The sequence below is a fragment of the Lottia gigantea genome (assembly GCF_000327385.1).
Source record: "Lottia gigantea unplaced genomic scaffold LOTGIsca_3, whole genome shotgun sequence".
Taxonomy (NCBI): Eukaryota; Metazoa; Mollusca; class Gastropoda; family Lottiidae; genus Lottia; species Lottia gigantea.
In genome coordinates this window covers 4,630,371-4,702,459 of record NW_008708986.1, presented here as the reverse complement: position 1 = coordinate 4,702,459, position 72,089 = coordinate 4,630,371, and the positions used below count along the sequence as shown (strand labels likewise).

General features: G+C 33.4%; 7 protein-coding genes across 7 annotated transcripts; 4 read left to right on the top strand and 3 right to left on the bottom strand.

Annotated features, from left to right (window-relative positions):
• Positions 1-27,202: 27,202 nt before the first annotated feature.
• LOTGIDRAFT_78446 (hypothetical protein) lies at positions 27,203-28,177 on the bottom strand (the record flags this gene model as incomplete). Its single annotated transcript, XM_009057028.1, has 2 exons — positions 27,203-27,369; positions 28,060-28,177. Coding segments are annotated over 2 exons (285 nt in total), but the record flags the coding sequence as incomplete, so codon positions are not given.
• Positions 28,178-32,553: 4,376 nt separating this feature from the next.
• On the top strand, positions 32,554-33,462 carry LOTGIDRAFT_153440 (hypothetical protein; the record flags this gene model as incomplete). Its single annotated transcript, XM_009057328.1, has 1 exon — positions 32,554-33,462. The coding sequence occupies one exon, from the start codon at positions 32,554-32,556 to the stop codon at positions 33,460-33,462; it is 909 nt and encodes a 302-aa protein (XP_009055576.1).
• A 4,077-nt stretch (positions 33,463-37,539) lies between these two features.
• LOTGIDRAFT_153439 (hypothetical protein) lies at positions 37,540-41,869 on the top strand (the record flags this gene model as incomplete). The annotated part of the gene is made up of 2 exons (XM_009057327.1): positions 37,540-37,593; positions 40,304-41,869. 2 exons carry the CDS (start codon positions 37,540-37,542, stop codon positions 41,867-41,869), a joined length of 1,620 nt encoding a protein of 539 aa, XP_009055575.1.
• A 1,785-nt stretch (positions 41,870-43,654) lies between these two features.
• Positions 43,655-45,233, top strand: LOTGIDRAFT_153438 (hypothetical protein; the record flags this gene model as incomplete). The annotated part of the gene is made up of 3 exons (XM_009057326.1): positions 43,655-43,709; positions 44,555-44,703; positions 45,030-45,233. 3 exons carry the CDS (start codon positions 43,655-43,657, stop codon positions 45,231-45,233), a joined length of 408 nt encoding a protein of 135 aa, XP_009055574.1.
• A 123-nt stretch (positions 45,234-45,356) lies between these two features.
• Positions 45,357-46,646, bottom strand: LOTGIDRAFT_153437 (hypothetical protein; the record flags this gene model as incomplete). Its single annotated transcript, XM_009057325.1, has 1 exon — positions 45,357-46,646. One exon carries the CDS (start codon positions 46,644-46,646, stop codon positions 45,357-45,359), a length of 1,290 nt encoding a protein of 429 aa, XP_009055573.1.
• Positions 46,647-48,989: 2,343 nt separating this feature from the next.
• LOTGIDRAFT_177302 (hypothetical protein) lies at positions 48,990-57,560 on the top strand (the record flags this gene model as incomplete). The annotated part of the gene is made up of 3 exons (XM_009057324.1): positions 48,990-49,019; positions 55,761-56,807; positions 56,862-57,560. 3 exons carry the CDS (start codon positions 48,990-48,992, stop codon positions 57,558-57,560), a joined length of 1,776 nt encoding a protein of 591 aa, XP_009055572.1.
• Positions 57,561-63,887: 6,327 nt separating this feature from the next.
• LOTGIDRAFT_228656 (hypothetical protein) lies at positions 63,888-71,197 on the bottom strand (the record flags this gene model as incomplete). Its single annotated transcript, XM_009057323.1, has 9 exons — positions 71,058-71,197; positions 69,029-69,418; positions 68,382-68,720; positions 67,870-68,145; positions 66,383-66,472; positions 65,777-65,905; positions 65,582-65,603; positions 64,553-64,700; positions 63,888-64,016 (listed from the first exon to the last, which is right to left on the bottom strand). The coding sequence occupies exons 1-9, from the start codon at positions 71,113-71,115 to the stop codon at positions 63,888-63,890; spliced, it is 1,581 nt and encodes a 526-aa protein (XP_009055571.1). The 5' UTR covers positions 71,116-71,197.
• Between the last annotated feature and the right edge of the window lie 892 nt (positions 71,198-72,089).

The following is a 72,089-nucleotide window of genomic DNA, read 5'->3' as shown; positions in this document are numbered from 1 at the left end:
CTTTTTTTTTTTTTTTTTTTGCTTAAATCCGTACAGCACAGTAACACATACGAGAAAGCATAACGAACTTAAAAAGTCACGTTAACCTTTTAAATAGTTTTGGTATTAAAAAAGTAACGTCTGATTTATTTTAGTTAAACTTTCGGATAAGTTAAGGGACACATTCTTCTCGATTTTAGTGTATAGTTTCCATAAGTTTCAGCAAAAAAATGTAAATATTTCGACTTACGAAAAAAGAATTATGCCCCTTTTAGAAGACTAAATACTGCATTGCCTACTATACTCCTAAATACTGCATTGCCTACTATACTCCTAAATACTGCATTGCCTACTATACTCCTAAATACTGCATTGCCTACTATACTCCTGTGCATGAAAGATGCTTCAATGACCAGGCCCTGTGATCTTTCTGCCTCAGTAGTGCGAAACGTTGAATCTAATCGTGTCAGAATATTAGACTATTGTTATTGAAGAACCTGTAATCAATTATTAATCATCTTACTGATCGACTGGGTGATTAAGGTAAATAATATAGCAATTTTCAAGAAGTGTTGAAGATGGTGTCAAGTCTTAATCTACGTCTGTGTCGTGGGTCAACCATGCTTCCAACTTTACAGAAATAAACGTAAGGCTACTTGTCTATTGTAGCTGATAATTTCTGCTTGAAATTGCAGTATATGTTACTTCATACTTTAAATGCTAGTGCCGTTTTCTGCTCTTCTTACAGTTGTTGTTGTTTTAAGTGGGGATTTGAGACCATTCCAACGATACCTATCCATGTTGGGGCCCGTCTTTACTGAAATTCGCTAGGGTGTGTTTGAAAGCCAGACAGTACTTAACAATATCGTTCTTTATAATCTTATTAAGCCTTCGTCTCGAGACATAAACCGAAATCGTATATCAAAGCAAATTTCATATAATCGCTATTAAATTATATAGTATTAATATTGAATCCATTCTTCATTTATTACAAAATACACAGATGTTTAAGTTAAAATAAATTACCATGTTAAGTGTTATAGGACTAAGTGTTTGTTTTATCTGTGTCCATCCAATTTTCTATACCTAAATCTTATTTCACGATGCAAATGTCCGCGTTATATCATATATATGGCTTCGCGACTTCCCAAATACATGACAATATTGTCACGAAAGATTATGCAGCGTTTTGTACATGACAAATAAAGCTATTGATCCAATCTTATTGATATTTTACCCTATTTCGTACAAATTTCCAATAAAAAAAAAATTTTAACTGAAAGATCTCAACTATACGAAAAGTTAACCTCAAGCTTATCTATTGGTCATCATCTAACGTTTCGGCAGAAGTACAGCAGTACAACGAATCAGTAAACGACACTCATAGATAAGGGAAGTTAAACATAATTCTACATGAACAAACTACATAGTGGGTGTCTGATAAGAACCTGTTGTCTTCAATCAATGAATGATTTTTTATTTTAAAGAAAGTGTCATGACGTAACTGTTCAGAATTGATTTCTAAATGTAATTATTGGACTTGATTTAAAGGTGGTGAACATGATTTTTATTGTCAGTGACCTTGATATGAATGAAGAACGAATCCTTCATGATCATGGTTAGTTTCCGGGGTTGAAACGCTTCTTGGATACATGTAAACAGTCTTCAGAAAAAAAAAGAACTGTACGAAAATCGCATAATCTCTTCAAATATATCTCTGATTTGAAATTTTACCTTACATTTCTATAAATGTTTTTTCCATATATGACGAAGTCTCAAGAAAAGATGAGTCGTCATTTAACTTTCAAATGCGGATAATTCTGGATGCACATTGATTTGATGGCTCAAACTTCCACGGTGAGCTGTGATCACTATTACTAATGATCTCAGCTGAAAAAAATCCCGTTTCTTTGACTGTGATAAAGTCAATCTTAAAGGCGAATCTACCCCTTTAAAGAATCGAATGTAATTTTTGGAAGGAACACACTATATGTTTTACAACTGATAAGAACTTCTAGAGTAAAAACATCATAGAATCAATGATTGATATTTTGGTTTTTTTTTTCAAGTCGTATTAACTCTTATTGTCAGAGAACCATGCTGTTTAAAGGAGAGGATGGGAAATAAACGGATTCTCTTCTGTTGGAATTGTGGTAATCCTCTCTAAGTTGTCGGTATCACAAACCGATCCGTTAACATTGATTTCAATGTGTTTTATATTCCATTTGACAAATCTTATCAATTCTCTAACTACATGTTTTATGCTATAGAATATACTGTTGATATAGGTGCAAAGACAACGTTCCGAGCCTTATGCGACACAACGTAACATTTAGATCCGCGTTTGAAACTTTTTGGTTGTTTTTTTAAGAGATCGGATAAATCTCCCAAAATTTTTTCAGATGAGCGAATCTATTAGTCGTTCTGCCGAATAAGAACCCTCAAACAGACAAACAATCATGCTTCAGGAAAACCTTTCAAAAGTTCATTTCTCCTTGTGGAAACACATAATCCATTGTGTTCCATTACAAATCTACTTTAGAAAGCAGTAATATTACAAACACAGTCATACTTATGATTCAAACCAACCTACTGTGACAATACTAGTCTCTGATATTCAAATTTGCCACGGATTTTATCCTTGATAAAAGCATGGTAACTATTGACATCTATCAAGGCCAGCAAATATTAACAGATATAGACTAATATATAGACTCATGACAAACTCATGTGCACATATTTCTCGGTTAAGGCATTGATATATTTGCATTTCAGTAGCGTCATCGCAAAGAATATAGGCATCTATTTTTGTGAGACAGTCATATCCATATGTCAAAATTCAATCGACCATATTATAAGATCACGGTATAGGTCGAGACCCGCAGCAAAGATAGTTGACGGTTAAACCATTCCTTCCAATTAAAGTGATAACATTTTATTCAAATCATCTGAATAGCTAAGTTTCCAATTTCAAATCAATGATACTTTAGATCTAATGGTATATAACAGTGTGTGATAGAAATTAGTTTCTTTTTAACATTGTTTTTCAATCGTCTGCTTCAATTTCAGGCCGCTGTGAACAAAGTCGGTTCAAGTCGTTTCTGTCATTGTAAAATATAGACTTCAGTTTCATTCATTGCTGGCATTATAAATGATTCGGATAGTTATCAAGTGTGGCAAAGATCTGTGTCGATCACGTATCGACTCGAGAAAGGAAAACAGGTTTCAATGTCAGCCGCCATAGAATTAGTATCTTTATCATTAGTACTATGGTTCGTGGGTTCGATTTTTTTTCAAATACTTTCAATAATCTCATTCCGCACCAAACATATCCATTTAAAAAGAACCCTGAGTGTATGTTATGGTTGGTTGTACATGATAGGCTAAATGGTAAGCCTATGGAAGAAAAACTCGACGATTGTCAAATTCCGTGATACGGCAATCTGAAACGAACGTTAATAGATTATTCAGTTAATGATGTTCTTGCTTCTTACAAGCTTTATAGATCTACCACTTTCTCTGTACTTAATGCTAAGAAAATCGAAAGGTATTTTGTCAAACATGCCAGTTAATTCTTGACACGTTTTGACGTTACAGCTTTTAACAACATTTATCTGCACATCTCGAAAGCACACCGGTAAATGGGATGAGTTCGTTTCAATCAATTTACCCAGTACAACTAGTGTCATTAAGAGATTAGTAGGCCATATGTTCTTTAACACCTTGCTATTGATTCGCGTTATTAAACAGACTTTTGTTTCCCCTTCCGTTAGTCGAAATAAATCTATATGTACCCAAAACAGTACTAAGTGGATGGTTTTAAAAAATGCTAAATGGAGTAGAAAGAAATTGCCACTGTCTGGTATCCATTGTAATCATAGTTATTGAAGGTATATTTACCTACGCACAAATCCTCAGACTATAGAAACAAGATTAGCCTAGTCTTTATTTGTGAATTCATTCTTACTGTAATAGTCGATTTGAATATACTACTTATATACCGGTTCGACTCGATGGGATAGACATTGTACATAGTAACCAAATGTTCGTAGTATGATTCCAGCATTGGCCGAAATAAGAACTTTCTACTAGGGTTGGGACAAAAATGTGGTTTTTTTTAAAGAAATTTTTCTTTTTCTGTATTTTCTTAGGCCAAAAGTTTTGCTGCAATACATTTTGAAGAAATTTTTGGTTTACGACCATTTTTTCGTATGGGGCCTGTCCGTTTTTCAAAATGGCTACCAAAATATAGAAACTGATTTTTATATCTCAAAATATCCACGTAGAAAGCTTATAATATGACCTACATGGGGTTTTTGGGGTTGCAGAATTCATTTTTCTCATAAAAATTAACATTCGAGATTTCAAGATGGCGGAAATCCAAGATGGCGGCCAAAATATGAAATTTATCTTAGTATTTCGATATTTTTGTCAGATATTATCTTTTGATATCTTTTAAAGTGTTTGCAGGGTCAATGACTTCATTTTTGCCCATTTAATTCAACAACCTTGAATCCAATATGACGGAAATCCAATATAGCGGCCGAAATATGATAAAACTTTGAAATAATTATGGGGTATGGCTTATAATATATCATTTTATAGGTTTTCGGGGTCGCCGAGTTCATTTTCTTTGTTTATTTTTAAGAAATCCGTGCATAGTAGAGATTTACAAAAAAATATATCTGTAACCTGAATGATGTCATTATGATGGTATAAGGTCACTACAAATGACTTGATTGGAATCGTTGTTCAGCTTGCAAATACAGAATTGGTCAGAACACTCCCCCGGGTTCAATAGTAACAGTGACGACCCATCCAGTGATGAAGAGAAAGATGATTGTGATTCAAATTCTTAACGAAAACTTTCTTATAAAGATAAGTCTTTTGTTATGCCAAGCCGGCATTGCATCATGAATTATCTTGAAGATATTCATGAATCTCGAAATGGTTGCTCAATATATACTGAACAAAGACGAATCTGAATCTGTTGCAACTGTAAGGCTTGATGACAACAAAGGCTGCAGGTCATAAGTTATTTGACATTAAAACTGATCATTTAAAAATAGCTGGGCCGAATCACGACAGAAAGTCATTTACAACAGGCTATATTGAATATGTATCCCACTCTGGAAAGGACGGTGCACGGGCATATGGTATGAAACTACAATGCCTAGCCACACTCTCAAACAGTACAGTTGATGAATTTAGAAGTTATATAGACTTGGATCTGTGATCATGCATCTGATCAGCTTTTGGAGAACTTGGATATTGCTTTAGAAAAGACTTTCAAATGTACTGCCCGTGCCCATGTTGTTCAAAACTGAAAACGCTATGTGAAAATTTTAGTAAAACTTAAACTGGTAAAGGAAAACTGATAGGTACGGTTTTATGTGAAGTTGTAGAACCTGTCAATTGTCAATTAGCAGAAATGGACTATTTCGATTCAGAAACCGACATTGGTGAAACATGCCGACAAAACTTGAAATTTGCACCTTTGACAAACCTTGGCTGCGAATCAGAGTTTGGTAAACTTGATAATCGTCGTCGTGTAGCTGGTTGTATGACAAGTATTAACACACATTCAAATAAAAACATTGTGCCACTAATTCTGTAGACTTTGTAAATAGCTCTGAAAAAGATCGCCGTGATTGAGAAAAGCTATCTGTGTCTATGATCCAGCAGTTTCAACACATGCATGAATATTGATTGATACGCGCTATGATCCAGATATTGTATATTAAAGTTACTTAAGACATATTATGACATTGTTATTAAAGACAAAATATACTTTGAATGTAAAATGGGATGAGCAAAATGAACTTAGCTTCCCAATATTTAACTATTTTTCTAATTTCGGTCAAATTTTGGGATTTTCGTCAGCATGAATTCTTGACTGTTGAATTTGAGGAGACATCAAAGATAATAACAAGCCGTACACGACTAATATTCCGAGATGATATGTCATTTTGTTTATTTCCCGGCAGCCATTTTATCCACCATCTTGGATTTCCACCATCTTCGATTCTTGAATGTTTAATTTAACCAGAAAAATGAACTCAGAGACCCCAAAAACCCTACAAAGGTCATATTACAAGTCATATCCGACAAATATTTTGAAAAGTTAAAAAAAATTCCTAATTTGGACGCCATTTTGTCCGCCATATTGGATTTTCGCCATTTTAAATTCTTGTATTATGAATATGAGTAGAAAAGTGAACAGAGCTAACCCAAAAACCCTAAAGCAGATAATTACAAGCCATATACGACAAATATTCTGTGATTATATGCCATTTTGCCAATTTCTGCCGCCATTTTGTCCGCCATCTTGGATTCCTGAATGATAAATTAAACAAAATAAATGAACTCTGCGACCCCAAAAAACCAAGAAAGGTCATATTACAAGCTATATCTGACGAATATTTTAAGAAGTAATAGGATTTTTTACATTTTGGTCGTTATTTTGGCGGCCATTTTGAAAAAGGGTCAGGCCCCATACTAAATACTCTTTCACTGGGTCATTTGGCCTAGGAAAACACTGGAACTATTTTGCATGTGTCGATTGTCCGACCCCTATTTCTACGTTCAACATGGATTCATCATGCTCCACAGATCGGTGGGGCTGACATGGAAAAGGTCGTTTGGAAAGTGAAATATACGGAATTCGTAGACAATTTGAGATATAAAAAAAGTAAGAAAGTCTACTGTACTGGTAAGACAAACCACAGGACACCCACCAAAGGATCAGAAAGTTAGATTCCTTCAATTCCTTTCATTTAAAAATACTAGACTCTATCTAACACATGTACTATACAATCATCATTTTATGGAACTAACTTCCAATCGATATCAATTATCAACGTGAAACATGTTAATTGGCTTTTAGCCTTTTATTTAGTTTGATTGCATGCTTGTATGTCTATATATATACTGTCTGACAGGAAACAAGTTTAGCGACTGAGCTGGTCACCATATACAAATGACCATTAAAACTTCCTTGTTTATTCCGGAGCATTACTTGTTGATCAAAATCTGTTGTGCAGTAAATTGATACCGCCGTCTGTTGCTGTTGGCCTAACTGCATCCCACATCAACCGTCAACATCTTTCACCAAATTTCAACAATTGTCAAAAGTAAGTTGGTGCTTGCAAATTCGGAAATCATCGGTTTCCATGGATATTACTATTTACATACTATAAATTTATCCAGACACGAAACAAAAGGGTTTCGTTTAGGCCACTCGAACATATCTGACCATTAAAATTTCCTTGTGTATTCCAGAGCGCAACTTGCCGATCAAAATCCGGAATCCGACAACATCCTTAAACAAAACGTGAAAGGATTTAACTGACTGATTATACTGTTGGAATTACTGCATCCAATATTTAATCGTCAACAGTTTTGCGCTTTCAGTAATTGTCAAAAATAAGTACGATAATCGCACATTTGGGAGATTATGGAACACTTCAATTTCCAATTGGATTCAGTATTCACAACATACAAGTCTATCCAGACAGGAAGGAGACACAGTCTAAGGTCAAATCGTTTCAATATGACCCGAACAGACTCTGGTAGGTCTGGTTTGTAACTCCCACAGCATGCCAGTACAACTGGTGAAAGATAAGCCAAGTTCATTAGCAAAATGATTTCATTGACTGAGTGTATTGATTAGACGTTATTCCCATCACATTTCATACTATAGATATCATCAACTTAGATCATCTATTCCTCTATATAAACCAATTAAACTTATGTCAGATCGGAATCTTCATCTGATTTGTTTGAAAGAGCACCAAATTATTTTTGGTTCATATTTGGATGTTACCATCTCTAGTTTTCATTAAGTTTGAACATTTGCATTTATCTGCTCAAACGTTGGTAGATCTGTTTTCTTGAAGTTAATGAATACTCTACTCTCAAATAAAGTTAATCATTTAAACGAAGCATGTGATTGGTTGTGTATATGTTTTACATAGAACATGAAATGTATTAAGATTTCATCAGATCATGGATGGAACGTGGAGTAACCTACAGGAAAAAAAACAGGAATGGAATCATCTGGAAGTAATATTATATCGGGTACGTATAACGTCAGAAACCCCTCTGGTAATCATATTTCTTCGACCTTTTCCCTTTTGAAAAGTTGTTATAAAATATGATATTGCCAACTGAATGATACTAACAAAAAATAATACATTTTTTCTAACTAACTAGCTTAAGTTTAACCTTTACTTCTTAATGACAATTGAATTCATCATCCATACAACATTCTAAAGATTTTACGTTGAGAAATGTAGACCTTAATCGCAATCTGTTGCCATAAAAAAATGGCTGTCCTTTGTGCCAAGAAAAAGGTAAGAACTATTACAACTAAACACATTTATCATGACTGATATACAATTAAAGCTGATCGAATCTTACACCTGATAATGAATAATCCGACACTTCATTTTTACTTCTTAAAGATAAAACAATGTTCGTGTATATTAAAAAAAGAAACATAATGAATTGGCTTTATGTCGGACCATACTCCAGTCGATTGAGATTTTATCATTTCTCGCTCTATAATAACTAAATCGCATGTTCTAACTAATAAATCAATTTTAATAGAGAAACCTCTATGATAATTGCTATTTCTAAGCTTCTTTCCGACCAAACAACGTCTTTGTCTTAATGTGCAAACAAATGCATATGTCAGTAGATTTAATTTCCTTGGCTTGTCTTCTTCAAATTGATTATCGACAAGGGAAAAGGAGGAAAGTCCGATACCATGAAGGAGTAATCCTTACGGCCGGGATCGTCTTCATTGCGCTTATCATGGCGTAACCTGTTTCTTTCTACCTCACTAAACTTTTGAACTCAACCATCTTAATATGAAACCTTACTCTGTCTACGAAAGATGATCCATTTTTTTCGCTGCTCAAGGAATATTTTTGAGATTAACACAACCCATTCCTAAATGGAAAATTGATTAATTTGCATACAAGTATTGGTTAAACATTTGAGAATGGTTAAAGAAATTTATTCCGATAATTTTAAGGATTTTAATATTAGCCCATCTGCGCCAGGTCACGTGCTGTGAAATAAGGTCTTTATAATTAGAATTGGACACAAGAAAATAATATAGTCCAGTAATGCGGATGTATAATTACTATTGAATAGAATGGTCTTTAATGTAGTAATCTGCATACTAATCACTATAATGAATTCTAAATCTCGAGGGAATGGTGGCCGAAAAAACATGAAAAAACTTCTGTTTCTTTGTAGTTTGATCATTAATCTATCTTATTAATTAAAGAGGGGTGACATTGCGGTCAATGCTTGACCATGAAATTCTGAAAATTCTAAAGTGCGTGTCAAATATCGTGAAGGTTCTAAGGCTTTTTACTTGGACAACATTATACAGCTTCTTTCAATTTGTCAGAAAGTAATTAAACTGGTTCCATCCAAACGTTGCAGCTTTGCAGTGACCGCGCTTGGGGTTTTACAGGTTACCCTTTAGAAACTGGTTTGTACCACCAATATGATTTTCATACGTTTTATAATATAAAAAATATGTGTCAGAATGCACCAAATAAATTCTAATTTTACAAATATTTCTATACTGATGAGAAGGGTTGCACCAATGGCGCTTCCACAGATCTACCGAATTTTGAATCTCAACCTCGATAGTAAAGCCAGTCTATCCCGTATTTTCACCCCGTCTCGGGAGACTAGCACCGCCAAGTGCTGAAGCTTTGTTTGTTAGTGCATAGTAATAAGTAAGGAAAACTATCTGCGGCAGACATAATTATGCCATATTGACATAGATCTAATGCATGCATAGCCTACATTGCCCGATAGCTACAGACATTCTATTTTGGATTAGACCATATTACAAGCTAACCTTTCAGTGCTCTGGGATTGGTAATCAGAAACCGTTTTGTAAGATTTCGCTTAAAATATTGTTCTCGATGCATAGATACAAATATAAGGCTGATGCTTTAGTGAAGGGAAACGGGCATCAATTCCAAAGCTTTAACTTTTCTTATGGACTTTTGATTCAAAATGTCACGAAACTATTGTAACCAAAATGATATGATTTCTTTTTAGACGAGGGCATTAACATGAAGTGTCAGGAAAACAAAACCATGACAGACTTAAAATAGGATACCGACATACTTCTATGATACGAAATTATCTATTGATGTACATTAAGTTTGAGCAAAGCTATTATTGCACAATATACATGTAGACGGGTCTTATTACGAATCTGGAAATTAACCCAAGTGAGCCAAACTTTAAAATGGTGTTTCATGATGCTTCATTACCAAAGGATAATGGTATATAACGGGGTTAACTAAAGCTAGTGCGATATATTTTTTGAATTGTTTTTAATTTTGCTTCATAATAATCTTGCTCGGAATTGCTATCGCAACAGACAGTATTAAAAAATCCAATTCGTTACTTCACGACTAATTCCAAAGAAAAGTGGGCTATCAGGGATTGAAAAAAAGCCACTTAGATATAACATTACTAATTTAACAGATGATATTTTAGTGAGTCTAGCTTGAAAATAGGCTAGTTAATATAAGTACAGAAAAGTATATGTCGGACATCAAATAATCCATTCCGAGAAAATCATTACTCTCTCGTAATTTGCGAGTCAGACAAGAAAATAATCGAAAATAGTTTCTATCGAAGGCATTTGTAAATGCCAACATGGCAACTGTAATGGGACCGAAATGTTCGTTAAAGCCCTCAATATTCCAGCCGATCTAGACGTCAATAGGACATGCGACTCCCTTGGTATTTGGCGGATCACAATGTACAGATATAGAACAAAGCTGCATATCCTGCAAAGAATTTTTTAAAAATGTCATCTTGTCCCATTGGATATTATTAACGAATTCATATCAGTTCGTAATGATTCAGTTCCAAATTAAGTGTGATAATAGTATGGAAATATGATCTTTGCTATCCTCTGTCAACTACATACATACAAACATTACAGAACAAACAAAGAAATAATTGTATATCATAATACCAGACAACTTCATATTGATTTTGACAAAATTTTAATTTCAAGATATGCAAGATTCTTATTTACTCTATAAACATCGACACAACTGCATTGTTTTATCAACATGTTCAAAATAAGTCAATTCAATTTCTTGACATTATAAGATATTTTGTCTAGATTTCATAAGAATATTGAAAAAAATCCCCAGTGAAAGGTCGTTTCTATGGTAAACAATACGAATCGTAGACATTAGCTGGTTTATGTTTAATATATATCAAGTAATAAAAGAAAATTGAAGAAACGGAGATACTATCGCAATGCTGAATGCGTCGTGATCTGAAATCAAAATTTCTTATCTTTCATATTGGACAAAAAAAAAACGAAATCATTCTCTTGCGATTAAAACAAATAATTTGGTGAAAAATATCTGAATAACGAAAGACGAAATTTCAATTTTGCAAGAAATATTTTTCTTTTATATCGGACGGTTGACGTGTGCATGGACAGTTAGAAATTGAAGAGAAGCGGCGAATTGGCACCAATGACACTCTTATTTTTATGGTTAAAGAGACTCTTGTTTCTTCTGATAAGTCAAAAAACCAATTGTGGAAGTTTCACAAAGGGAAGTCATGTTATAAGAGCATGCAAGAACAAAAATTTGAGAGGAAATTTACGAATTCAGTAAATCTATCTAAGTAGACAGGAATCAAAAAGTCTACCCGTAGCTTCATCTTTTCATTGAACGTCTACGGCTATTCCACAGCCATGTATACTTCCATGCTTCTGCATTCGAAAATTATGATGACAAGCAATGAAGCGTTGGGACATAGCAATACAACAGTGACATAAAATCGGGCAGAAAATACAAATGCAAGAAAAAATCCAATTTACACATGAATACACTAGATAGTACAGTACACTACCAATATGTATATTATGGTCTATTAAATCCAATTTGAAACAGCTGTTCATTACCTTCACCGTGTATGACTAGAGTGTAGTAATAATATACGTAAATTACCATCCAATTGTAGAATTCAGATACGAAAATAATACGCGACTGAGAGTATTTCACATGCAAATTTATTCTGGTCCATTTTAGCAGGGTTGCATGTCATTACACTTTTCAAGTTTTATTCTATGAACAGAATCCGACTAGAATAAACATACATAATTATAGTCCCGGTGGTGAAAATCAGAAAAGATGGTCCGAACCGCGTATATCAAATTAGGTTAAGGACTACACAGAATATACGAGGAACGTTTTTATCCGTGTACATTCTATCTTAAGGTGTGTAAAGTAACAACAGAAATGATCTTGGAGCTAAAAGAAACATATTAATTGAGACTTGAAATAAACGAAAGTTGGTAAAACAGTACAGAGATGGTTGCTGTTGTTTATTATTTAATGTATAATGAAAGTGCATCTGACACCACAAACCATTTGATTGACATTACAAAATCAATTGAGGTGATAGCAATATAGACAAAATTATCTTAAGAATCGATAACCCCATTCCGCTCATCTTTTATCGATAACAGTCGGAATGGCACATTTTGACCATAATTATATTGATATTAAAACATACTCGTGCACACGCAGTAGCTCAGTCGGAAATAAATTGTATCCTCGTCTGTTAGGAGATTAAGTGTCAAGGGTTCGAGTCCTATTATGGAGGCAAGAACTATTCCTTATGCCGATGGATGTTCTTTGATATACTTCCTCATGTGAAAAGTTCATTAGCTGCTATTAATGTTATGCCAATATGTTGTTGGATTTCGGGTTTTGTTTAGCGGTTCAGATCGTTAGTACTTCGTTTATTAATTTTATGCAAATAGAACCTTTTGACCATTATGAAATGGATATTAAAACATACTCGAGCACACGCAGTAGCTCAGTCGGAAACAAATTTTATCATCGTCTGTTAGGCGATTAAGTGTCAAGGGTTCGATCTTTATGGAAGCCATAACTATTCCTTATGCCGATGGATGTTCTTTTATGCAAATGGCACATTTTGACCATAATTATATTGATATTAAAACATACTCTTGCACAAGCAGTAGCTCAGTCAAAAACAAATTGTATCCTCGTCTGTTAGGCGTTTAAGTGCCAAGGGTTCGATCCTTCATCGAGGCAAGAACTATTCCTTCAAGTCCTTTCTAGGAAAGTTCTGTCAACCAATATCACCAACAGAAGTAAAATAATAAACTGGTTTAGGTTGAATAGTTCCATGGGTTTAATGATACCATCACATTTTTATACTTAAGGTTTTAGCTAATGAGTGTCACTACTTTGCAAAGCTTCATGTCATTAAGTAAATATATATACTTATATATACCTTACCTAAACGCAATTAATACGTGTATTCGAATTAATCTTCCATCTCACATTGGAAAAAAAATCATGTACCTTTACATTGCCAATTATTGTCTTTAAAGCGCACTTTTCAACATTTGGCAGCTGACAAGTACTACCCAAGATTTACGCATTGTTCAAACAAGTAGTGGTAAAAAAGCATGGCCAATTTTTTTTTGTTTATATATATTCTTTTATAAAAATTCTAGTTGATGGAAGTATTATCTTCTCAGAGATCACAGATATTAAACGATATTAGACTTAAAGTGTAAAAGGCTTTCATTTAAAACTGAATGAAACGCCGTGAAGACAGTAAAAAGTTATAACTGTGATATTTTAAGAAAAACGTATAACTTAGCGTAGCATGTCAAATCAGTGACAACTAATTATCAATTCTGTTAAAAAGCCATATCAAAAAAAAGTTACAAAAGTTTTTGTAACATCGTGACAAATGACATAACGAAATCGATGTTGAAAATTATCTTACCTGCCAAACACCAAGTTTCATTAAAGAAGAAAAATCACACGTAAAACACAATGACTAATGACAGATATCGTCGTAAATTTATCCTTTTTGAATTGCCGTCATTATTAGCTATCAATTATTTTTATCTAGTAAACGCAGTTTCCGATACACGTCCTGAAACAACTGTCTACAACATAGGGACTGGGAGAAAAGGCACATCTCACAGTTAGATCGATCGCATGAAACAGGCGGTAATTCAGTGATAGCAGACGATAGCTAGTGACAGTCAACCAGCCAATAGAAACTCACTATGAGCGTTGGTACTGGCTAGCTTAAAGGTGACAAAGCTTTGATTCCCTAGGGTAGGACACTGGCTCGATTATCCATCTGTTTCGTGTCGGACTCGCCGTAGTAGATTGAATTGCAGTAACAGTTAGCGTGTTGTGAATGAAGAAATTATGAAGTCTGTTTCGTGCCTCGTGTCACTCTTACAGAATATTAAACGAACTTGATTTCGGTAAATAAGTTGCAAGTGTTAAAAGATTTTTTTTATCCTGAGGAATATAAAATGTAAATCACAAGTTTAGTTTTATTTATGAGGCTTGGCGTCACGAGAGTTAGTTTGATGATAAATGAAAGCATGTAAAAAGGAATAACCAAATACACACATATGATTGTGGAATCCCGACAGGAAAAATTGATACCCACACCTACAAAGCCAAAGTATTATTCATTCATGACCGAGATTTAACAGCAATATTTTGCAAATGTCACACGAAATAGTCTAGTTACATGCGGATGAAGACCAATTTTTTTAATTTCATCGATCGCGCAATATTATATTGTAATCAATAATGGATCATAAGACACCGAGATCACAGTGCAATCGCAAATTTGTTAACATTTGAAAAGGGCATGCATAGTTTGGTCTTAATAGTAGACTGTGATCTGTTAGGTTATTTTACAGGGAGGGGATACAAGATAAAATTACATCTTTAACTAATAAACTCAAAATAACACAAAATGATGTGATAATGTACTCTCGAAGAAAGTCAATCTTTTATTCTAATATTAGAAAAAAAACAAATATCTCAGACAATTGTGAAAAATATCTAAGCTAAGTGGCATGAAGTAGCGGTTTATGTCTCTTTTTATCGTTATGATAGAGATATAGCTACTTTCCACGTATTTAAACAGAGTGGACCATTTATTTTTCTATTATAGCATTCACTTTCCTATTATTCCTTACCTTAAGATTGGGTGGTATTTGCCCGAAGCCAAATGGATTCAGCTCTAACTCGGTAACAGTTAAAAGCCGTTGCATCCTCTTTTCGGCTGATCTTGATCAACAAATATTACGCGAATCATGATGGAAAGCATTTTCTTCAAAGATACATCTTGAAGAAACGCTCTTGAGGCTAAGGGGTCCAAAGATACATGTGGTACGAAATACTTCTATAACCCGGCAATTCACTGAACAAATAAAGTTTTTAAAAATTGGTTTGGTGTTACTGTCCTGGCAAAGTAATCTTTATAACTTGTCTTTCTCCATTAGTCGAGTTAGTTGCGCAAGGACATACCCAAGCTATTTAATTTCCATTAACGTGTTTTTTCTTTAACAATATTATGTCTGTGTGAAATGTACTCTAGTTAACACTATAGAAGTAAAACACTCGTATAATGCATTCTTTCTCTCAATGACATCATATACACTCGAATATCACAGAATGATGATAATAATGACATCTTCAAGTCACACGGTGTCTGTCTACTTATATCAGGTTTCCTTTGTCACCAGTTCCATTGTAATGGGGCAAACTGAAATGGAACATTTTTACTTTGGATCGTGGAAAGGCTTGTTATTGAGTAAATGACGGGTGACATTGTACAGGACGATGAACTAGAATGTAGGCTATAGGTTTTTGGTTTTTTAGTGCCATTATTTTGGATTATACGTGTGCGAAGACGACATCAAAAGCGGGTTTAGAATATTGCTTCTTCAATAGACCTAAACATAAACTAACTAATGAAATGAAAATCAGAAAATATTCGTAATGACGTAGTGTGTCAGTAATGATACTATTTGAGCGAGTAAAATGTAGGAATCCTTCAATCCTTATAGATTATATTATGAGCTCAAAAGTTTCAAATATTCAATATCCAGAAATTGGAAATAAAGAAGAGACAAATCTGAACATGTTCTGTTAGTTATCAAACTGAGTAAATTAATAGAAGTAGGTTTCCTGGAGCGACTGACACAGTCTTGTTACTGATACACATGAATGAAACGTCTGGTGGGGTTTAAAATAGCCTCGGTTCAATAGTTAACAATAGAAGGGGGATAACTTATGTTTGACCATGGTTATTGATGCACTTTAATGACTGATCAACAATTGTGCACCGTATCGTTTTATGAATAATAAAATTTTACTTATTTCCAACTTGCATGAACGTGAATTATGAAAATATTAAACCACACAGTTATAACGCAAATGTTTTAATACTTGACCTGATGGATTTTATCACCATGCAAAATGGCTTGTTAAGTTAATAAGGGTTCAATATACATATATCGAAATGGCCTCATAACTTTAGTGCAAGGGTGTTTATACTATAAACGTCTCCTTCGTAGTTTGATATCATTGTTTCAGGTCGGTTATTTCCTGATGTAAAATATGCACTCCCCGTTCAATTGAGTGCATATTCTCTCCTTGTATGGTCTTACCTTGCATTTTAAGGGCTCCTTGTGGGTCTTTCTAAGAAAATACCTTATAGCAATATATGGAAGTATATTTTGTTAATCCATATGTTATTGAAAAAGGACACAAATACAGATGCTCGCTACCACATTCTTATAAATTGATAGAATATGTTTCTATATAAATATAATATTAAGGAGTTGAAGGAATAATGAACTTAGCGGAACGTATAGTTTCATTTCCACGTTGATCTACTTTGAAAAGAGTATAAGAAATTAAATCGATAGATATTAGGATATGTAAATGTATCTTTGTCCGACCTTAGTGCCAAATAATAATTATATAATATTTAGAATAAGGATAGGATCGACTGCAAAATGTTATGCGAGGCAGGGTAATGCGGAACATTACGTCACTGTAGATGTGCCAACTCGACATCCTTTTCGGAGGCCACATAGCTAGTGCATGTATGCTCTAAGTAACAACATGACGATTTGGAACTGGTATATTTCTATGCTATTGTTATAGCATGTGACGCTCATGTCGACTAAACCTGGAGCGAATACATGTCTTTTCATTAGACATACGTTAACTTACCGTTGTCGTTTTCTAAGATTTTGGCCTGTGTATTGGTTTGTAAACATCCATACCGATGGTCGTGGTTATCATCTCCACACTTCGATCTATCTGTTTTAGATAGTTCAAGTTTAAATAAATATTGAACCAGGTTACTATTTCCAGTAATGCATCAGAGTAGGCTAGTTTTGTGGAAAACTAACATTATAGTGTAATATGTGTTTACTGAACATGATTCCCAAGCGAACTCCTACAAAGATTTCAAATAAGCGAACAATCGAAGCGATCATTATGAAATTCCGGTTTCCGCCTCTATAATGGAATTACAGGAACGTGATATTGTGCCAATACACTGCTTCTCTTATTGAGTTGTATCCGAAACAGAAGAATAAAAAATCAAATGAATAGAAATTGTACACAAATTGTGTATTTGTAATATATTTAACCGAATTGTTATGGTAACTGATAGCATACAACCTACGTAGGTGTTGTGAGAAGAATTTTTATTTCTACTTTCACTTTTTAAAAAATGTCGGGATGAGTTGAAAGGCCATGGTTCGCCATTTTCGGGGATTGGTTTGGGTCATGAATAGATGTAAATAGTTATCAGAAGTGTTATAACTACAATCGTATTATCCTTTCAAACTCAAACTAGAAATTTCACTTTCTATTTTTATTTAAGCTAATTATGTATTTTCTATATATGGCGTAGTCTAAAAAAAACCCACTTTCATATTAACTTTCAAACACTGATAATTCTGCACTCACATGGATTTAAAAGTCGGTGAGCTGTGAACACTATTACTAAGTAGCTTTGCTTAAATAAAGATCAAGTTTCTTAGAATAAAGTATGCTTGAAGTCATCTTTCCTCATACGTCTAGTCTAGTCGAACCAGCTGTATTTGTGTACAGATAATCTGGAAAAGATCAATGCCTTATGAATTGACACTTTTTTTTTGGTTTCTTATATGATGGAAATACAATCTATTTAGTCTATATATCATTGCTTTCCCATAATGTTCATATTGCCAGTATAAAATCTCATCACTGTCTATTAGTTCTGGTACTCCTCATAGTTCATGATAATTCTCAGTGTTCTAAAAGGATCTGTAATCAAATTTTATACGTGCTTAATAAGAACACTAGCACACATAAACGGTGTTAAAGGCTTCTTATTTCTATGTTACATTGAAATCTATCTAAAGACTTCTTCCATCAATACTAACAGTTCTATATAGTTACATATAGTCTTCGCGTTACTATCTTTCTTGAATAACTACAAGTTTTTCACTTAGAATATGCCTTAATATCTTTGTGGCCACAAACTTGAACATATCCACATTCTCTATCTAGACCTATACTCTTTCGTATTCGGAATATTCTGCCACACTACATCATTATCAATTAATACGTATTTTGATTTTATCGAAAGAAGTCAATTTTTCAAATCTTCCGTACATAAGTGTTGATTTCATCAGTATTGAGTTGTAATTTCCCTTACATATGTGGTTGGATTTTATGTATATATTTTTTTTCAATTTATTCATGTAATTTGATTTTTTAGTCGATCGGACAATTAGGTACTCAAATGTGTGTTCCGAAATCCCTTAATTCTTAATTCAATGTTACAATCATAATGCAAACCAATGGTATAACGTGTTAAGAAGACACGAGGATTCGTTCCATTACTGAAGAAGATTCAGCTTTACGGAAACTGCCGTTTGGACTGCCTTACCAGTCCAAGAAATCTTGGAAGCTTATTGACGCAGAGAAATCGGATGAAGAAACCCAGCATGATTTACTATTGTTTACTATTACTATACGTTTGAAAGAAGAACATTATATTCCGATTATTTTCATTCAATTTTAGCGGTTTTGAATGATCAGAAACAATGAATGGAAGAGTGATATACTTTTTGTAATTATTTTAATGGAGAAATCTTTTTTTGTTCTGGACCCAGCATGGTGTAGATATTGATATAATGTCATTTTATAGTTTGTTTAATATTTAATAGAATTCTATCTCGTAAACAGAAAAAAACCGTGGTGGCTCATTGAGTTAAATGCTTCCATTCTTAGCGGGGGCCAATGTATTTCTCTTTTGCAACTGTGTAAGCAATTCAGGTAAAACCCACAATTGGGGCTTCTGTCACACCTTGTGCAATGTGAGGCATTGCAGTAAAAAAAGCGCATCGATGTCCATTGATTAATATATTCCGATGCATACTTCATGAATGCGAAAATGTGCAGAGCAGTAAGACGTAAAACTAAAATTTCCTTCATTTTCATGGAGCAGATATTTGTTGTTGATATTAAAAGCAAACGTAAATGTCATACACATTCTACTTTGAACAGCAGAGGTTCTCAATTAGAAACCAACGCATGAGATAACATGTTCAACTGCAAGTCGAAGTGTAGTACCATAAACAATCATAAGACATTATTTTGTAGTTCGTAAGTTGAGTTGACAAACACAGTAGCATTAGGCTTGCCAAAGGTGTGAGCAGATCGTGCCTCGGATACGCTTTCCACCGCAGCTATTGAGTCCAAAACAACTCCACAATAGCTTCTGCTTTAAAGGCATCCTGTCCTTAAACTTGGTTTTCGATTGTTGATTCTATTGGCTTGCAGCCTTTACACTAAGATTAGAACGTAGCTATAAATCTCCATTATAATAACATAGTGGTTTTAATTTAATTTCTCTATCCACTCTCCTATTAACGTTTAGAATCTTAAAGAGAAGAGCTTATTAAATGTAGTTCTTCTTTATAACAGTTGAATTTAAAGGGTCTCATTTAAAGAGCTTGATAAGAGTCATCAAAATGAGATGTTTTTCTTTCACTAGGGCGTTGGGATATTGGAATGGTTGAAAACTGTAAAAAATAATTGTTTGCGATACCAATTGTCCCATGTAGGTAAATCGAATTTTGTCAATTCACTGTAAGTTCATCTTCAATACTGGTAATCTTAAGATGACTATGCGTCAACAAAAGTATAAATTTTAATCAGTTAACATTGAACAGAAACACACCTTCCTTCGATGTCTCAAAATTTCCCTTGGCAATAACAATTAACTATTTTTACCAGCGCAAAGTAACAAATTAAAAGCTGATATTGGCGCAGTCTTATTAAAATTCGACCTTACTTTTGTTCCGTTTTTTTCTTATTAGCTTTTAATATTGCAACTTCAGTTAGAGGTAAAACGACAGCTCTCTTGAACGTTCATCAAATTAACTTTTGACCTAACTCGATGACGTTTGTTTCATCAAACGAATTTCTACCCTGTCTGGCACTGGCATTTTGTGACGCGGAGTTTATCGGCTCAAAAGGTTATTGTGACGACTTTTCAAGAGGGCTGCCGTTAGACCCTACCTGAAGTAGCTATATTAAAAATAAAACCTAATATAAAAACGGAGCCAAACTGGTTATATTGGTTATCACAAAGCGTTCGTTAACGCGCTTTAATCTTTAGATTTAAACAATATTCGTTCAGTACGGCTCAGCAATGCTGCTTCAAATTACTCTACAATGTGAAATGTGTCTTTAAACCAATAAACTTAGCGTGCATAATAAATAAGCCAATAAACCAGCTTTTAAAAACTAGGGATTTACATTGTTTTGCAATACACTGCACAGATATGGCCAAAAAACTGTATCGAAATTCCTTGAGGACACATTTCATAAATACGCTAAATAACATTTCATGGATAAACTGCAATTAAAATTTCTCTTTGAGATGACGTAATTCGGAATATTTAAGAGAACAGATTGACCCGAGTTTCATCCATCATTCCAGAAGACATTTTTCAGAATTTCAAACCTCAAGGGTAACGAAAAGGTTTATTTAGTCTTATTGTTATCCCTCTTTTTAAACCGTTCCGTTTCATACAAATGAGGTGAAATGTGTTTATGTCAAATGTAGGCTACAATATTGCAATGGGGATAGTTCACCTGAGTTATCTCCCCATGAGGCGCCACTGTTCTATCCGTAGTAAAAAAAATGGCGTGATTTTCTGTTAACCCTGTGCAATTCTTATTGAGCCCGGTTGACCTGGAGACTGATCTAATCTGAGGCCAACTGGTAGTATCTAGGGACATGTGAATATTTGCTGAATCCAGTTGATCACAATTGCCAGTAATTATCTAATTTCTTCTTCAGTTAAGATGCATTAAATCGCCAGTCGACCAAAGTGTACCTTCAGCATCTTAAATTAGGAAACAACACACGACAACGGTCATCAAAGAGTAACGTCTACTTTGGACCATGTGCTCATTGTACGATTGAAATTAAAACTCTTCAAATCATCATTGTGAAAATTAATCTTATTTTTAGTGTGGCAGATTGGCTCAAGTCCATATCAATATTAAGATTGTTTAGCCTATTAATGTTTATATTTATTTCAAGTGGTTCTCGAAGCCTCGCGGCCATGTTGTATCGGAACAATTAGTAGCTTTGTTTTCCTTAATAACTGGTGTATTGTTTCTGAAGAAGAAATTCGCTCGCTAGCAGTTGTCACGTGACAGACGCCTTGCTGTGATAGAAAGGAAAGTCGTTATAATTCAACGATTCAAAACAAACATTTTCAATGCCTTGCCGATTTCTTATTTATTTAGGGGACGGGCAGATCGACCGGCTGCTCTATTGAAATACCTTGCCTCAGGGATATAAAAAGAAACGTTTTTTATTGTCTCCTTATTGATGATTGTCTGTGTACAGTCGATAACTAATGATGAAAAGTAAACGATTATTACCATACGTGTATTTGCCTACACTGGTATTATGATGTAAATGATTCTTCCAGAACCAGAAAACCTTGTGTCAAGCATTTAGCTTACTGTTATAAGCACGACTGATACTTTCTTGTATAGCCATGCTTTCTCAGCCCAAAATGTAACGTGCAGTAACGTCTTTATTTTATTTCGGGGATGTGGATTCCGACACAGACTCACGCCTCGGATCTTGTTTGAACATCTTCAACCTCGTCTTTTGTGGACTTAAATCTAATTCCTATTTACCACTCAAATATTTTTCATTATTACAACATATACAGTAAATATATTATTTTGGTGTCAATTGTAGAATTTTTCTATTTGTAAATTATATGTTTATGGGTTGGCGATAAAACAAATCATTATTTCAATGGCTCTTTGGGCCAATATTTGGCAACTTGAGTCCGATTACCGGAAAGCTTTTGAATTGATGGAACTGGGTTTCGGTTCGGCACTAAAATTCAAACTAGTATACCTAGTCTAAAGAATGAGCTATTAACGCTCCAGTATCACTGATTGCCTTTTATCAATGACATCTTTCTGTTATCCATCAACTGTTTTTAAAACTCTTGGGAAATTTGTTTGCATGCTACTGGCACGATTGAGTCCAAAACGTCAATATTTATCAGGAATGACCCACTAACATTCAGAAGAAAAAACTCAATTTCGTGGAATTAAAAATTTCATTTAATTAGTTCCAGCTTTTTTCTCTTATATTTTACGCCACTTCGGATTAAATCTCGATCTTAATTCACATTTACACATAGCCAAAGTTGAAGATTAATATATTCTGTTTCTATTTGAGAATTGAATTAGAATACCAATATGCCATTTACCACATTGGTACTCATTGGTTCCCTGTATTTGTCATCTTTTCCAAAACTTTTCCCTGAGGTGAGGTAATTCGAAAAAAGGAAGGCATTCATCCACCCATTTAAGGTTTTTTTTATGATTCCTTGATGCATGGAAATTGAAGAGCGTTATATGGCTGCGACATTTATGGAAATGATTCACTTCGTTTACAAGTTAGTTCGATAAGTTGCGGAACAAGGGACCGAATATAAACCTAACCTGTCTCGGTTATAGGTTGCCGATAGAATCATGATTTCAGAGGTCATCTGTTTGCCTAAAATTGTAAACAACTACCAGATCATTTAAAAAAAACCTGGGCAAATATTCTCTCTAGCCCAACGCAGACGAGGAACATTTTAAGCGAACAATCGTAAAAATTTTGTTTCGATCATTTTTTTCACCGTCTGCGGATTACAGAAACACGAACAAAAATGTTCGAGAGAATTGTTCGTGAAATCAAACATGTTTGATGTTTTAAAATTCTTTGTTCGCCGTCTGCGTTAACGACGAACATTAGCGCCAAACATTCATCGACGAAAGACCAATCAACGATCGAAGCCAGACCACATGACTCTCAAAATGGCGACGTCCAATGAATCCACCAACACAAAATTTTGGACTGTGGAAAAGGAGCAGATTTCAGAAGATATGTGGTCGCAATCTGCCTGTTTGTTTATGATTTCTTCGCCCGACTATTCAGATATGAACAAGAAGCACGAGCTTTGGAAACAACCGGTAAATTTACAAGGTTGCCGAACACACCCTGCTCTTTACGACGTTGAATCCAGGTACGGACCCTAACGCAATTTTACATTTTCTTCTGGACGTCGCCATTTTGAGGTCATGTGATTTTCCGTGGCACTGGCTTATTGTTCGAGCTAAATGTTCGTCGTCTGCGGAATTATGTTTGTCGTTTGCGGATAACGGAAAACAAATATATTTGTTCGATGTTTTTGTTCGTCGACAGAAATGTTCCTCGTCTGCGCTGGGCTTAAAAAAAACAAATTTGACAAATGTTGCTGAAACATTGGACAAGGTTCTTTTTAAGATTCGATTCACAATGTATTAGCGTTCATAAACCCATTTTTAAACGGCCAAGGCGAAATTATTTGACTATATCACTTTAACATATTTGCTTCTAGCAGTAATAATATTCCAAAATCATTTGATATTTTAAATCGCAGCTAACACGCAGTTTTATCAAATTCAGGAATATTCCCTTGTATTAATTGAATTCTACAAGAGATTTTAATCTGGTTTCAGAAGAATAATATTCCTGACATTCTGGAACTGTAAAAGACTAATCATGTTACATCGGATACCATTGTTAATATGGGATTCAAATTAAAATTTTCTAGACACAATTAAATATTACAATGAGTCATAAAATGTCTGGGGATTGGATTGTGTGAAACAAGTGTCTCATTAAATCTCTGCTAAATTTTCGGTAAAAGTTGGGAGTTAAAAAAAAAAAAGGTCAGAGGGCTAATTGAAAATTACTTGCAGGCAACATGAAGATAGGTCGGTATTCCATACGTCGAACATAAAATAGTATCATATATGTATATCGTTGTTTAATATGTCGAACATAAAATAGTATAATACACGTATGTCGGTGTTCAATATGTCGAACATAAAATGGTATAATATTTCGATGTTTCAAATTTCAAACATGAATTAGTATCGTATGTCGGTGTTCATATGTCAAACATAAAATAGTATAATATATCGGTGTTCAGTATGTCAAACATAAAATAGTATAATATATCGGTGTTCAGTATGTCAAACATAAAATAGTGTAATATATCGGTGTTCAGTATGTCAAACATAAAATAGTATAATATATCGGTGTTCGGTATGACAAACATAAAATAATATAATATATCGGTTTTCAGTATGTCAAAACATAAAATAGTATAATATATCGGTGTTCGGTATGTCAAATATAAAATAGTATAATATATCGGTGTTCAGTATGTCAAATATAAAATAGTATAATATATCGGTGTTCAGTATGTCAAACATAAAATAATATAATATATCGGTGTTCAGTATGTCAAACATAAAATAGTATAATATATCGGTGTTCGGTATGTCAAACATAAAATAGTATAATATGTCGGTGTTCAGTATGTCAAAACATAAAATAGAGTAATATAATGTTAAGCTACATGTATTAATGACTTCTCTCTGTTATCAAGAGAGTCCACTAAGCTCTAAAGCCTATAAATTTTATAAATTTGGCCATCCTTTCAAAAGTTGCCCTCTTTATGTGTTGACTATCCAATGTATATGAGCTCTAGTTAACTTATATACCTTACTTTGTTATATAGATACAGACAAAAAAAACAAAATATCAAATAAATATTTGTATCCAGTCCAGCTTCAGACCTACTGCTTGTCACATTTATTATAGAATAAATATAAATATTTAATATTATATTGTTCAATAAACAGATCGCGCCCTTTCAGCAGAAACAGATTGGAGCACTTTATGAATGTTGTGAATTGGCGTTTTTTTTTTCATTCTTAAAAGGAGCCGCGATGGCCAGAAAATATTTTCATAAACTTGGGTCTGGTTTCCCAATTGCATCATCCGAAATTTGGCTCCTTTAGCCTCTAATATCATGTTGGCAGGATATATTAATGGTATGCGTCTCTCTGAATAATGACCCTCATAAATATGGTTTACCTCAAGGTTTTCTCTTTTAAACACTCAATATTTTGACTACAAAAATACCTTACGCTTGCTAGATTGCACGATATGAATTCATTTTGACATTATCCATTGTAGGTCCGTTCTATTTACATTGTCTGTTAATGTTATTTTCATAAAGAATTTTTGAATTTTGTTTGTTATTCTTTTTACCAAGTCAAACATGTCAATCAATTTCGTCTATTTATTTTACAATGCAACATTCAATAAGTTCAGAACATACAACATCTTCTTTTATTGGAAGAATATTTTAAACGTATTGTTGGCTTGTTGTTTGAAAAACGTCCATTATTACTCTGCTTTATACAATATCTTGTAATATATTGGCATTTTGAGAAATAATTGATCCTAATTTTCCATGCTCATTAAAAGTGGGGAATGTAAAATGAACCAAGAAGTTATTACGTTCAAGAGCGATAATAAGTACTGCGTACTCCTACTCTAAATATGTACATTCTTCCATTCAATAATATTCTTGAATATATCTTATATAGAATTGTAAGTGTAATGTACCAAGGTGGGCTCACCGCATCTAACTAACTGGATCTATCAATATTGACATGGCCTAATCACTCCTACGGAACAGCTGGATTGTTGTTCCAACTGACTGCTCAGGTCGACGTTAGATCCCTATTTTTACTCAAGAGTAGAGCTTGTCGTAACTTTGATTTTCCGTCGGACCCTACAGTAAGATGGCACCATTTGTTAGTAGTCCTTTGCTCTTAGTTTTGTCTGGGAAAAGTTAGACGTAAAACTCCATTCATTTCATATTTCATTTAGTTTTGTCTGGAGCCAAACCATACAACCGCTATAAGCCTACCTTACCGTTCCTTGATTTATCACTTCGCGTAGCAATTCAAGGGAGATGACCATAATTCAAATATTATTTCATACTACAAAGAATTCTTTCTACTTCACAAAGAACCTCAAGATTTATATTTCTTGTGCAATTTAAGACACAAAGCAGTGTGTCCTTGGGGTGGTCTTTCCTACATCACATGGGTGTTGGGCTTTGAATAAACGAATTATTGGGACAGGTGAGGAGCACAGAGCAGGATTATTGATACAGTAGAAAATACATTTTGAGAACCCATACCAAGTGTATTCACTTCTTTTATTATATTATACCATATAATCTATATCCCCCAGTAGACTACATACCTCAGCATTTTGCATTACTATCTTATCTCAAATGATTTAAAATTTTGAAAGATGAAAAATACTGCAGGGAGCCTTTCACATATTTAAACCTCACTAACATGTATAAGATCCAATTGAGTTCTTTGTTGACAATCCCATGAAACCAGATAAGCCTTTAAGGACCTATTTTGAGTAGTAACCCTCAGAATATGGTTTTTCAGCATTTTTATAGAAACTACATTCAGATAAGACAATTCAAAAGATTCTGATTTTTAAAGAAGTGTAGTTAAAAATCACATAACTGCAAATAAAGTAAACTGTTGATATTTCTAACCTTGCATACTGCATGGTTTTACTTCAATCAATAGCTGTGAATGTTATTTTATAAACAGTCATACAACTCAAATTGTTTTTATTTTCATCAGTACCAGTCTCGTCCAGCACCGATATTATCATCACCATTATATCGGAATTCTTTCTGATCCTGATTATATTCATAGGTATATTTAGCTTTAAAATATTCCGAATTAACGTCAAAATTTTCAACTTTTTTACGACATGCTTTTTGAATAGTCTCTATTTTCATGTCATACACACTAGACTTTTCATTTTCATCCACAAGCTTTACTTCATCTTCAAGGTCCTTAGGTAAAATTTTGTGTTTGACTACAAATTCACCATTTTCCCTTAAAAGACAGTGTTCATAATCTTCCTCGCTTTTTGGAAGGCCATGAGGAAATGAAACAGGTCGTATTTCCAAAAGATGTTGGACAGATTTCAGCATTGCATTCATATCGGGGGTGTTTTTGAACACTCTGGATATATACAACTGAAATGAAACATAAAATGGTTTAAAATTTTGTCATCTTCACCACATGAAGCTATTACTTCATATTATACCTTGACTGCAATAGCCACTTTCTTGTATAACAGAATAATACCTCACTTACCATGCCAGAAAGGCACAAAAAAGTAAATTAGACATATTCTGAGCTCAAATCTCATACAAAAAAAAACTTCAAATGAATGGAGTTTTACCTCCTACTTTTCAGCAACTGATTAGGTTAATGAAGACAGGTAATGTTATGCAGTGTGCAATGAGGAAAATGTTGCTAGGACAGCAACATTAGCCTACTCTTTTTGATTTACAACTGTGAAGGCATCTTCACAGACTGTAGCAAACTTTTATGACCTTGGCTTGTTGTCCCATCTGATGATTAAACAAGTGGAAACTGTTTTGAAATTTCAAAAGGTATTATCTCAACCTATGCGGTGGGATGAACCCCAGACATTCTGACTAGAGAGCAAGCGACTGAGCTACCATGACTCCCCTCATACATTATACCAAGGACGGGTGCTTGGCTAAGGTATCCGGCTTTTTAGCAATTCCAAACAATGAAGGCGGCACTACAGCTTATTTACTTGAGAAACCCTGCTTTATATAGTTGGCATTTTCTTAACACTGTTGTATAATTCATCATACCTTTCCATATTTACCATCACCAAACAGTTTTAAGCGTTGAATAGTTTCTTTCTCCCAATAGGGTCTATATTTAACAGTTTTAATTCTGGTTACAAGATGTAACATAGCTGGCTCTTCAGGTTCCTTGGTAGGAGCATTTATTGCTGCCTCATGTTGCTCAATTATATGTTTAGCCCAAGACAAGTTCCTAGGATCTTCATTCAGCTTAAGTTTCTTTGATTTGTATTTGATTTTTCTGAACTTGTATAATCTAAGTTGATTTATGTTATTCGTAACCGGTCTAGTGAGGGCTAGTAAGCCTTGAAACTGAAATAATCAGAGTAAAGAACTGGTTTATAAATTACTCTCATTATAAAGTATGGCATGGTAGAAATAAATTATTAATCATTTTATCTTAATTATCTGTTATCTTTAATAATTCTGATTGACAAAAAGTTATGATGTCAACACATGTTACCTGTAATACACATAATCATTTTATATCAGGAGTGGGTCTTACTCTTTATACTTTATTACTTGATCAGTCAAAATGAAAATGTAGGCTAATCCTCCAAGTCTTGCAATTTCATTTCATGTTTGAAATTTCATATAAACAAGCCGTACATTCTGTACTGAGCGAAATTAATCATGATTCAAAATATGTCAATTCATTGCAATGGTATGATGAGAAGGTGGCTAACGCTTGTCACGACCATCTCCGCTGCAGACGATTTTCTACCATTTGTCGTAACGAAACATAAATCCAACTTATTATGAATCGTTTCATTGAATACTTTGTAGGTCTAGAGATTAAATATAAAGTCGGATTTAATACAAAAATGCGAACAGAATCCATTAAATTTGTAATTGTAACTCACCTTCAAGAAGGCTGCCATGATGGTTTTGCTCTAACGTCCAGTCTTTAAATATGTCAATATAATTGTTAAAGTTTGATAACCAAGACTACAAACTACTAACAACTTCGACCAATAACAACTTCGTCCCTTTTTCATTCATGATAAACTAATCGACCAAATAGACAATTTGATGATATATGTCATCAATACGTATAAATATTCTATCTACTTATTGACATGTAGGTTATGTAGTTTGATTTTTTTGTGAATGGATATAATACAATATTTTCAAATTAATCTCGGATATCCAGCGCAACCTGACCACGAAAAACTGATATTTTCACAATCTGTATATCTACTTGAAAATGGTAGCCTACTTAATCTGATAGCCTATCCATGACCCTAGCTGTAAACTCCGATGAGAGAGAAATGAACCACTTCTATGGAAGACAGCACACTCTTCGAGATATGGAGCCCCTTACTGTATTACGCCTATATTTTAAATATTAGGGGGATGAGAAGCGACACTGGGCCGACTTAGAAAGCTTTGTCACAGGCATCAGACTTTTTACTTTTTTACCTTGAAGAGGATGTCGCTCATATTGCTCTTATCCATATCACAGTGGCGTGTCTAGGGCTCAAGCCCTTACCACTCCCGAAAAGAGACTGGCCCCACTCTGTTCCCATGTCCTATCTTTCAATTTTTTTTTGTCATTTTAGATAGTGAAAGGATTGCAACCCCCTCACCTAAATTTCCTAGAAACGCAATTAGCCATAATTTTATGTTATCATCATAACGAAAAAATTGAGTCTCATTACTAGAAGTACTGTAACGTTAAGGTGAAGGATACTTGCATATCGATAAAGGCTTTTATGTATACAGAAAGAAATAATAATGGCCTGAAAGGCTTTATGTTTAATTTTATATCATAAAATTGCTCTTGGCATATAGTTTTATTTTAATCAAGTAGAAAATAGAATTCATTTACACAGTCAAGCTTGATAAGTTTACACAGGCATTTCTTCTTAAAACGTCTTAAAACGTCTTAACAAAGAAAACAATGTTGATTTTTCCGTTGCTACGAGGGAATCAATGAACACTTCTAAAAAAATCCCGACAATATCGCCACATTTTGAATCTTGTTCGATATATTAAACCTATCTGATGAGATTGGAAACAATGAATTGTTTATTGCTGCCATGACAAACGTCGCCGTCATCAATTCCGATATATTGAATGTTGGGCTACACAGTTCGTCCTTCAATATTGATTACCTTTCGTGTTCTTCGTATTTTAAAATTTCTAACAAACAAGTCTTAAAAGGACTGGGAGGCTGTATCTAGCTCTTTATCTATCCTGTAATTTAGGTAAGACTCTTTTATTTACGACTCTGAATCGCCTGTTGATAATACTCTTCGGATTTTTCAACCCGATTTCGTGATGCAGGTCGGAGGGATTGACATGGAAAAAGCGTAAAGTCGTTTGGATGGGATAATAAACCCCTGCATGGCGTTTATTAGCCCAGAAAGTGCAGAAAAGTAAGACGTAAAACTCCATTTCATTTTCTGGTTCGCCTGTTAAAGCTAAGTTCTGTTTACTTAAGATGTTTGATTCCACAAGCATCTTAAATGGTCAAGAGTAACTGTAGTATAACTTAGCCCGTTGTGAGCAACTTATAGATAGTACTAAGGAACCTATTTGGTATCTATACAATCCTAAAGGAAAAGATCAAGTAGCATAATGTGGTTCTTCTAACATGTAGATTAAATTTGCTGATATTGGTTGAAGATACGCAATTAACAATAAGATTTAGGAAAGATTTGCAAAAGACTTCAAATTAGTGCTAATGTATGGTTAGGGTAACCCAATGAAAAAAATGTGAAAGCTATCATATATGTTTTAATAGTTTAGGTGGATAAATGACTTGTGAGCAATAAAATTCATCGGAGGCCATCGCTGATGCTGGCGGTCAATTCGTTAATTGTCTAGCCTATAGGGATATGCTCTCTTCTTGTTTTGACCATGTAGTGTCGTATTTGCTGACCATTCAATAACAGAAAATAATTTCATTATATGACAAAGAAATTAGTCGTGTGTTAAACGTTCTATTCGGCAAAGTGTGCCTCGATTCATTAATAATTGCAGAGTGTACTTAATTCGATATTGTGTCTATCAGTTTGAGAAACATTGGACTTCAAGGATGGATAGCTAATAATTTGATAGTGATGAGCATTGCCAATTTGACATCTAGTACTTTTTTTTAGCACACATCATGTTTTTATGAACAAACACACCTTTGTCAGCCGATTCAGAATTTACGGTCTTAATCGGTAAAACCTCTTAGTGAATTTCAAAACGCTGCAGGTGCTATTCCCAAAAGTCACCAAGTCAGTAAAATGACCAAAGCAGAGTTGGTAGCGAAAATTGCTGAATTACAAGAAAACATAGAGTTGGATTATCAAAATATAACAATACATACAATTCATCTTATGTATACATTACTTTCAAGACATTCCAGTAATTATTACGGTTGTTGACAAATGGAGCAGGAGGGGGAAAATAAAAATGGTTTGCCGGATTAGCAGCAGCCCCCCCCCCCCCCCCTCCCTCCTCACAAAAACACGATCTTAATTTTCACAACTCGTGTGTCATGAGATGAAAAGATTACATTTCTATAATGGCTGGCCTTATCAACTAGATAAAATGAAAGAATTAGTGATCAAATGATATTTCAGTATCAGTTTCCTAAATTTGAGGCATCTGGCATAACTTTGCTTAAAATAACTTGGTAAATATAAAACGTCTGAAAATGTTGTATAGAATATAATGGTACCTAAGCAACGCTTAACAATGGTAATTAAAACCATATTAATCTTTGATATACAGGTTACATTAAATCAATACATGTATAACAAAATAACAATAAAACTCATTGTCATTATCTTTTAATGAAATGTTATTTGCATCATGAGTTATATGTGGCGGGTGTAGCACGCCAAGCAGACCATGCTTACTCTTTTCGAAACACTGTGGAGGAATCCACTACTATACAACTTTTACTCCAGATTTTGACATTCTTAGTACGGGATTTTTGATTGGTGTAATTGTCTTGCCTTTTTGCGGGTTTTTATTATGTAATGATTCCAACTGTGGTATACAAAGTTTACCTATCAATACATGTAAAATTCAGGACCTCATTTTATGTAATGAAGCAATCAATTGTTCATTTCAGTTAACCAAGTTCAGGATATTCAGCACTCGTATTGTAACATAATTACAAATAAAATGGAAGCTTTCGTGGTTTTGAGAACAATCTTATGAGATTTAGAATAGGTGGATGAAGAACTAAAAAATATCGCAGTTCATCCCGTCTTAAAAAATAAATAAACAGTGTATTATTAGGAATACAGTAAGATCTGTCGATCTTCAACATTAGTTCCAAGCTTGAGTACCTGCGAACACATGTCGGTTGTACAATTTCAAAATTAATATTATACCTTTCATATGAAAGCTAATTGGTGATCGAACGAGTCACAATTTTCTGAATTTCCGTCTTTATCTTGATTCACAAACAATGTAACATTTACCCATTTTAGGAAAAACTACACAGAAATCGGGTAATAATCGGGGTTTATTTTACTTGATTTCAGACACTCCCCTACAGCAGATCATTCACCATGATGAGCGCAATAAGACGAGGATCAATATGCTCATGCCTCAAAGACCCTTCCTCAGCTTACGTGGCCATGGATCATGAACTGAGAGCCAAGTTAGAGAAGTGTTTCTCCATGACGTTTAATGATGACGATGACGATTGTGGTTCCTCTGGCGTGATCGTTATGCAGATTAATGGTTCAGACACGATCGTTGTATTGGATGGACACAACGAATGCATCAAAACCTTTTGTTTAAAAAATGGTGAGCTACTTTCGAATCGCTATAAATTAGACGACCGTCCTAGCAGTATAACACAAACTGAACCTGAAAAAATAGCCGTTAGCTTCTTCGAATCCAAGAAGATCGCCTTTTATTCATTAGCCTTAGGATTTACTTTGGAGCGAACCATCGAAACCGAAAAACAATACTACAGCGTAGCAGCCGTGACGGAAACTAATTTCATAGCGAGCGCAGTATGGGACAATCCGGTCTGTGTGGATTTTCTGGAAATAACAGATGCAGTCAAAGTTATAAAATCTGTCACATCTTACGAAGATAAACCATTGTTTACGTGCCCAGAAAACATTTATGTGACAATCAAAAAAGATATTCTGATATCCGATCATGGCAGGAAAGCAGTTGTTTGTCTGGATGATCAAGGCAATATAAAATTTCTCTACCATCCAGCCTGTCAACACGAGCTAGAAACACCATTGGGCGTGACGTCCGATGACGAAGGCTATATTTATGTGGTAGACCAGTCGAGATGCCTTGTAGAAAAGATATCAACTGAGGGAAAATATATTGGTCCAAGCCTTACGGACCATGATGGAATCGAGAATCCAAGTACCGTTGGATTTGACAGCAAACAAAGGATGTACATTTCTCAAGAAAATGGCGATTTGAAAATATTTTCTTTAATGAATTGACATAATCAATTAATTTGTGTTTTTGTAATTGCTGTGAATCGTCGCTAACTTTGCGTGATAACAGTTCAAAGACAGTCTGTGATAACAAAATAGTGTGAATTTTTTAACGTTGTACCACAAAAAAAGACACTGATAAGTAAAAACTGGTGATATATTCTTCTAAGAGTATAAATGTGTAAATTTTATGGGTTTTTTTTTATCAAAATGATACTTTTGTTTTTCTCAGGACATTGTAAAACAACAAGTTTCCAGGTTTTTTCTCCAAAAGAAATTATTACCAAATGTATAAACAATATTACCTTATCGTGCGATGAGATAAGTATTTTTGATCATATTTCGTTCAGTAATGGTCGCAGTGATACCAAATATGTTTTGGGTGTGTTTCATGCAATAAAAAAATCGGAATTAGACTTGAGTCATATTATATGAAATCACAGTAGTCCAATCTTAATAAAGTGTTTCACGAGGAAAAGGTTTTTATCGAGGTTTATCACATTTAAAGATACAGTATAATATAATCATATTAAAACAAAATTGTTATCTAACAATTCACCGGATAATCCAGTTACATCTGTTTTCGGGCAATCTGATATTGAATGCCGACATTATGGAATAAACTTTTCTACCGACAAATTGTATAGTGTATGATTTGTGTTGATGTTAATTTTTGGTGTCGGTTTATAACTGCTGTTTTTAACAGTATTAACAGTACTTCTTCAGTGTTGTGGTGTATTTATTAATTTTGTGCCTAAAACTAATTTTATGGCTTGATGTTAAAGATATCTTACTCTACATCTATTCGTCAAAAATAAAATTATTTTTAATTTGTTTACCACTATTTATTAATAGTCGTATTATTTAACCTAGTAGCTCTGATACATGTGAATCTCTAGTGTTAACGTCTAGACTCTTCGTAACCCTTTGCGACGTTTTGACCCCCATTATTCATCTGAATGGAGTAAAAAATCCCAACAGAATTTCATTAATTATTTTCTTGGCAACGACAAATTTCCTATTAGGCTTGTCTGTTATCCCCTGAGGTGTTCACTGGTATCCAAGCCCTCAAAATGCCTGTCTAACATCATCTCTCAATACTTCATGTTCTTCATTCCCCAATTTCGTAGAGGCAAGAAATATATCCAGAGAGGCAATACTGTATTATGTTGAGTTGAAGTAATGGAATTAGTTGGTTGTCAAAATTTAGCAATGAAAAGCTTTTTTTTCTTTTAAATTGTGCTGGAGATATATATTGATGCTTTTCAGACGGACACGTTCCAAAGAGTAGAGTTATCTACCTTTCAATAATATGAGTGTTTGACTTCGAAGTTCAAGGGCTTTTACTAAATTGGACCATTACTTCTAAAACTTCCAAATACATAATAGTTGTGTCCCCAATTCGCTTTTTTCATGCAAACGATGTCCCAAGATATCGAAAGTGAAACTAGGAACACAGTCTTGGGTAGTATGAAGTACAAAATGCTGCAAATTTTCAGTCTGTGAAATATGGGTGAAAACCTTCGAAATCCATGTATAAGATGATGTTTTAGTATATGTATTTATAAGTTAAGGGCATTAAAATGTCTCGAAAGATTACATTTGGTACACGGTATGGCATGTAGACAAAATATGCGTGCTGTTTTTTATAGTATCACAATAAACTAATGCATGCATGTATCAAGTTTAGACTAAGGCCTTTGTAACAAGGAGATGAGACCATCCACGCTCATTCATTTAACTGAGACTTCTATCAGTTAAGAGCAGCAAACAAAACCAGCATCATTTTCAGAACATCTGCTGCATGATGTGTTCTAATGATTTTATGACAGCCTAAAATTAACAAAATGGACGATCTATCCATATCGTTATTTCGTCTATCTCATGGTGTTTTTTATGATTCGGGAAGCAATGACGTAAAAACTTATCTCCTTTCACACCTTAATGCAGTCTACTAAGGAAATTATGTATAAGCCATTGCTCTTCAACTATAAAGTTTATGGTCAGCTATCTCATTATAGCCATTAACCACAATATAGACGGTCATTATTAGACTACCACAACAAAAGAAAGTGTCGTATGAAGATTCTAGCGTTATCAATAATAGGCGATTGATGAGAACCATTGGAGCGTTGAACACTGAAATCCATTGTGTGTTTCTAAGATAGATATTAACATAGTTTTTAATACTTATGTTATTATTAAATTGAAAGGCAATCATTCTGAACACTGTCGGTCTCCTGATGATTTTACACGTCTTATTACTAATGGGAGGTGCACAGGAGTGTAAAAACTCCAAGTACTAAAGATCCTAGCTGCAAATCGAAACTCGAAATCCACAATGACAGTTTCGGTAGCAACAAACGAATAACTGGTATGAGGAAGAATGGTAAAAAGTATAGAACTTTCCGTTTCGAGAAATTGCCCTGATGTCCAACTTTTCTGGCCAATTGGTGGATGCGTAATTAAGACTGTCATACACAATTTCTATGCTAAACATTTGTATACTAATATACAACCTGAACTAACGATTACCCATGCAGTTTTCAGTAGATTCAATTGATTCACATTTTCTGTCTTTTGTTTGAAAGCTTTCGAGCGCAATGTTTTATCCCTCAATTTATATACTAATTAATATATCCATCTATGTCAGATGTTACATATATTGAATACTTAGCAATTTGTTATTTAACTATTGATCTCTCTTGAAACAAATTTCGCAATATATCCAAATTTAAATGCGAGGCATATTGGTAGTAAGTGCATTGAGCTATTGTTATTCAAAGGTGCATAACTTTCTGAATAGAATATACACATAAAACTTTGTGGTTTTTGGATGATCCCACATAACCACGCTTTGTTAAAACGTGTCAAAGCTAGCTTGTACTTATTCACACTTCAAAACATATTTATAACTATCTATTCAATTATAAAGTTCATGTACATTCAAATAATTGAGATTGATACGCTCCATGCTTTATAAAGTAACATCGGTAATGTCAGTTAACGGCCTCTTTTCAAAAACTTTGACCGAGATAATTCTTCAGGCCTCTACAAGTATTCTTCATTTATAAAGTACTTTAAGTATAGAATGTTGGCAACTGGACAATGGTTTAAGAGGTAGACGAGTAGAAAATGAAGAGGTACAATACAGGATGGAGACAATTGGATCTCTGAACGTGTTAAAATAATGACTGAAATCTACTACTTGATTGAACTAATCGTGTCGATTTTGTTTTACTTTGATCTGTCAAAGACAACTATTCCAACCATTGTGACCAGTCCCTTGACAGTTGGAAATCGAAAAAGAACAGGCTAATGCCACTTTCCTGGCGTAATTGTCCCTCATTGAACCCTGCATGGCGTTGCCCATCTTCTTTTGCCCACATAGTGCAGAAAAGTAGGACTTTCATTTCATTTCTGGGGGTTTGCGCCCGTGGACTTGGTTCAGTAGTTGTGCCACTGTGTGGGGCGTGAAATCTGACGATTGGCCGTGAGATGGTCTGCAATAGAGATGACCGTAGGTAAATGTTTAGATGTCTAAGAAAATATCAATAATATGGAGTCAATCAGCAGTCAAACTATCTGACAGAGCCAGCCTCAGATCAATAAATCACGAAACATGATAGTGAACTCACATCAAGACCGGTTTAAGCTTTAGGCCTTTTCATATTCAGTCTTTTTTCTCGTCCATTATAAGACAACAACCAAGCAAACAAAAGACTTTAAATACTCTAGACGACTGACTGTGGTGGACTACTTCACATAGGAAAGTTCAACAGAGCGTACGGTGTGAAGGACAGAACTAGTATGAAGTTTAACACCATATGGACCTTTATATACTGAAAAGTAATACTTTATGATAAAGAAATATGCGGTTGGGTGTGGCAGAAACGTACATGTATTAGTAAAGGCAAATTACGAAATGTTCGGGTATGGTCGATTGCTTACATCTATAGTTGATATTTAAACAGGTAATATTTTTACATTCATACTTGAATTTGTATTCAATTTGTAATTCAAAACCTTTTAAAAAAACATCAATTCAATATTGTGTCACCTGTTTTTGAATGCTTTTGGAACATGGATGTTACGATTTGGACACAGGGGAAGAATTTAGGAGATCAAAAGAAACCGGTAGGTTCTATGTAAGTTTTTGTTGCAGAATAGTTTGATATACCAATTTATTTCATGTTCTATGTTAAGTTATAAACTAGTATTGGCTATAGTGGTATCTTGTTTTATGTCATAGGCTTTTGTTCCTATTTGGTCTTTCAAAAGCTGTGTAATGTGACATCTTATTTTTCGAACATAAAAGCTAACCGTAATAGCTAAATGCTGTCTCCATTTACAAGGAATGACACAAATTTGGAATTTAAAAAAGAATATCGTAGGTATTGAGTTCTGTTGTTAGGGACGTTCAGAAATTCAAAATGAAATACATATAAGCCCCCAATTGGTTTATGTTCAATATCTTGACGCACTTATAAATTTTTAATGTGATGATATATATCACTTTCGGACTTAAATATATATTAAATAGATTAACTAATATTGCTTGTATCTGAGTTATTGCAATTATTTTCCTATACGCCTGGCTATCTGCACTGTGACGATGCGTGTTCTCTATTGCTCTATTGGTACGGATAAGATAAGACACAAAAGGCGCACTAGTTTTTGGGTTTTTTTTAAAGTGTGAAGCAATTTTGATTGTCAAGAATGATATTAAGTGACTTTGTTAGGGTTAGGTAGGTAGGTTTTTAATGTCCTTTCTTGTACCGTCGCGGTGCGAATAGCCACGGCCTTTCCTTTAACCTAACCTAACCGAACCCAATCGTCCACGATAAACTTGTTAGGTGGAAAGATTAAAAGAGTGGATGAGCATTCATTAACCTTACGGCTTTTTGTCATCAAATTGGCGCTGCAGGTTCGCAACTCCTAATATCACAATCTTTCTTGAATCAATGCGTTTTAGGGTAGGTATCGACAACATTTTCAACACTAGTAAAACACTTTTGTAAATAGTTTAGGTGTATAACGGTGACAGTGACTGGGACATTATATATTATTTAGAGTGGGAAAGAAATACTTGCTGAACCAGTTTTCTTAGTCAATCATAAAAAATAGTACTGCGTATAGGGGCATCTATTGTTATTGAGATATTGTAGATGTGAAAGTTATTATCAACTGTTTATTTTGATCAAGCTGCTTTTCCAACCGTTGTATTATGTTCTAGAGTCCAGAAGATTGTAGAAGTTAAGACTGTGTAATATAGTAAGTATAGTGAGTCAAGGAATTCGGTATAGAATTATCATTGCTTTCAGTCTGTATTCAAAGGTAGTGACGCATTACCGTATATTCCATATAAAACTATATTCCTTATAAAACCAATTATCGTTGCTTTCATTATGGATTCAACGGAAGTGACGTACGATCGTACATTCTTTTTAAATATAATTATATAGCTCTAAAGAACAAATACTATTTTCTTCGAGCTCTTTAAAAATAGCGCTTCTGAACGAGTAGATCCTTAAATAAGTCATAATGTAATGTCGAAGATATTAAGTTATTTATTACCAATCGAATTAACCCCTACTTGTACGTATTTAGCAGGCTTATTAACCCCCTAATTATCGTACTTTCATCGTGGGGGGTAATATTTGAATACCTAGTTTGATCTGGTTTATTGATCTCGTATCAATAATCTAGAATGTGGCTAAGTCAAGCTTGACCGAACTTAACCATGTTTCAACCTAAAGGGGGTTTTTCCATTTGGGTGTTCTAAAACTTAGCGAGAGAAACTGCAAGTGCCTTTGTTTTGATTATCTAGATGATATTAAATCTCTCAATTTGTTTTAATTTTAAAGAAGACATGGATAATACGTTTCTATTTGAAAGGTTCCTATAGTACAGAAAACATTGCACCCAAAAACTTTCATATCTTTGTAATACATTAACCCATCTGTATTTTGTCAAAATATTTCTGTGATATAAAGGGGTGACAGAGGGTTAACGATAATATGATAACCTATAATAGCGACCCGTCAACGACTTAATCTATTTATCATGATTGTATTATTTACGAACTGGCTATTCAGTTTATTGAAATTAATCATGTGAGTCATGAACAGAGGGGTTTGATGAGTAGGGCATTTTACTAATCTTACGATTCCGTCAAATTCAGTCGTTTAGATTTTAACTGCAATTGACTCGGGAGTTAGCAAGGAGTTCCAAAATGGATTTAAAAATATCTTCCGCCCAAAATCCTAATGGATGGATCTTAAAATTCTTGCAATTTTTCGTTTGATCAAAAAAATAGTAAAAAGGAATGAAAATTATGCATTAAGTTAAAATTATTTTCTTTATTATTCCTTGTCATACCCAAGTCTACAACCCCTTAAACTCCTCACCCCCAATAGGTTCGCCTATGAGGAAAATGATTACGTCAGACATTTATACTGTTTCTCATTTTATCCTATTGAATGTATGAACCCATATTGCTTTCATCACGCTATACAGTTTCAAATCAATTCGCCAAGGAATAGAGCATCAAAAATCAATCATATTATTATTACCTCCACGAAGTGTTTGTCTGAAAAAGAAACGTTTTAGCATTTTATATCGTCTGAGCATACGATATTGTGACTTATTAATCAGTATAGCTACAAGGTTATGTATAGTGTAAGGTTGTAAGTCACTAATTAGTCGTTTTACCAGTTGATTTTAAGGTCAACGCTGTGTTTGTTTCTTCGATCGATCGTTTTTACCATATTACCAGTTAGTGTGAAAATTATTCATTTTAATTCCATTCTAAACTTGTCTTATAACTTGTCTCCTTGTATTTCAGGAGGGAATGAGGGGCTGTCGGTTCCTGGGAAGGCGGAATGGTATTAGAAGATATCTAATCATAGTAACAATTCTGGTCGTCATGGTCATGGGTGGAATTAAGATAGGTTCCAGAGATGATGACTTTCGACTTTTGCAAGAAAATAGGGTTAATCAAGAAGTTGTTATGTTCAATGAGGATAACCCTAAAGTAGATATTCAGAAAGGCGATGAGAATGTTGATGTCGGACTGGAAGACAAGGTTGACCTGGGCAAAGGCTCTCCAACTTATGACAGTGAAGAAGACGAATACTATGTTGAGAGTAAGGAACACAAAACGGACCCAGTGCAGCTCGACCTACAAGATGATTCAGTTAAACAACAACAGCAGGACAACGAATTCAAGATTCAACAGCTGCATCAAAACTCTCAAAATAAATTTGCTGTTCACACTTTTGCTAACTTTGGGGATAGTAAAGACACAAAAAACCACGAACAGTTTGATCAAAATATAGTTAGCGAAGACCAAAAGGATAGGAATCAAATCCAAATTAAGCAAAACAATAATCACAGTCTTAAGGAAGAAACAGATAAAGCTAAGGCAGTATTAAGTTTTCATCCTGAATCATATTACGACAGCGAAGAAGAAGATGTTAATGACATTCAAGAAGGGAATGATAATGAAAAGACTACAATGCCTGCTATAACCAAAGTGATCACGTTTTCTCAATATGATTCTGAAGAGGATACTGATGATGTCCAACTGAATTCTCTCAGTAATGTTGACAGAATAGATAACAAAGTTGTGTCAAATATAAACGCTGAAATTGCAATTGATGTAGATGTTGCAAACGCTCATTTACCTTTAATTGTGCCAAATATAGTTCACTTTGTGTGGTTTGGAGATAATACAATGACATTTAATCAAATGCTAAGTATTTTATCAGTGCACCATTTTGTAAAACCAGAACATATTTACTATCATTGTGACTCACATCCCAAAGGAGAATGGTGGCAGCGAGTTATTAGCATAGTGGTCAATATAAAGGTAGACATCATGTCCCCTCCAAATGAAATATTCGGATTTAGAATTTTTACAGCGAAACAGCAAGCTGATGTTGCAAAACTTCAAACTCTTATGACCCATGGCGGTATATATTTAGATACGGACGTTATAGTAACAAAATCATTACAACCGCTACGTTCTTACGAATTCAGTATAGGTTATTCGCAACCTGGGCGGTTCGATAGTGACATAGTGATCTCAACTCATACGTCCAAATTTTTACAAAAATGGTTAGTAGCGTATACACAATATTCAAGTGCTGGAGGTGATGATTTTTTCAGCTGTGTAGCGCCATATAAATTATATAAACAGTATCCTGATCAGGTCCACGTAGTGAATAAAATGAGCACACCAACAGCTAAAAATGTGTATTCCTTATATAATGGAGATTTAGACTGGACGAATCATTACGCAGTGCATTTATGGAGACGATTACATGATCAAGTGGATAATTTAGACACTATAAAAGATTTGGACACACCTTATGGTAAATTGGTCAAGTTTATTTATAATAAAGTATAATAAATAACTGCCTTGATATTAGATTTAGAAATTATGAGTTCTGCTGTTTAAACAGTATCGATGGCGCGGCTATTCTATTACGACACCGTCGTAGTAACCCATTCAGCTAAAGTTTATTCAGTGAACGTAAGCCAGACACGACTGCTATTTTCAGTATATCAATTAGTGTAAAAAGTTGTTGAATCGGAGCCACATTCAAGCCAGACTGGGATACATTCCCCTTTCCTACACACAGATTTGAATATAAAAGCTAAAAACTTTCAAATATAACAGACGGGCGGACGGACGGATGGGTGGGCAGAAAGGGTGGGCAGAAAGGGGTGACAGCAATATTCATCCACATTACAATGTGGGCGTATAAAATGATACAAGTAAACAACGAGCTGTGTAGATTTTAAGAAGTATGCACATATCAAACCAAGTTGTCAGCTTTTCTCGACCAAATTGATTTCTTGATCGTGAGTTGTTATACTCAGTTAACTGATTTGCGTAATACGTTTAGCCAACTGTTAAAATTGTGGGGGTCTTAAACAGTATAGATACTGAAAACGTTCTTGATTGACTGAATTGGTAATACATGTTATCGCACAAAAAAAGTATTGGTGGTCAATTTACCATGCCAATATTAACTACCTATTGTAGGTACACATAAAAATGTTTCCCGAACCATACATAGAGAAAGTAATTTGCAAAAGCCACATTCTTCGTCCGAATTTTGAATTATTGAACACAATGGTATAAAAATACAAAAGACAACCCGTTTCAGTCGACTGATCTTTTAATGAATTTTCTTTTGACTGTTTTCAATGTGATTAGAGTTTTGAAACAATGTATTTCATTGTGATAAAACACTATCATAATTATTTAATTATTGATGAACTAAACTTTTACTTTATAAAACTTGTGTCCTGCCATTGGGGTCTCGGATTAAGACCACTGGCATGCTGTTTCGAATATCCAAAACCTTATTAGCAAATGACCAATCAACGATCCTTGTAATTTCGTTGAGAATAAATCATTTGAAGCTCATATATAAAATCCTTTTTATCTTCAAAACAAAGTACACCTTTCGAAGTAATGATCAGAGATCGATATCTTGAGAGTTGCTGAAAATGTCCCATACACCTGTAGACTAGATTCATCAATCATCTTCGTGTCAGCAATAATCGACGCTACCTCTGTGAAAATAGTCATAGAGTAAGAATGGACAACAATGGCTGCATCTGTTGACCATTGTCTCTACCAGCTACATTTCTTCCTTTCGTGTATGTGTGTAATACTTGTCTTCTATTGGCCCCTAATGTCGACAGTCTTCGAGGTCGAACATAATAGAAATAACACTCATTCAACTTGTAAATTGACCTTGTTCAAATATCAAATAAAGTAGACCCTTCATATAAATCAGGTACGGCTAGCTGTCTTAAGCTAATAGTCCGAAATATCTCTTGAAAAGAAATAAGAATTCCTCGAAAATACCAATATCGTTAGCAAAAGATGAGGTCTTGTCAATTGGATATGTAAACTTTTCCGTGAATTTTGTCAGCGTGATATTCAACGTTATAACCGACCTGTTTAAATATCAAGACCGCTAGACCATAGATGGATTTCTACCAGTATGTAATGTAACGACCATTCGGATTATCAATCTTATTGAATATATATTATAAATCAATGGTCTTTACAAACCATAATACACTCCTTTCTATAGTCTTCTTTCATTCGCATTTTTATCTAACCTTATATTCAGAAGGTATATTACCATCTGAGTGATCATGTGTCTCCGTCATGAAAACTAGATTTTATATTTTTGCTGGAATATTGTCATTATTACCTTTAGAAAGTAAGTAAGGTGATACTTTTTATCTCATCAAGATAAAGAGTGATTATATGTAAAGTGACTGCTGAATGAATTAGTATGGAAAAATTGTGGGGATGGGGACAATCATTACATGTCCTTTTTCCCATTCGACATACTAGAACCTTGTTATTTCGGATATCTTTGTAGAGAATTGCTTTACAAATGGATTGTATGACAAGACGTGCTATGCCAAACTGTTGAAGTTCAACCAAGGATTGCCAAATAGTTCTATGCTGATCATTTCATTGCTCTGTAAATTAAATGGATAGCAACAACTGATCACTACAGAGATCTTACACTGTGTAAAGATTTGATGAATTGATGTTTCTAATGAATTATCATGTATTCTTAATCATATCGTTATGTTCTTATTGCATATAATTTAGAGTTTAATCAATTATAAATGTCCAGGTAAGTACAGACTGGATAAACAAAAAAGGCTTTTTGACCTTTCTTGATCGGTCACTCGGCTGGCAATTTTCTTCTAATTTAGCTAATTATGAACTATTATGGACAACTGGTATTTTTCAAAGTCAATAGAACACCTGTACTTTCTATTCATATAAGTATTAGCATTTACATTTTCATAAATTAAAATAAGGGAACCCATGCATGTAAAGTAAAAGTAGATTTTTGTCTTTCTGTTGAATTATATCATTCTCATTCATGTTATATTGGTATAGTATTAACCCCTTCTGTCTTGTTTGAAATGTAGTGACGACATACTGGGGCAAAGAACACAAGAAAGTACCCATTCTTGCTCGATCAGTGCAATACGGGTCTTGACTGAATCAAGCGGTATACTATTTGCAATATATTCCTTTTAGTACCAATATGTGAAGGGTTGGATTGTTACCAATGTATAGAAGGTTGGACCAGTGAATCTTGTACAGACTCTATCATAACTTGTTCTGCTGGGGACATCTGTTCCAATACTGTGACTAGAAAACAGTTTTATGGGCGTCTTTATAACAAGGTCAGTGTATAGCGTATTGTTTCTTTTGAGTTTATAAACCAAATTGTCTGATATTACTGGCAGTTTTTTAACTGATGATTTAACTCAATTCTTATTTTATTGGCCTGTTCAAAGCAAACAACTGTTCATTTGACTATTTGACCACAATTGACTATTTACATCATTTTAGTATTTAACAAAGCATTTTTTAATCTATTTTAATTCAAATGAACAGGTGATTCCCTACAGTCCATCCCAGAAAGATCAAAACCAGTAGGGTGTTGACTAGAATTAAGTTCGGATTAGTCAACGTCTGATTTTTAACAATTATATAATTTCCTTTCTAGGGTTGTATGAGACCAAATCAATGCTACGACTTGCAGTTATTAAACAACAGAAAAACTTGTCAAGAAACACCATCAACGTGTGTTTTTTGCTGTGAGGGACGATTGTGTAATAAAGCAGAAACAGTTCATGGATTACCAATGACAATTATAATGTCCATGGCAGTAGCAACTTTACGCGTGTCTCTAAGCGTGTACTCTCATTAAGAGTTAAATAATTAGTTCAATCGTGTGTGAAATAGAAAACATTTAGTATTCAATTTATACTTCAACATATTTTACTTTAGAATAATATAAATGAATAAATTAACAATAACAGTAATTTGACACCTATTTCAGCCCATTTCCCGCTTCTCCGCCATATTCAACAGATCTTTCGTTTAGAAAACCATTTCCTGATTCTCCACCATATTCAACAGATCTTTCGTTTAGAAAACCATTTCCTGATTCCCCGCCATATTCAACAGATCTTTCGTTTAGAAAACCATTTCCTGATTCTCCACCATATTGAACCGATCTTTCGTTTAGAAAACCATTTCCAGATTCTCCACCATATTGAACCGATCTTTCGTTTAGAAAACCATTTCCTGATTCTCCACCATATTCTACTGCTCTTTCGTTTAGAAAACCATTTCCTGATTCTCCCCCATATTCTACTGCTCTTTTGTTTAAAAAACTATTTCCTGATTCTCCCCCATATTCAACAGATCTTTCGTTTAGAAAACCATTTCCTGATTTTCCGCCCTGCTGTACTGATCTTTCGTTTAGAAAACCATTTCCTGATTTTCCGCTATTTTGTACAGATCTTTCGTTTAGAAAACCATTTCCTGATTCTCCACCATACTCTACTGCTCTTTCGTTTAAAAAACCATTTCCTGATTCTCCCCCATATTCTACTGCTCTTTTGTTTTGAAAACCATTTCCTGATTCTCCACCATATTCTATTGCTCTTTCGTTTAGAAAACCATTTCCTGATTCTCCACCATACTCTACTGCTCTTTCATTTAGAAAACCATTTCCTGATTCTCCACCATATTCTATTGCTCTTTCGTTTAGAAAGCCATTTCCTGATTCTCCCCCATATTCTACTGCTCTTTTGTTTAAAAAACTATTTCCTGATTCTCCCCCATATTCAACAGATCTTTCGTTTAGAAAGCCATTGCCTGATTCTCCGCCATATCCTACTGCTCTTTCGTTTTGAAATCCATTTCCTGATTCTCCCCCATATTCAACAGATCTTTCGTTTAGAAAGCCATTGCCTGATTCTCCGCCATATTCTACTGCTCTTTCGTTTTGAAATCCATTTCCTGATTCTCCGCCATATTCAACAGATCTTTCGTTTAGAAAGCCATTGCCTGATTCTCCGCCATATCCTACTGCTCTTTCGTTTTGAAATCCATTTCCTGATTCTCCGCCATATTCAACAGATCTTTCGTTTAGAAATCCATTGCCTGATTCTCCGCCATATCCTACTGCTCTTTCGTTTTTAAATCCATTTCCTGATTCTCCGCCATATTCAACAGATCTTTCGTTTAGTATATTTTTGAACAAAGGCAATCCGGATGTATGGAGCACACAGGACACAATTATAACTCCAATAATGGCTACCATTGTTTTCATTTTCTTCTGAAATTACATCGTTTTGCATACAGAATAATGTGGTAATGGGGATTTAGAAGTTTATCCCACTGTTCATTGTTGAAAATGTTCTTTTTAAAAGTAAGGTATAGTAGTTGTAAGAACTGCAACTATAATGACCTTGTGCAATGCTACTTGATCGACACGTATAAGTATGGACAATGTAACATCGTGATAGAGACTCTGATTTTGAGGGGCGTACAAGATATGTCGTACTATTCAATTTGTCCCAGTTGTGTCTATGGTGTTCTCACCCTAATCAGATGTAATAGCCGGGTTGTTGTTTTCATCAGATGTATGGAATGTTTTTATCTAACCATAATATAAAGATTAATAAGTAGAATTAAATTGCTCTTCCTTTAAAATAAACTTTTAGCGTATAAATTCTAAATACTTACAGTTTGGAGGTATCAATAAACTTTGTGGATTTGAATTTTCAGTGATTATATACTAGTGCTCAACAAATTGACTAATTATTCATATTTGTGATTTATATCCCATGATTTCATATGCATATATTATCATGGTTTTTGATGAACAATTTCACGGACTATACACAAATTTTCAATTTAGTTTTTGTTTATAGACTGTTCATAATGATCACAAAAGCGGTTTTAGCTGTGTAATGGTCTACGCAACTTAACCAATACCAATTTGATAACACTCCCTAGCCTCATAAGCTCAATTTGAGCGTACCATTTGTTTTCTTTCACGTTATACAAATATTCAATTTTTATTTATGACGACATTTTTCGACTTCCAAATTTTCAGCTGAAACCCATCGTGCTTGGCAGATAGGTATTTATCTGTAGATGTAAGTCTACATACATGATGTGATTAAATAAATAATAAATTAGTATATGAAAGATACTGTAATTAGTCATATTAGGCAGGTTTGCTAGTAGACTGCAAGTGCCTCAAAGCAAGTCTTTCCTTCGGCGAACTAGTTAACTTATACCAGTATGAAGACGAGTTCCTATCCATAAAAAAGCTATAGATAATACATTAAGAGGCAAGAATCCTGGCTTTATAGTATTTTGTTCTTCTCCCTCGCTTCCACTTCGATTGTTTGGGGTGGGGGTTTTAAGAAACTTTTACCCCAATTTCCAAATTTGTATTGAAGAATGTGCAGGATTTACAGGAATGATCAAGTCGTTTGCTTTTGGCAGTAGAAGGCGTCTTTCTCATAACAATTGAGTATCATCACTGAGGTAAACACACTAATTTAAAATTAATGTTGTCGAGGGAGGGGGGGGGGCGTGATCGGATATGAAAGGACCACACCAAGGGTTTAATTAACATATGTTTATTAACATATATAATAATAATAGCATTACAATCAGGTAACATATATACAATTAAAATAGAATAGTTATTTACTCTTAACTAAAATACTAAATACTATCTGCACCACTAAACCATAATCATATAAAGCATATAAAAATAACTAAACTATGCATAAATCTGCTGAGAACAAATAAAGTAAGCGTAATCAAATGTAAATAATATAATAAACCTACTATGTAAAGGGGTTTTAACTAAACTTATATCTATGAGATGGGGTGAAACAAGTTACCAGCTGGGATCTGGAAATGAAAGGATATAAAAGATATTGTAGTGTGAGATATATTAAAATGAAGAGCAAAGCTGGGGTAAATGTAGGTGAAAGTAATTATATATTGAGATAACTATAGACTTATGCAATAGGAAAAACCAAGATGGCTGACCCTAGGTAACTATGGTAAACAAAAGACAACATACCTTAAACAAGAGAATCCAAATATGCAGAATATATTGAAAGAATATATCTGACAAAACACTAAATCCACAAATTCCTTATAATATTGAATGAGATTCAATATACGTATAATAATTATCATAAATATCCATTTCCTTGCAGTTTGAAAACTAAAACCTGAATGACAACCAAGGTTGTCAGGCCAAAAACACTAATTAATATAGTTCAGGCTAAAATTAGAAACTCTGAGGTGATGAAAGCTCAGAGACAGAGAAAGATATAAGAAAGAAACAGAAGCAGTGAAGTGCGACTGATTGTAACAGTGACAGAAAATAACTTTATAACCATTAAATACATTTAATTTCAACCTTCAACTTCAAAACTGTGTATATACTACTATTATAGTAATAAAGATAACAACATACTACAGTATTCAAATTGATAACCAAATACAATAATTTGTTACACGTTCATACTATAATCGTGATGATTACACTTTGTCTTTATCAAATTCAAAATGGCGACCAACAAGAACAAAGCAGCTGTTTTGTATGCTGCTAATGACCTTCGACTTGTAAGTAGCCTACATGATTAAATTGTTAGCATATAACTGCACAGTGGGAGCTAAAAGGAGGGTTTCCTTTTCAACTCAGTTCCCCATGTCAATGATTCGGGTTAAAGTGGCTGCTTTTACTAAGAGTTTTTAGAATATGTAATGCACCGTCTGTCGATTTTGACATTAAACCGAGGCTCGTGTGCTACATGTTGTGCACGTTAAAGATCCATGCAAAGTTTCACATTTTTTTGTGATTTAGACAGTGAACGTTTAAGATATCTTGATAGTATAGGCCTATACATTTAAAAAGAGCGTAGCTCTGCCCCACTAAAACAACTATTTTATAGCGTCACTAACCCAAAGGCCATCAGATATTTTAGCAGCTTTTTGTGATAGTGACATAATAAAGCACATTGTTTTTAGTGGAAGTGCAAGGACAAAAGATTTTGGACTGAAAATTGGAATGGGGCAAATCAGTGTTGCCGGTACACATAAAACATCTCCCTTAACAAAAATCATTTGAGAGGAAAGCAAAAATATACTGATTATTTTGTAGGAGGATATAGCCGTGCCTGTACCAGCAGATACAGGTAAGATGTTAACTACTTCTTAGACTGTCTCATATGGTCCATTTTATGAAACCCACCTCAGACGATAACGAAAGAATTCAGTCCATTTAACAGTCGATATAACTCGATATAAGCTATCCAATTCACTTTTTATAATTAATATTTGACGCCCAGTTCCTATACTAAACCATAGTACTCTTCTTCAGGTCTCATTTCCAGTGCGTTAATATTATTCTCGCGTCGAATTATTTATCTTTGACGTCAGGTCCCTTAAAATTTCTATGGAACATAACTTATATCTTTACTGGGAATTTTTCTATCCAAATGCTTACTCAATTAGACACCCAATGCCACTTTTCATTATGAAATACTTACTCGCTTATGATTGATATACTTCATCTTGTGTAAAGTTCATAAGCTGCCACCAATGTTTTGCCAGTATGTTGTTTGGATTTTGGGATTCGTTTTGCGGTTCGGATCGTTAGAACGTGGTTTGTTTGTCCATATATCCTGTGTTCTTACTGGTCTCAATGTTTCTAGATGTCTTACTATCTATGGGTTCAGTTGGTCTATGTGGATCAGATATTAAATATTGGTCTTTGGGAAAGTGTGGCCGATTTGTAGTCACTGATCGTATGGTACTTGGTCATGAAGCCAGTGGAGTGGTGGTTAAAGTTGGAGCTAAAGTCACTCATCTTAAAGAAGGTAGGCATCTTAATTTCAGCCAGTTGGCATATTCAGATGATTTTGCACAAGGAAATCGCTTGTTAAACAAGTTCCTTTTGAAATAATTAAGTGTATAAACTTACAGTGTTAATTAACAAGTGGATATTGTGTTTTCAAAAGTCATATAATGGCTAAGAATAAGCCTGTAGCAAACATAGATTTAACACTTTGCAATAATGTAGATTATCTATTTATTGTGGATGCAATGGCTAGATATATTTAATACAACGTATAATCTATAAATAATATAGATTGTGTATTGTAAATAGCCAATACTATGTAGATAATGTGGATTGTGTATAATGAATAGCCAAAAGGTAGATGATGTAGACTGTGTATAATGAACAGCCGGTACCGTGTAAATAATGTAGATTATGTATAATGAATAGCCAATACCATAAGTATATTGGAGATGGTGTATAATAATTAACCAATACCATGTAAATATGTAGATTGTTTATTGTAAATAGCCAATACTATGTAGATAATGTGGATTGTGTATAATGAATAGCCAAAAGGTAGATAATGTAGATTGTGTATAATGAATAGCCGGTACCGTGTAAATAATGTAGATTAGGTATAATGAATAGCCAATACCATGTAGATAATGGAGAGGGTGTATAATAATTAACCAATACCATGTAAATAATGTAGATTATATATTTACTTGTGATTGAGTGGACATATAATATAATATAACCTAGATCTTGTAGATAATGTAGATTATATATTTACTTGTGATTGAGTGGACATATAATATAATATAACCTAGATCTTATAGATAATTATAGATTGTGTATTTACATGTGATAGAGTGACTATAAAACTATAATATAGCCTAGATCTTATAGATAATGTAGATTATATATTTACAGGTGATAGAGTGGCTATAGAACTATAACATAGTCTAGATCTTGTAGATAATGTAGATTATATATTTACAGGTGATAGAGTGGCTATAGAACTATAATATAGTCTAGATCTTGTAGATAATGTAGATTATATATTTACAGGTAATAGAGTGGCTATAGAACTATAACATAGATAATGTAGATTTTGTATTCACCTGTGATTGAGTGGATATAAATTATAATATAGCCTAGATCTTGTAGATAATGTAGACTATATATTAACAGGTGATAAGAGTGGATATAAAACTATAATATAGCCTCGATCTTATAGATAATGTAGATTGTGTATTCACCTGTGATTGAGTGGATATAAAACTATAACATAGCCTAGATCTTGTAGATAATGTAGACTATATATTAACAGGTGATAGAGTGGCTATAGAACTATAACATAGTCTAGATCTTATAGATAATGTAGATTATATATTTACAGGTGATAGAGTGGCTATAGAACTATAACATAGCCTAGATCTTGTATATAATGTAGGTTATATATTAACAGGTGATAGAGTGGCTATAGAACTATAATATAGTCTAGATCTTGTAGATAATGTAGACTATATATTAACAGGTGATAGAGTGGCTATAGAACTATAATATAGTCTAGATCTTGTAGATAATGTAGATTATATATTTACTTGTGATTGAGTGGATATAAAACTATAACATAGCCTAGATCTTGTAGATAATGTAGACTATATATTAACAGGTGATAGAGTGGCTATAGAACTATAACATAGCCTAGATCTTGTATATAATGTAGGTTATATATTAACAGGTGATAGAGTGGCTATAGAACTATAATATAGTCTAGATCTTGTAGATAATGTAGACTATATATTAACAGGTGATAGAGTGGCTATAGAACTATAATATAGTCTAGATCTTGTAGATAATGTAGATTATATATTTACAGGTGATAGAGTGGCTATAGAACTATAATATAATCTAGATCTTGTAGATAATGTAAATTAAATATATTTACAGGTAATATAGTGGCTATAGTACTACAATATAATCTAGATCTTGTAGATAATGTAGATAATATATATTAACAGGTGATAGAGTTGCTATAGAACCAGGAGTACCTTGTAGATCTTGTAGATTATGTAAAATTGGTAGATATAACCTATGTCCTGATGTTAAATTCTGTGCCACGCCACCAGTAGACGGAAATATTTGTCAATATTATAAACACCCTGCTGACTTCTGTTTTAAGTAAGTTTCGAATATTCTGTTGACAACCGACCAAATCTATCACTGCAACTAAACACCATACACCATTGTCCCTTCGGATATATTACTTGCCGCTCCAAACAATCATGTCTGTGTTTTAATGTTTATGTCTTTGAAATCGTGGTATGTTTTAGGTTACCAGATCATGTATCATTAGATGAAGGGGCAATGTTAGAACCACTCTCAGTAGCTGTACATAGCTGTAGACGAGCACAGTTACAAACAGGTTCAACTATTTTAATTTGTGGAGCGGGTAAGCTATGACTTCACATACCATGTTCTTGAAGGTTGTGCCTATACAGAATGATTCGATAACTCGCTATACAGAAAGAATCGTGATCACATTGTTCGTATTCAGTCATTCAGTACATACGAGCGTACGGTATCTCCTAATCAAATTGTTTTCCGTTATATTAAATATGTTGACGTAAATGCAATAACGCACATTATAATTTGTGTTATTGATTAGTGCATTATTGATTTTAACTATAAATATTAAGTAAATAATGAATTACAATGTTTTTGTAGGACCTATTGGGTTGATGGTGATGATGGTTGCTAGAAATAGTGGTGCTTCCTCAATAATGATAGCTGGTAAACTAGTTTCTAGTTTCAATTCAATTACATCCTGACAAACCATGCACATTTAGCAAAAGTGTTCAAGAGCAATAGTTATCCGAAAATTGGTCATGCTCTGGTATAATGGTCATTTGAAAAAACATATATATATACTTTCCCAGCTTAATTTTGAACTGCGTTTTTTATTTAACAGATATCGATGATTATAGACTAGATTTCGCAAAGAAAATGGGAGCCGATCATGTGTTTAAAATAACAGATAAAGATACGCAGGTTGTTGCTGATAAGGTCAGAACTGTTTTGGGTGAACCTGATGTCACGTTTGATTGTACTGGGGTCGATTCGACGTTTATTGTTGGTGTCCAGGTACATTATTTTAGAACATTTGCTTGGATTACAAAAGAATTATTCGGAAACAAAAGAATGTGAATATGAATTTAAGACAAATTATAAAATTCTTAACAAGGGGCTTTTTGAAAATAATAATTTTGGTATCATTGATGGTTTTTCTGCTAGATTGCCTTTTTAACATGTCAGATGGAAGTTATTCTAATGAACCAAAGAGACTATTCAATTGATTTTTACTTGACTTCAGGTGACCCGACCCGGAGGTAAAGTGGTTAGAATTGGTGGCACTGATAGTCAAATACAACTTTCTCTGGTTAGAATGAATTGTCATGAAGTTGATTTATTAGGAGTATTTAGATATGCTAATTGGTTAGTACGGCAATACCCTACAAGAAATCTACTTGAATTCTCCTATGATCAATCGTAACGCAGCTGTTCTCTCCTAAAAGATTAAAACCTGTACCCTTTCCATTGCCCATAAGATGGTCATTGTCTATAGGATTCTCCCCTTGATACTTTTGTCAAATATGTATCAAAATTCGATCTCAATTCGATTTGAAATCAAAATATTTGATACATCGTTATGGATTGATGATATGATTATATCAATAGAGTTCTATGCCGGATAATATTATTCAAAACAATTATTATGGATGGATACTTCTATATATATAATAACGTTATTAATCCATCTAAGTTATTTTAGAAATATCTATCCGTGATAATTAATTTATTAGTGATTGACATAGTTATCTATTTCATTAATTGTTCTTTTAATGCTTTTCCAATAATTAGATAAAATGGTCATACTGAATTTAGACTTAATGAGTTTGAAAATTAGGAATTTGCTACAATTGATAATTATGCTGGCTATGGATTCTAATTCGAAATTTCTTTCACGTGACCGTTTAAAGGTTGGTGTTTAAGATATTCTTTTCATTCTTAACAGCCTTTGGTTATTCGTTTGATTTGCCAATGACTCCTTAAAATAGACACGGGATATCTTGTACTTTTGTTTTCTATTTCAGTTACCCGACATCGTTAGATTTAATAGCAACTGGTAAAATAAACGTTAAGCCTCTCATCTCTCATCACTTTCCACTGGAAAACACATTAAAAGCATTTCAAACAGCTAGCTCCAGAGAGACAAGGGCTATTAAAGTTATTATTAATTGTAACTAAAAGAAAACAACTAAAGATTCCCTTACATCACAGAAATCACCAGTTGCGTGTGGTCGCGGAGAATAATAGCGGTCAACAGTTTCGAACGCAACTCTCATGCAAACTTAAATAGTTCGTCAGTTTATTCAATAACAAAGGTACATAGTATATATATATATATATTGGTATAATAATTTAGTTATAATTGCATTAAATTTTATTTCATCCTAGAGGCTTTATGAAAATTTTATTACTTTTGTATCGTTTTCCAGACATTTATAAATCTAATTGATTTTTAGTTTTGTATTTTATATTTTTCAAAATTGATGCATATTTTGTAATTTCATTTAGCATTAATTCAAAGTTAGGTGGGTTTTCAAGACATTTTGCACATTTATAGATGTAATATTTACATATCAAAAGTATCATATTGATAACATTATTATATTTATGATTGATAGTTCCAAAAAATGATATTCACATCATTGAGTTCTATAAATATATCAGTTCGTCTTCAATTTAATGTGATCAATTGATCTTGACCGAAGCATAGAATTTCATTCATGTCAAATTTTTATGAATTATGAATTAAGTTTTCTGACTTAATTTTTAAATAAAAACTAGCTAGCTCTTGGTTAAACAAGCCTTAATTAATTAGTTTCACTTTAATTTTTAAATAAAAACTTCGTGGAAATGACAAAAAACATTAAACTTCGTGGAAAATGAAGAAATCTTTGTCCAAATCACATCCTCAAATAGTGAAAGAATGTTACTCAAAACTATAATCAATTTTGCTTTGCGTAAGGACAGTTTTCTGTGGTCAGAATGGTATATAAGTGCACAGCTGGTGTTTCAAAATAAGCATTAATGCTCAAAAGATTAATGCGGATTACAGTCAGATCTCTGTGGTTCAACTGATTTCTGTAATTTTACACAATTTCGATCGAGTTGTTTATTTGCATGTGAAATGAAACCCTATACTGTTCTTCCGTTCTATTTATTGATTTTTAGGGGGTCATACAATCTATCAAACTATATGTAACCCTCCTTGGCCGATTTATCTAAATTGGTCCGATATGTCGTGCTGACAATAAAGGCGATATTGTTCATTGTACGATTTTACCACTTCCGGTGAAAACCAATATGGCAGCCCCCAGGGCAACAAAAATCTATCAAAGTTTTTTCACGCAATCATGTCTGAAAAAACATTACCCGGTGACATGTTTGGGGAATTTTCCCTTCAAATCCTATTCGTCTGCATCATCTGGCCAGGATCTGGCGAATAAAGAAGGTGAATTATCAAGTTATAGTCACAGAACTCATACTTGTGGTGAACTTGGTGCAAAACATATTGGTCAAGAGGTAACATTATGTGGTTGGCTTCAGTATCAAAGAAACAAAAATTTCTACATATTAAGAGACTGGCATGGCATTACTCAAGCATATGTTGAAAAGAATGACATCATCGATAAGCTGTATTTTGAGAGTGTAATTAAGCTGAAAGGAGAAGTTCGTGTCCGTGTAAGTCCGAATAAAGAAATGAAAACTGGTGAAATTGAAGTTTTGGCTAAGGAGATAGAGATCCTTAATCCAGCTAAACAGTCACTGCCATTTGAAGTCAAAGATAACCAAGAACATAATGAAGTGTTACGGCTCCAACATCGCTACCTTGATATCCGGAAGAATTCAATGCAGAGAAATTTAAGAATGCGCTCCCAAGTGCTTATGAAAATAAGAGAATTTCTTTGCACCAATCATAACTTTGTGGATGTTGAGACTCCAACATTATTCAAAAGAACAAGTGGGGGTGCTCAAGAATTTGTAGTGCCTACTCAAACACCTGGAGCATTTTATTCTCTACCACAAAGTCCACAGCAGTTCAAGCAGCTACTCATGGCAGGAGGCATCGATCGATATTTCCAAATTGCTCGGTGTTATCGAGATGAAAGTTTGGGTCCTGAGCGACAACCTGAGTTTACACAAGTTGATATTGAAATGTCCTTCACAGATCAAGAAAAAGTCCGGAAACTTATTGAAGACATGCTTGTGTATTCATGGCCATTAGAGGAAATTCAAGCTCCATTTCAAAGATTTACCTATGATGAAGCAATGACAATGTATGGAACTGATAAGCCTGATGCAAGATTTGATTTCAAGATTCAAGATGTCACTGATGTACTTCAAGAAAAGGTTGAGCTGTTCAGATTTATTGAAACCACACCTGAAACTGATAAATCAAAACCAAGTGCCAAAAATTCAATTCAAATAATTGTAGTTCCTCAAACTGCTGACCGCTTCACAAATTCTCAAATTCAGAATGTGATAAAATCATCCAAAGATGTAACGTTTAATTTACCAGTTTTATTGGGGAAGTATGATGACATGAAAACTTGGTCTTCCACAATCACAAGACATATAGACCCTGATGCTTTGTCAAGTATATGCAACAAATGTGATGTCAAACCAAATGATATTGTTTTCATATCATCAGGGCAAGAATACCAACCTCATGCAGTCTTGGGAAAGATAAGATTACTGATGGCAGATCTCTTAGAATCCCGAGATGTAGTTGTACGTGATTTAGATGTGTATCAGTTCCTCTGGATTTATGACTTTCCATTGTTTTGCCCTAAGGAAGATGGAAGTGGGTTAGATTCTTCACATCACCCATTCACTGCTCCAGTTGAGAAGGATAAAGAGTTGTTGAAGACTGATCCATTAAAGGCTAAGGGTCAACATTATGATTTGGTTGTGAATGGTGTAGAAATTGGAGGTGGTTCAATGAGAATCCATAATTCTGAATTACAGAAATTTGTTTTGGATGAAATCCTGAAAGAAGATTCAACAGAATTTCAGCATTTATTGGAGGCATTGGCATCTGGTTGTCCACCACATGGTGGTATTGCTCTTGGTTTTGATCGCTTGATGTCCTTAATATGCAAGACAAAAAATATCCGAGATGTAATCGCTTTTCCTAAGTCAAGTGAAGGCAAAGATTTGATGAGTGGAGCACCTTCTCAAATATCAAGAAAAGATTTAGATAATTACCATATCTCTGTCAAGGATTATTGAATGTCCATATCTATTTCATGGCAGGGGTAATATTAAAAGATAAATTTTAGCCGAATTATTTATAACAAGTTATAGAATGTGCTCAAGTATTTTACAACCTCTCCAATTAGTTAAATTTTATATTGATAATGTTATTTGTGCTCATCGTGGTGGGTTCCAAATACAAACACGAGCAAGTGAACCCATTATTTAAATAGATAAATTAAATATTAACAGAAGCTATACAGATTAAAGTTAAATCATGTTTATTATTACTTTAACTACCTAAGCATAAAGAAGAATGGTTGTGTTTATATTTTGGATAGGATCTAGATGTGCAAAAATATCTATATTCAACTTTAGGAATATTAAAACGGAACCTGAAAAATATTAGACTATACATCAGTTCAAAAACAAAATATTTTCACTTGTTAAAATACATGTAGTGCTCAATACATCAATAGTAGAGAAATATAATAATATTAAAACAGAACCTGAAACATATTGTAACAACATTTTCATGTTCTGTTTAAATTTTCTAAACATAAGTTCCTTCTCAAGGTGCATTTATACAGAGCACGAACGTGACCGGCGCGACCGCGAACGCGACTTTCCATCAGTTCAGTCATTCAAATAGAGCGCGAACACGAACGCGGAAAACCGTCGACGGCTTTCAATGCGGATCGCCTCTTTTGTTGTTAAAATTTGGTCATATGGTCATTTTGGAATCATCTCTCCGATTCCCTTCCAAATATCTTTCTTTTTTACTGTCTCTTTGTAAGTTTTTTTCAGCTTTGTCAAACAAAACTGGATTCTTTTCAACTTCTAAAATCAAAACTTCCGTTTTATCCATTGTTTGTACCCTACAAGCAAATTGGAAAAGCCATGTGCACAAGTTTCTATTTTAGGAAATGATGCAAGGGAGGTGGTACAAGCTGATTGGTTGATAGCAAGAAATCCGCCGCGACTTTCTGAAAAATTCGCTCTTGGGGCAATCTCGGCAGTCGACCGCGCGAACAAATATTTGTTCGCGTTCGCATTCTATTTGAACGGTCCCTCTATAAAATGATGAAACCATTCCATGACGAAAAACCGCGTTCGCGTTCACGTTCGCGCTCTGTATAAATGCACCTTAAGGGTTAAAATATAGCCAGACGAGGATGGGCATGCCCATCATCTATGAATGTTTTGAGACATAGGAAGACAATTTTACTTTGTTTCATATAATCAAGCCAAATTGATTTTTTTTTTTTTACTTCAAATGAAGAGTTGCTGGATGTATATGAATATTTTTGTACGACCGTTATACAAGTTATTATTTCAACTGTTTAGAAACATTTCTACAAGTATTAATTTATATGGATTTAAAGTTAAATGGATTGTTGATTCTGTGGTTGTTAAATGCATTCAAATGATGTAGTCACTCAAATATAGAGGAGTTAGATATCTTTTGCATGTTTTTTGATTGAAACTTCCGAATCAGAACATTATATTGCCTATTTGATAATATGTTTAAAAAAGTGTGCTTTTGAATGAATATTATAAAATCCCCAAGTAACCCAACTGTTAAAGCCTAATCAGAACATGACTAATCTAATCTTCACATAAAATGAAATGAGTGGACTTTTGAATAATTTCCATTATTAGTTAATTTAAGAATTTATTACAATTCTCTACTAGCTTTTCCAGCACATTTCATTGCCCTAAGCTTGATACCAGTTTAGTACACTAGGGGTTTTCATACTTGGACAGGGGGTGAGTGCTGATTTAAACTTTTACTTTTTTTGGGAGAAAGGGGTGGGGGTAATGAGACCCTATATAGTCTAGCATAAGGTTCTGTTCTATTTATTGATTTATAGGGGGGTAAAGCAAACTATCAGTGAACTCGAAAATGGAAAAGAAAAGGTTGAAAACCCCTGACTCAAAAAGGGGGACAAGCAATTGACAATGAATATTTAGTTGTGGTCAGTTGAAAACAAATGGTGATATTTGTAAGAGTTATGTCCCGTCAACTATATCCAAATATGGATAACACGTGGTATATTTTTGCAGACGCGCGCAAAACTTACAAGCCTATAATACCATGCGCTGCCTATTGACTAGAGCTCATCTCATGCTGCCGACGAGACTCTTGTTCCGGTGCTCAAAGTAAGTTTACTCGCAGTTGGCCAGTAGCCTACTGAAAGCAGTCCTGTTGTCTACAGTTCGTTCATCCCTGCACTACAAATACAAGCTTGTGTATTATTTTTGGCCACATAGACATGCGGGCGTATATTGCCGTCGCCCCTGTCCGTCGGTCCGTTCACATTTCTTGTAGGCACGATAGAGGCTACAGTTTATAGCCGATCTTGATGAAACTTGGTATGTATGTATATCTCGGTCAGGTACGAAATAGTTAACATTTGGATGAACGGTTTCTGAGTTATTGCCCTTGACTTATTAAAATCACGTCAAATTTTGCTTGTACTTAATGACATTGTGTGTAAGTTGTAAGACCTTGTTCATGATATTTTGGAAAGTTTTCTAGGTTTTGCCTAGACTTACAAATATTTTAAGAATTTCTTCAAAATTCATTATTAAGCCACTTAAGACTTTATCATTTCTGGCAGCTGGTAGTGTATGCGTGGCAAGCTATCTTTTAATATAAGTCCATTACTCACGAAATAGGCCTATATTGGTTTTACAATATCCAGAATTGACTATCATGCTAATTTTTAAGTCTTTAGATAGGCCTAGACATATTTCAAGGTCAAGGGCGGTAGAAAGGCGCTAAAGATCAAAAGTGGGCCATGACAGAGACCAAATTTAGGTTTCCCTTTGAGCTACTTTAGTCCCCCACAATAAAGTCGGTCTGCCAGTCTAGATCTAGAACCCCCAGTCAAGTGAGGCTGGTGTCGCAACTGGGTAGGCTAAACACTTTGTGTTTTTCAGACCTATATAAATGCCATTTATGTTAAATGTGATGAACTATATTAGGTACTTGGCTACCCTGTTAGATTCCGTGCTGTTGATGGATCTTAATGTGCACAGCCTGTAGGGCCTCTATTTTTTGTCCCATTTGAACGACAAGACACTTTCCATGGCAGCCCCTCCGGCCCTCATCAATGACAGTGGGAAACCAAGATATCCTCCACCCTTGCAGATGCTGGGACACTTAAGACCCTGGACCTTCAGGTTAACGAGCAGCTACACTCCATTCACAATGTTAACTTACATAAAATCAATTTATTTGAACATAATGTAAAGTGATTAATATTCATGCAATGAGCTAAGAAAGTTGAGGAAAACAAAAAGAAAATGTCTTAGAAACTGCCATGAAATTAAGATTGTTGATTTGTTTGTCCATCTAGATACTATCTCATACAGCTAAAATAGCTGCTTCACATTAATAAAATATATTTATAATTCTTAACAAAATATATAATTCTCTCTTAACTATTTATTTACTAACATTTTAATATACAAATCTTTATTTTAAACAGATTATTTGGAATTGAATACATATTTTTTCCCCAATGTGTTTGCCTTTATTTCAAATTATTTGAAATTGTCTTGAACAAACAATGTGATTTGTAAGGTATCAGTATCTAAATTAAATTGACAAGCTAAAAACATTTTTGTTACCATGATGTGGACATAAGAAAATAACTGTTAAAATAGAATCTTACATTCCTCAGTAAAAAAAAAGGGTGTAATAGTAGTTGGACAAACTTTCAGGCACTTGTTTGGTTGGAGGGAATTGATTCAAACTGTGCACCATATAATTATGTTATAAAATTGCCTATTCAATTCAGATGGCAAATTTCAAATGAATTATGATTCCATAGAATAAAAAATGAAGCTATATTTCAACATCTCAACAAACCACTTTGTTTTTGAGATCAGAAAAACATTATTCCTAGTTCTAAAAGATACAATTTATTGTCTTTGGCAAAAGCAATGAAAAAAATTTCCATGTGGCATTGTGAAATTTTTAATTGAAGGGATTATAAAGAGGTTTTCTAACAAATTGTATGTGTTTCAGAAACACTGATATTATTGGTTTGCACTATTCTAATTTTTAGTTAAGACGTCTGTGGGTCTTGCAGTTCCACTTAAACCATGCGTTTTATGATGTCACCATTGCAAAGGTCCTTATAATATATCCATATTAACAGCTTTTGCAATAGTGACATTTAGTTAAATGGCAAGTACCAAAAACGTTTGACTGAAAAATGGAATGATGCAAATTGATGATATGAGTGTCATGTATGTAACACAAAAAGTTTTGAATCCTCTTGACAATCACTTTCAGTGTATAACCCTCATTAATGATCTTAAATCAATGCATATGAATTTGGGGTACTATATCTTAAATTTAGGATTGGTAAAGTCCAACTGGCTGACTGATACGTAGGCTCAGTTATTTTCAGTTATTTTCTTCTGGAATAGATTCAAACAGATGCAGATTTTGATGTTTTAAAGAGCAAAATCATCTCCCCTACTTATTACATTTGACAAATTTCGAAGTAAATTTCGAAGTGAATTCCAATACATTTTCTGTAGAAAAAATTTGATAATATATATATTCAGGTTTCTAAAAATGATATATATGTGTGATTTTATTTCTTAATTGATATATTTTGTAAAGAGACTATTATTGAATTAAGATGTCCAGAAAATTTATTAAACTAAATAAAAAGAATAAATTTGAAGCAAAATATACAAAATTCGAATGTATGTATGTACAAATATAATATATGAATATACAATTTTCTATAATTATAACAGATATGAAATAGAGTTATCAAAAAAAAATCTAAAAAATTTTTTTTACAAAATAATGAAATAAAAAAATTTAGAGAAAAAAAGAAATAATTACAGCAATTTTATGCCATAAACTGAAATTATATCAAATTTCTTCAACGGTTATTATCTTAATTTGTTTACCTGGTCTTATCAATTATTTATTAGTAATCAAAAATAAGTGATGAGCAATTGTACATAAATATATATAATTGAGCTATGATCGAATTTGCTGTTGCATTTTATTGAGATTTTAAAGTACAATAATGTAATCTGTTATTTTGATATTTCAAAGGAATAAGTATGCAATGAGTTCTAAATCAAATTATTAATGGCACATAAGTTTGTGTAATTAAGTAACCAAATCCATATAAATGTAGAAAACAAAAATTAATAGTTAGAATAAATAATTTTGTATAACAACTTACTGTTCAGTCATTCCTTGTAGCAAAGATAAACCTGTCTTGCTCTTAAATAATTACTTTAAAAAATTAATAAGTGCAAGGAGCAGATATAAAATATGATATGTGTCAAATAGGACAAAGTGATAAGTGATATGATAGATATACCAGTTTGATATGATAAAGGTTTAATGATATTTATAATAACATATATATATATGTACAACATTTGATATTTGATCATTATGACCTATTTTGACAAAGATGTACCCCAGGTACACCTATATAGCTTCCTTATCAAAAATTATTGTCATTAGACCACAAACAAAATTTTTTTCATAAAATATTTTTCATTAAGTTTAAATATAACTGGTCTCTTGTTGATAGAATGAATTGCCAAATAGTTAATATATTATACATTATTGACAGGCCCAAGAATTTAAAAAATTCCAGATTATTTACAAATATTAATTTGATATTTATTTAATATATTATTTTTTTTAACAAAATTTCAACAAAGTATTAAAAAACACAGTCATATATCTTTATAAAATTGGTTGAAGTCATGTTATTAATGGCTAGATTTAACGTTTCAACGAGCTAATAATAATCTGAAAGAAATGAAGCCTGAATCTCACACAGATCTGTTTTTCAACATTTTATCTGCTGCTGTTAAAATTGGTATTGCTATCTGTCTATTAATCCAAATTTTAATAATCCACATGTAAGATATACAAAATAACACATGAAACACATAAGACAGTCATTCACAATATATCAATACAAAAAACACAGAAACACATATAGTTCATATACACAGCACTATATCGCGTTCCAAACTTCCAAAATTGTTTTCCTGCGTCCTTTCACAATTAAAATGGTGTGTCTTAAACCCAACAGTTTTGTCTCTTTGTGAGCCTTTTTAGCACAGAAATATAAACCAGTATCTTCTTTTTCATACGGACACAAAAACACTCGATAATTGTTTTTCATGTAGTAGAGTGTGTTTGTTTCCAATTAATTATGTTTAAACACAGAGGAATTTAGAGGTCACAAATTTTGTTGTAAAAAAGAACCTCATATTTTTCTATGACTTGATAAAAGTGTCTACCTATGCAAAGAGTTGGTAATAAATGCTTTCCAGGTACTTCCATTTATAAACTTAAACTCGAGGCATAGAAATATCTGCATAATCTGCATCTGACAACGCAACAGGTTTACGACTTCTCGGTCGATCATCAAAATTTATGTCTCCATATGATGAAAAGTCTTCACTTCTTTTATCAAATGACTGAAAAGTAGAAAAAGGTTAACTATAATTGAAATTTACTATTTATACATCAGTAATCAAAGCATAAATCTTTTGATATAATCTAGACACTCAAATCATGGAATACATCCACATGATAGCACTATTGTAAAAAATTACTTGATCCTCACAAGAGATAACTCGTAGCTAGGTAAAAGGCTACAGTCCAAAGAGTCAAAAAACTTGTGTGCTAGATAGGGGGAACACTTAATAGCGAAAAAAGAACAAAAGGGTTAATTTGGTCTTTGTAAGTACAGTGCATCATCATTTCTTATATATGTGTTGCTGTTGAATTTATGCTTAGTAAGTTGATCAACACTTGTATTCAAATATATTCAACCTGGATGAAAACCTTTTGATGAACTTTGCATAAGTATTCTCCTTTGGTTTGAAAAACGAGAATCCACAACAATGGATAAGAGAGCAAGGTATTGAAAAGACAAGTGGTACAATATATATATATTGATGTTCATTAAATATGAGTGAGTTAAAAAGAATAAAAATCAGCTATAACTCACTGTATTGGGATTATAATCATAAGGATTATTGTTATAAGAACTATTTGGATTATTATATGGATGTAATTGTTGATTGGCATATAATTTCTTTTCATCACTGACTAAATCAGGTTGTCTTGAGGCATATCTATTGATAGCTGGATTGTTACTGAAAATACAAAAAAAAATATTTTCATTTCATGTGTAGTCAATTTTCATTCTCCTTTTCAAAAAGAAACAACTCTGTATTATTTTTACAGAGATACTAATCCAACCCTGATATAGGACATAAACTTTTTTTTTTTCTGTTTTTATTACTCAAGTGATGCCAAAACTTGCTCAAATTTTAATCTGAATTAAATCTTTGAATGGCACATTTAATCAAATGATTACTGTTTTAAACACAGAAGATACCCTTACCCAGTACCTGTTTTTGAATATACGCTATTATTAAGACTATCTTTTTCATTACACATATTTATACTTAAAATACTCATAACATTTATATAGTTATTCTTATTTTAACACTAAAGTACCATTCACAGAAAATATAAATATCCAACATATTATCATTTTTAGGCAAAAAATACAAATTATATAGCGTGGGTGACCGCTTGAAACCTTGTATATGCCTATTTGGTCATTTTTGATCTTGTGATCAAATCTTTGTATTCTTAGCTTGATTAAAAATAACTCAAAAAGCGCTAATTAAATAACACATATATATACAGTCAGATTTAAAACCTCGTAAAATATTTTATTATACGAGGTTCAATGTTCCTTTTCTGCAGATGAAAATGAAAAACCTCGTATACTGTATTATTATACGAGTTTTTGGTTCAATAGGCCGGAGATCGCGAATTGTTATACGAAGTTCATATTTTCCAAGAATGAAAACCACGTATAGCGGTAAAAAACATATCAATAAAGATTTTAACAAAATACGTGTACAAATAGTTTTGTGCGTTTTTTCTCAAAAAGTAATTCCGCGTCATACTTTGTTATACGAGGTTGCAAGCGGTCACCCACGATATAATAAAATATACTTACTTGTATGGTTTTTCTGATGGAGCTGAAAAAATAGTAAAAGATAGTTAATTTATGCAGTTTTAGTTTATATCTACATTTTATTTAATTTTATAATTCATTGTAATTTCAGGCACAGGAAATACTACCTTAGCAGAGTGCAAATATAAATAGAAGTAAAAAAAAAGTAAGATTTTTTCTTATATACAAAATACATACTTTCAATTTTCTGAGACTTAATCTTTTCTTGTCTCTTTTTTCTGCAGATAATGAACAGAATAATACCAGCAATTATCAGCAAACCAACCACTACACACACAATTATAATTATCAAAGTTTCATTATCATCTAAAGTGAAAAAACAATAAAAATTATTCAATTTGTAAAAGTGTAGAAAGTAATAAGGATTAATGAACTCAATACTTCAATATTTTTGTTAAATTAAAAAAAAGCTGAACAGAATTATTTTTGCATTTAAAAATCAAACAAATTCACACAAACATTTGGAAAATTTAACTGCTTTTGAACTAAAAATGTTTAAGCAACATGTATTAATGTATAAGTGACACATTTGCTAAGATGAAGCATTCTGTATATTTAACATTATAATTGTGAGTATGCAAATCTAATAAATATATGGCCATGCTAGGGAATGGATAACAATACATCTTGTGCTGGAACCTTGTGGATGAACGTGGCCTTTATTGATAGTGCCTGGTTTGTTCTGAAGTGAGGCAAATTTGATTTGATAATCCTTTGAATATTCACCGCCTCTTCATACAAATTTTTACCATGAAAGTTATTAATGGTTTAGTAAATCCTTACCGTTTCCACCAGTACTTGGCTGTGTGGCACCACCAGGCTTAGAGGAACTAGTACCAGGGGATGAGGTTGGGCTAGGTGTAGTTTGTTTCTCTGAGGGAGGAAAAACATGCAAATTAATAATTAAATAATTGTTGTTAATCATGCTTAGTATATTATTACATATATTAATAATTATACACCGGGTTGAAGTTTTTATTAATAATATTGCCTCTGATACGATCCAATTGTGACCAAAAAAAATTCAGGAAAGGGGCCAAGATTTTTCTTCAATCTGAATAATATGACAGTGTTTAACATACTAATGGCAAGATGCAATATAATTGGAAGTGATAACAATTTGATCCAAAGTAGATCATATGTAATACTTCAAATTAAGTAATCTATCTTCAATTAAAGGGGCAGTATGCAAAATTTTCAATATCAAAATCATCTTAAATTACACCAGAAAATATTTCTATAATATGCTATTTACGTCTCTATGTATATACTTAATAAAATTTTATTTTTTTTTAATGTTTAATTAAAAACAGAGAGTACTAATTGTTAATTAAGCAGTTTGACCTTGTTTTGGTATTCGGCTTTACAATGGCTTGATATTATTAGTTGAAACATTTAGCATACATATGGGGGACATAATTCTCTACAATTAGGCATTTATTTTACATAAATACATACAGTAGTTTTCAATAAGCTTCCAATTAGCATAACAACTTTTATGTAAACTTTTTAAATTGTTTTGGAGTTTAAAAATTAACGGCTGGATTTCTATAGTTAAAACAGATACGATAAGGGACACATTTCTCTAGATTTTGGTGTAATTGTTTTTTGAGCAAAAAACATTTTTGAAAAAAAAGTGGAAAATCAAAATTAATGTCAATAGTAGTACTAAGAAGAGTATAGATATAGTATAGAGCCTGTGGTAACAAATTTAAAAAATTCACTCAACACATAAAACTGAAACCAAGGAGACCAAAAGATTGATAATATGTGAGAGACAGAAGACATAAGTTAGAGACGGAAGACATTAGTTAGTTAATAACATAAAAATATATCAATAAATCACAAAATACAAAACGAATCAAAAGCAATACTATATATTAATTGCAATCAACATAAGTACTGTTTGTTTTTAAGTACCGTTTATTGTACTTCTATCGGTTGTTGTAACAGCATCTAAATAAAAGATGAGGTTAAGAAGGGTTCTATCAGAAAATGCTACATTACACGGAGGTAAAGTGAAATGATGTCCTCTTTTGCAATCAAGAATTTTCATCACAAACCCCCACAGTGCTTTTTCAAAATATTGCTGTTTCTGAGCATTTCTATCAGAGAGTATACTACTTTTTTGAATTGTGTTTACATCATGCTTCTCTGCGATTATCTGGCAAAAACCACATTTTTCACTGACACAATATATAATCATAATGCCTACTGATCATGGCCAAAATCTTGATTATCTTAAGAAACCACATCACAGAGAAACTTACCGACTTGAACTAATACACTTTTACTAGCTGTGAAGGTTTGGTTTTGATAGGTATTCATCGCATCACAACGATACGTTCCAATATCTGACAATTGAATGTTCAAAAAGACCTTTTCACCATTACTATTAGCATCATAAGTAACATTAGATTCTATATGGTGCCATTTGTAAGTTGCTGCTGGAACTGAGTTTGCTGTGCATGTCAACACTACTCTATCTCCTTCAACTTGTGCTGGCTTGTTTGGAGTTTGGTATACATTTGGTTGGTTAACAGGATCTGGAAAATTAGAATTTCATTTAAATAGTTGATAAAAAATAAATAGAATTCATTCAGTGTCAGTCTGCTCAAAATTTCACATTTGATCAAAATAAGCAATGGTATACTAAGTACTTAAAAAAGAATAAAACATTTTTATTTGGTATTGGGCAATGAGTTTAGATAATTGTTTTATTTCTTTTACATTTTTGATGCTTTAGAAGTGACAATGTTTGTAATACTTTCCACACACTTACAATTAACAATTAGGCTGTTGGTAATACGAAAGTGGTTGGGATCCTGGAGATTTTGATGTGTGGTGCTACATTGGATTTTTTTCCCATTATCAGCTTGTGTTACATTCAACACTAATTTTGATGTCATTGTCTTTGTACAGGAATCTTTTGTTTCTGATTCTACGTTGGTCACAGATTCAGAAATAATTTCTTTACTGTTGTCTGCCATGACTTTCTCCCATTTGATAGCTCCTTTTGGAGACTTCCCAATTTCAGCTACACAAGTAAATGTTACTGATTCATATTCAGAAGCTACGTCAGTTGGAGACTGATTCAACTGACTTGGTTTTTGTGGTCCTCCTAAAAGAGTACAGTTAAATCAATTTCACTTCAAATACGCAAAAAAAAAAAAAATAATTCTGCAAAACAAACTGAAAATCACACAGTTCTTATTTTGGATTTTTGTTGGAGGACAGAACTTCAGAATTCTGACTAAAAATACTAAGAATGGATGATAAGTTAAATTTAATTCATTATTGACTTTGTTTACATTTAAAATATTATTTAATTTTGGGTCTCAAAGCTAGTTTTTCTTAATAGACCACATATATTTTTAAATCCAATCATGAACTGATGAAATAAATGTAACAAACTAAATATCCACTCACCTTGGACAGTCAATCCACCTGGCATTATTTTGTCATCCCCTGCAATGAGACTAGTATTTGTGAAGAAACTAAGGACACAACGATATTGTGCTTCATCCACACATTTAACACTAGTTATAGCTAAAGTTGCCACATTATTTTGTAATGACAAAGCACTTCGGTCCCTCAAATCCTCTCCATCTGAATAGTAATTTGTACCAGACGGTGTAAATCTCACTATGTTTTTATAACCACTAACATCACCTGATTTTTGCCGAAAAATAGTCACTGAATCCAATATTTCACCTTGTTTTAAGTTATATGAGCAAGTTATATCTAAAGGACCATTTAATAATCCTTGTTTATTTGGAAAAGTGTTGATTTCTCCACAGTTAACTGACACAATAAGTGCTGAAAAACAAAAATATTTTATATGATCTAAATATAAAGTATTTCAAAAGTACAAATAAGTTGTATAACAAACAAAAATTTGTGCTGCATGCAGAATTTCAAGGGAAATAAAAGTCGTAAGTTAATCTCCTCACTTTCAGTACATTTGTAAGTGCAATATCTAGATCATTCACTAGACTACAAATTTTTATAAAAGGGATCTTGACATATTGATTCAAAGGAAGATAAATCTAATTCAAGAAACCATACTATATATGAAAAACCATTAAAGACAAATTTGACAGTTCTAAATCTTTTAATACATAGTAGATCAATACAACTCCACTAATCTGTAGCACTATTTTTTTTTTTATATGTTCCATCTATTTAAGTGAAACATTTTCAATAATTATTACTCAGCAATTTAAGAAATATGACATTTTTATAAAGAGGGGGGGGGGGGGAATTGAAGGATTATCCATACACTTTTAGATTACTTATCTAGTTTATGTTTATGTAACATGATTAATGAGGTCAATCAAGCCTAATTATCACTGATAACAGTGGGTCAGAAATTCATATGAAATGTGTCATTTCTTACTCACTCATGTGGACTTCATATGACAATTTTTTTTTACACCGTATTGGAAAAAAAATCATTATTGAATGCATATTGCTAAACAAGGGTATTCATCAATTAATAAGTTTGAAGCCCACAAATACAACACTCCAAATATTTCCTACTTTACGAAACTGGACCTCAAGGTAAAATATGTCTATTTCTGATTAAGTGAGTTTCTAATTATGAAAGAATATCTCACTTTATTTTGTTCTTATATTAATTCATGTCAACTATCATTGATGCCTTTTTTAATTTTGACATATTGTTTCAGTCGAATAGGATGCATAATATTTGATAGCCTAGCTGATTATACAGCCTGATCAAAAGACTCATTTAATTCTATAACAAACCACCCCTCAAGCTTAGACATGAGTTTTAAAAAAAATTCACTATCAAAAGATACATTGTTTAAGTTAAGTGCATTAAAATCAATTTCTAAAATGTCAAAACAACTTCAAATGTTGAGTTATTTTGAGTAGTGTTTTGTTAAACTATGCCATAACATCCTATTTGAATCATAGGCCTATACAAAACTCAAACCAATCCCATTTAAATACACACCTAATAAATGAGTTTTCTTGTTTACAATAAATATAAATATATCTGTATTATTAAGACCCTTACAACCTCAAACTATTTAGGAAAGGGCAGTGAAATTCCGATGATCAGAGAACATTCTGTACCAAACAGTAATAATATGAGTGTCTTCCTCTTAGTGTCTTCTACAACGAAGCCATTTGTCCTACTTTGTCACACACACAACAATTCCTTTTATATCTCAATTACCAAAAAGGGATACCAATCAACAATTTATACCATGATCAAGCATGATATATACAAATACCAAAATCCAGGAAAGTTATTAACTTAGAAAAAGACTCGTATAAAATACTTCGCTATTTAGAGACAACTCGCTAGTTATCTAGGCCAAAGTCAAAGCCATTGGAATTCAAATGAGCTCACTGTGCTGTGTCGAAGATGATAAGCCAAAAACTTGTCAACAAAATATTACACTATTCAGATTTATCGAATACATACCCATTAAGCATAAAAATCCAGTCCATGATAATATATTCCGTTCTCCTTGATAATCCATTTTGAATGCACACCTTTAATTAATGTTTCACAATATCCAGGTAGCGTCACAATAATGTCAACTAGCTTGTAGTAATAACGGCCATTTTCCTTGTGTGTGAATCACTCTGCCATATCCCACAATGCACCTGTATATTCTCCACTCAGGTAAACGCAGACGACAACAATGAATATTTATCATCCGATACTATTACTAATCAACAGGTAAAAACTCCCAGTAGAGACACTCCAGCTTGTTATGACACACTGATTTGATAGAGTTCCGTGAAATCGTCTGGAAATGGTTGAGGGTTTCTTGAAATCAATTTCATACACCAGCTAAATCATCGTAAATCAAAGAAATTTATATAACTTTATTGTAAAAGTTGCAAGCTACCACCCAGCGCCAATTTCTGGAAACTAACTTAGCCTGTCTATATCCAAATGAAGATATACAATGGGTTAGCTCTGCACGTTGAATAGATCTTCTTATATTCTGCCTTTCTTTCTGCTAGCGATTGGAGTGGCTGGCTTTCTCGTTGAGTACTTCTGTAGCACTGACTTATAATACGAGATTGGTAAAACATTCAGCAAGAATAACAAAACTTAAAGCCACTCTAGAACTAACGCCGTTTATAATCATCGTTTGAATTCTCTGGCGACTTTCGTGATTGCCAGTATTTATAACATTTCACCATTTAGGCCTAACGGTTTGTTTGCAAAATAGATTATCCTGCACTATTAGTACTGATTAGGACATAATGGAATATTGTTCAGCTCTTCACCAACCGCTTAGAGGATTCAATATTTTATGCTTACAATTTCTCAACCTGTTGCCAACATATTTTGTGATAATTTGAGAGCCAGCATAGCCTGATATCAAAGATTTAAACCAACTTTCTGAAAATGTTGAAGAGATACACAATAGAAGAGAATGCCCACTTGGGTTATGTTCTTGCAAGGTAGACTACAGCGTATATCGGTGGTAATTATTGT